The sequence below is a fragment of the Agelaius tricolor genome, unplaced genomic scaffold, assembly GCF_023055355.1.
Source record: "Agelaius tricolor isolate 1412-34295 unplaced genomic scaffold, bAgeTri1.0.p SCAF_4, whole genome shotgun sequence".
NCBI lineage: Eukaryota > Metazoa > Chordata > Aves > Passeriformes > Icteridae > Agelaius > Agelaius tricolor.
In genome coordinates this window covers 26964510-27036598 of record NW_027269264.1, presented here as the reverse complement: position 1 = coordinate 27036598, position 72089 = coordinate 26964510, and the positions used below count along the sequence as shown (strand labels likewise).

The following is a 72089-nucleotide window of genomic DNA, read 5'->3' as shown; positions in this document are numbered from 1 at the left end:
GAAAATGAAAATGTCTGAAAATGAAATGAAAATGTACCCAGCTACTAATTTTCTGAGCACCCTGCAGCACTTATAAACACATCTACAATTGATTAAGGAGGCTGGTGTGGAACTCCTCACAAGGCATTACTTGGAAAGCAAAATTAACCTACGGAAGTGCATGCTATTTAAGCTTGAGAAGCAGCAGCCTTGAGAAAAAAAACACTTTTTCAGAATGGAACCTGAACAGGTTTCATATTGATGAGAAACTGTTCAGGCTCCATTCTGAAAATATTTTCAGAAGTCTGCCAGAGGAAAGGCAGATTTAAATTTTGGATTAGGTCTTCAACCGAATAGATGTCATAATTATAGGTCATGTAAGAACAGGCAATGTATGTGAGGTATACACAAAACACTGCCCCAGTGTAATACCCCTACACTCATCCAAATTAGATCTAATATACCCTGTAATATCTATTGTACTTTAATTTCAGTTCTAATTAGGCATTACTTTGAAATTACACTGCATAACCAATAGCTCTTTGGTGCTACTGAAGAAATTGTATACCATAGGAATACTACAATACTGCATTGCAACAACAAATAGTGATAACAGCAATAATAATAAGAGTACAGAGAATTCCTGAAAAAAATTTGTAAGCAAAGGCATACCTTGCGATACTTTTCATAATTTGGTATTTAAAATAGCCATAATATCTGCTCATAAAGATTTGAGTGACCACTCTGATATAGGAAGAGAAGTGTTGTGTACCTGGATCATAACCTTTAAACAAAAAGCCTTTTAAAGTATATTTTTAACATAGTCTAAAGTACAGACAATCAACCTTTTTTTTCTTTTTTTTAAAGAAAGCATTCATATAACCTAGGCATACTTCAATTATTAAGAAAACAGCTGTACCAAATGCTAAAATACAGACGATCAATTACTTTTTACTCACAGCATATGTCTTCAAATACTCTTTTTTTCCTTACCTAACTAGTTTATGTTTATTAGTAATAGTATAGATGTAAGCATACACCATCTAGTTCTCTTTTTGCTTGAAATGAGCCTAATTTCAAAAAAATCCTTGAAGTATCTCTACTGTGTAGTGTATTAGTCACCCTATCTTTTACAGATTAAGCTCTTTGGCATTATAGGAGAAATCATCTGCTGCATACTGGCATCATCAAGCAAAAGCAGATTCATAAACTCTGCCCTTAATCTCTCTTTCAGTTTTCTTCCAATTAGAAACAATCTTTCGCTGATACTCTAATTAATACTTACACATTAAAATATTAGGCATTATAGCATAAATCATCTGTTATATTCTTGCATAAAGCAAAACTAGGTTTGTAAGCCCTTGCCCTTAATCTTTCTTTCAATTTTCTTCCATTTAAAAAACATCTTTCCCCAATACTCTAATTAATGCAAATGATATTCATGATTAGTTAGTATTATGCTAATCTGAGCCCCAAATTTCCCTAAATCTACATGGTGTTGTCTGAGTACCAGATTGCTTTGGGTTCCTAAGTAAAATTACATTAGCCTGCCAGCTGTACAAAACACCATGATAGAGTAGAAATCCAAGCAAATCATCAAGATTACATTAGTTTTGTTTCTTAATGAACAACTGTTTGCATTAGGGATTACAGACAAATTATGATTTTCCTCTCTGTACCCAGGCAGCCAGGCATCTGTTGAGAAGTTTCATTTTTTTTCCTGACTAAATAGATTGAGGAGAGCTAAGACAGAGAGATGAGTCTAATATTTCACGTAATTGAATTTTTTCCATTACAAAGCAATCAGCACTCTGTGGCTCACTGCTAACCTTGAATTCTCTCTTCCACTCCAGCCTGGAATGTAGGAGAAACCTGAGCAGCTTTTTTTCAGAAGGCCATCAGTCACCCAGCTTCTCCTCTCTTCCTGCAGAAGTAGATTATGTACTTTACAATCATACCTGCTTGCTGCTACACTTCAAGCCTGTTTCCCAAACCGTGCTACCGCAATTCCTGCTGCTCTGGTATATAAGCAACGCGCGGCCAAAAAGCATCATGCGTGGAAAACAGAGCACAGGGCTTGTGCCTGTCTGAGTTAACAGTGCACACAGGGAAACTCAGCCGGGAAACTCAGCCAGGGAACTGGGTAGTAATGAACATGGTACCATGAAGACTGCCAGTCTTTAAAGCATAACAAAGCACAGCCTTATAGATGTACACAATTTAGCAGCCTGCTCATCTGTCCCTGTTTCGTGTCAAACTCCCGTAGCATGCTCATTCTCATGTTCTGCTTGATTCAATTGTGCTCCTGGTGTACAGGTTTACTCATTCTTCCATGTGTTAATCTCATGTCCAAAACTCAGACTGTGACAGCTCATTATTGTTGGCAAAAATGTAGTACAAAGACAGGAAAAGTAAGGTTCTGACACATTCATCATTGTGTATCAAGACCTCCTGATTACAAGATACAAGTAGCAAGTTAATTGTGATCAATCTGTAGAATGCAGGGCAGTAAGGGGTGGGTAAATCACCATCCATATCTTGGGTGACAACACAAAGCAGCAGCAAAATAATTTTGCACAATTTCTTTTCTCATATCAAAACCTATTTTAATATTACAGCTCACTCTCGGCCTATACAGAGCATCAGATGTATAAAAATGTTTACTGAAGGGTACTGTCAGTGTTGTGGAATTTACTAAGAAACCTTACCTGAATATCCTCCAGAACACAACCTTCTTTTCACTTCATTCAAATAGCCAATTTAGTCAGTCTTTATTAAGTTTAGCAACAACATGTAAAATAAAAAAGTAAATTAAACTGAAAATTACCTTTTCTATTTATAGTCAAAACTTACATTTCAGATTTTCTTCTGTATTTTTTCAAGTTTCTTATTGCAAACTACTGCAGAAAAATACCACTCTAGATCTGATGTTATATGTTGTCAAAAGGAAACAAATCTAAAAATATCTGCATATAAACAGTACAACAAATATTATTAGGACTATCATGTTATAAAACTTGTTTGAGAGCTCATGGAAAAAATCTAAGTGACTTCCAAAATGCTTTGGAAAAATTATTTATTAGGATACCTAGTCTGAAACAGGTAAGCTGCAATTCTGTCTTCACTGGGTCTTACTAGATGCAGCAGTTCAAATTGGAGCAAGATGAAATCAGGCCTTTTACTAGAGAAATTGCCTAAGAGCCAATTCAAATGTTTTCCCTTCCATGCTTGTCACATATTGTACTTCTGCATGGATATTATTTTGCTGTTGACAACGTGTACAGAAAATTAAAATAGTCACTAAAATTATTCAAGGAGGAGACAACCTTCATATCAGATACCAGGAAACTTTTAGTTACACATCAGCATCAGTTGGGATGTAGAGATTGGCAAACACAGTATCAAAAGTAGCAGGGAGTACAGCATGTAAGTAAAATCATTTACTCCAAGAAGTCAAAACATCTTTCAGAGTTAAAGCCCTCTACAATTTCTGCTGTGGTAAAAGGCATCAATAAGGCAAATAAATGGACCTTAATAATCTATATGCTATCAAATGCAGACATTCTGTCAGTTAATGATACATCAGTTTGCTTATTGATTTGTGAAAGAACACTAAACATTAATTATATTCTTCCCTATTACTTTTCCATTACATAACTTGAGATAATTCAAGTAGCACTATGTAAGAATACATCTGGATGAAGCAGTCTGAAGATCACTGTATGATATTAACTTACACCCCTTACACCCCTTATATTGGCAGCACCATTAACCAGAGTGTAATTTTACCTGAGAAAGAATAAAAGAACTCCCTTCTCTCATGGACAAGTACTCCTCATCTAAGGTAGTCTCAGGCTTAAAAGACACTCATAGCATTTTCCCCTCTGGAATAATTCCCAGGTTAGTAACTAATTTGAATGAAAAGAACAGGTTTTTATGAGAAATCACAGCATGAAGTTGGAGCAAAACACATCATTAACAGGATTAAAGTGAAGAACTTGTTGGTGGGAATGAGCTGAAATCGCTAGTGAAGACTTCAATACTAACTTGAATTAAGCAAATAGCTAACCGAGCTCAGATTCTGCCCCAAGAGTCCTAACCTGTCTCTCAAACTTGCTAACTATCAGTACCAAGTGTGGGAAACTCTTGGACTTTAGGACTGCATTATACCCTCGCAGAGCCGAGATTCAAGCCCAGGTGCAAAGTGAAAGCCAGTGCTGCTGCTGCTGCCTCTGCCATGGTTGTTGGTTGGGTAAATGGCAGCCTTTGGGTCAGACCCATTTAATAATACCTTCTCCTAATGCTGGGCCTCTGAAAATACACTCAAAAATAAATTTGACTGGCAGGCTAAGAAACATGACAATATGTTTATATGGACTTATGTGGACCATATTCTCCTTTCTTAGCATGACAGGATGTTACATTGCTGCTCTAGCCAGAGAGATGACAGTTCTGTGAAAGCAATAGCTGATGTAATAACAGACCACAGCAGTATTATGGCCAGCAGAAAACAAACCAAACCACCATTTCCCATAGTATCCTCAAGGATTCCACTGATAAAGCCTTGATTTGCAAACACTCATGCAGGAACAGTGCTATGGCTGGGATGTTGAGGCAGTAAACTCTGCTCAAGAAACATCAGTGTGTCTGCAAAGGTGTTCTGAGAGATAAAAACCCCATCAGACTTTCAGGATATTGCAACAAATCTAGGTGGTCTCTGAAACTGTATGAACTTTTACTGTCAGGTAGAACAATGATGCCTTCATGCATGGAACAAGCAGTCTGATTTATTTGGTGAAAGAATCTTGTTTAATATCCTTTAACAGGTGGTTTTTAAAGGTGTTATAAAAGCAGAGCTTCTCAAAACATGTATAAGGTAGTTAGAGCAAACAAACACAAGTCAGCCAGAACAAATGGAATACAACTGGTTAAATGGGACAACCTGGCATGCCATAATAGGAAGATGAAGCATTTCAATTATCTAACTGGTTTATTTTAAAGACACAGTATTAAAGAATTCAGTTTGATCCTCAATTTATTTTCAAGGAGAACTTAGCTCCTATATTTTATCCATGATTCTCAAGATAATAGGTTTTGGTAACAGCTTTATTTTACAGATTTCTTGTCCTAAACAAAAGATCATATAACTTCATTGGTTCAAATTTATTACACAGAATAAATCAGAAGTCTTTATTATATGGAAGAAATTAAAACCCCTCTGTCTCATTTTCTAGAGCACTGGGAAAATGTACACCTAGTCTAACCAATCAAGCACAATCTTTCCTTGACTTGCAAAGAATTAAGTTCACTTCCACTGGAAGGTAATATTATTCCATATTCCCTAAGAAGTGAGTCATCATTTAAAATGATGATACACAGAAAATCTCTCAATTAGTGCTGAATATCTTTGAGAAAATGACTTTCCACAATGACAATCTGAGATGTGACATTGAACCTATGTTTAAAAACATAGATCTATCACTGCATTCTACAGCAAGGACAGGGAAACTTTTGGATTACATTGAACATTCAGTGGAACATTTTGATGACATTGCAAAGTAGAGCAGCACCATCTCTTAAAATATTGATGGTGTGGCTTTGTTCTGTTTTGCATTCTGAACAACAGTAGTAGAATTTTAAGACAGTTAATTGCACCACTGCATCACAGCACAAAGTGTTAAAGTTGCTATTAGCAGTTCGAAAAGAAAATCAAAGTTAGTTTCTAACCCTATTGGGCTTAAAGATTTAAAAGAACTGATTTTATTTGTTCTCAGTGAAGCTCTTTCTTCTTCAAACTATCTTTGCCTTGATGTTACAATCTCAATGCCAGGTGTAGCTAACCTAGCCATCTCTTATTTCCAATTACTAAAGGAATGACCTAGTCGGTTTTTTTTCTATGAATAACTTCTGTTTCTAAATTAAATTGCAGAAAGAAATTGCAGAAAACTTTACCTGTCTTTAATTTAGCTCTTCCATTTCTCTCCTGATTTTTGCTCCATTCAAGACTGTAATTCTATTGTCTTACACTAGGATTCTGAAAATATATCTTAGAGAGTAAATGTGTTTTGACAGAATTTTCAGTCTATTAGTATCAAAGCATAGAAAAATTAGCTTTATTTCTTCATTATTTGGATTCAATCATCATTAAGTAACATTGGAGGCCATAAATTCCACCTAGAAAACAACCTTTTTTTCACATAATATTTTTTTTAATGGAGCAAAGAAATCAAATATCTGGGGGGGGGAAAAAGTGAAATAATCAAGTGATAACTTCAGAACAGAAAAAACAACTTTATTATGAGTTGCACAGAATTTCTGCGGGTCCTACAGGAGATTCAGTTACAGCAAGGTGCCATAGCCAAGTTGGAGCACACATTTCCTCAGTCATAATACATGTTCAGAGAAATTACAATGGAAAGCTATAATTAAATAGGTACACAAAACACCAATGTTAATTACATCTTGAATACTACAATTGTGTAAATCTCAAGCACATTATTGAAAGTACAATTGCATTTTACTTGCTGTAGAGGGATGCTTTGGAATTACATAGTTGCTTTTTCCTGATATTAATGAACTCTGGATGGTGCCTTAAGCCAGCACAGTGCACACACGTTTAGATACACAGTCACAAGAACACCTTCACACAAAGTAATGTTCATAGTACTGCTGACGTACAGTTTTCACCATAAGAAAACTCTCAACATTGCCAGAAGGAACAGACAAACTAAGGCACTATCAGACTCCCAGAGTAGAGTCCTGATAAAAGCATGAAGCACAAGCGGAGAAAGTAACTTTGCTGAGAAGGTGCTGCAACTGCTAAACACCCCACAGTAGCAAATCTAACTGGAAATACTGTCATAACATGTGTCTAAAGACAGAGAGGAGTTAGAGAAGTATGTGCTTGACAGTAAGTACAAATATGTTTTTCTTGGGACACATTTTTTTTAAATCAGCAATGAAGGAGTATTAAAAGTGATTAAAACCACTTTAATTCTACATTAGCACATGGTGTTATTAGGTGTGTTATGTATGTACACTGCTACTGTGTTGTTTGGGTTTTTTTTGATGAATGGAGATTATTCCCCCATTCCATAATAAAAAACATTAAACAATAGAGATGAATATGCATTCAGTGTTTACAGTTCTCCATACTTTGGAGAACCGTAAACAAATTTATTCTGAGTTGTCCAATTATACAGAGTACCTGAGCCAAATATTTTTTATAGACAGAAATGCAATGGTTCTGAACAAGAACTAAAAACTGTATATTTATAGTGCCTCATAAGCCTAACAAACATATCTTCCAAAAAAGATATCTTGTGGCTCATCATTCAGAATAACATTAGATAGTTAGTAAATGATCTTGCAGTATGTTGTATATGATGTTGCCACTTTCATGTAAAGAAAACTGAACTGTTTATGGATATAACCTTATATCCCTCTGTCCACTCCTCCCCCTGAAATTTATAGAATTAAGATCTGGTGTTCTAGGTCCATAAATAAGCACAGTACATTCAATATGTCCACAGTTATACTGACATTTGTTTCTAAATCATTTAATTAAAAGTCATTATTGAGAACAAAGGATTCATTAACAAGCTGTACATCTGAACAACTGATGGAGTTGTTGTGTTGTGAATATCATTTTAATCCAAATTAGAAAATGGCACAGATGTGCTGCTGCAAAATATTGACATACTGCAACTCCCCTGGAATGTGATTAACATTTGTATTAAACCAAAAAGTACATTAAAACCTGGATTTACTAATAAATTTAGGATTGGAATAATTCTTTTTAATGCTGAAATATAACATCTAAATTGTTATTATTTTAACCTCCACTTGGGATTATTTGCCCTATTAATGTGCCTTAATACAACATGGTAAACTTTGCTTTGACAGATTTTTTATTCCAAAATATTGTTATGATGTCTTTGATCATCAGAACTGCCATTAAGCATAACAAAATGTGCAGTATTTAAAATAGATCAGAAGTTTTTCATTGTCTCTGGTTTGTTCTTAATAAAATCTGTGATTTCAATACTTTTTCCCCAAGAATTTGAAATTATAGTTTTTCATTATCTCTACTGCAGAGGCATGTAAACTTGTGCACAAAAATAGGATTTTGATATTGGGAAGAAGAAATTTTTCTTTAGAATATGTTCTTTCCCCCTATATAATTGCATGAAAATGATCTGCAAACCAGAGACATCAATTCAGACTTAGGCACAGATTTAACAAAATAGCTTCCAAGAGATGTGTTAGATGTAAATATTTGGAATCTTTTCCCACAAGAAAAACCCAACAGCCTATTAGCAATGCCATAAAGTTATGTAAATAGCTACTTAGATTTTAATTTTGTGACCTGTAAAGCGATGAACTATTAAATTTGTGAATTCAATCATAAAACCTGATTATGACTATAATCCCAAACTAGCCATTTGTCATTAATGAAGGGACTATGAAAAAATATCTACTTTTTCCATGGATATCATTCTCTCAATCACCCACCTTAGCATTCTTCCTCACTTTTTAAGTGGAGATTTTACAGCAAAAAAAGTTTCTAGATTATTTCCCAACTGTACTGAAGAGCACTTTATAGAGACAGGTTCTGTCTCTTCATATCCTTTCCCTCATCACAAATTTTAATGTAAAAATATGATGTGCAACCAAGATGTTCATATTTACACAATTAAAAAAGAAAGAGATAATCAGTTAACAGATTTCTATATATTCAGCTATTTAGTATATTAAAAGTTTACTTTTGTTTGCATTTGGTTGTTTATTACATTCTCAGTAAAACTTTTGCTGTCTTGTGTTTTAGTAAATATGTCTGTGTTCAAGAGAACACAGATGGAGAGCATGTCATTTATGTTTGTTTGGTTGTTCCCTTACAAACCACATGTATTTATTGTAGCCAAATAAAAAAATATGAAGGAAACAAACAGCAAGGTAGGAAACAAAAAGGACCCTGAAAACTTAACAGTCATTCCACTTAGTTTAAAGAGCAAGATAGTGTGTTGTCTTTCTTGATGAGACTGGTTCAATGTAATTACTTTAAAGTTATCAAAAGCCAATATTCTAGGTTTATTCAAATGGAATTTTATATTAATATTTACATGCTGCAAAATAGTTATAGACAGCTTATGCATAATAAAATCCCACTAAGTTTATAATGATACCTGCCATAAAAACATTTGCTAATAAACTTTTTTATAACTATGAATAACTATCTTATACAAGATTTCCTGTTCCCCATAAGGCATTTACAATTCTCTGTTTACAATCATTCAAGAAAAGCAGAAGCAGAAAGATAAAGTCTGTCTTGCTTGTTTTTTCACTCAGAAGTCTTAATGTTTTACTTACACTACATCTTTTGGATAGGAATATACTGTAAATAATTACACTATAAATTCTGTGACAATATTTTGCACACAAAGGCATTGCAGCATGAGGTTTTTCTTTTCTGAGAGAAAACATTCGTATTAGTAGTGCACACACGGGTTTAACTTAGATCTTAGCTGCGAATTTGTATGTTAGAAATATGATGCAAAATCAAATGCAGAGCAAAAATATCATTGGATTTTTACCAATACAGAACAGTTCTTAAAGTCTCTTTCCAAAGTGTGCATGAAATACACACTCAAGACAGTGAACATTTATATTACATGTATTTTACAGATTACCATTCAGGATAAAATACTGCAGTGAAAGTATTGATTTTCTTTTCTCTTTGGAAGCAATGCCATCTCACTGAAAGTTATCCTTAGTGAACACTACATTAAACTTAAGATGTGCTCCTTAATAAAAGCAAACCTTCATACACACAATATTAAGGAAATACACTATGCAAATATTTCATAATATCTATGTCTAAACAACTGTCAGACACTTTAACAGCTCTACTCAATAATGTACAAAATTACAAGAAAATCTGATTAAAGATCTAAACATGAATCGAAAGATGATACTAAACAGTGTAACACCCAGCAAAATAGCAGGTTAACAAAACAGCTTTTTATCACCTACATTCTACTGTTCTTTTAAAGTTACACCAGCAGTTCAATAAGTAACAAAGACAGAATAATTCTTCTTCCTTGTACTCAGAAACTACAGAAACAATCACAAGTTATAAGCATAATTTAAATTAAATACTCCCTTCAGGTTTGATACCCTCACTGAAAGCACGTATCAACATCCACCTTTGGAAAGATAACGAAGTCCTTGCAAAGCAGTGCAGGAAGGCAGTTATAATCAGAAACCTGCCTTCTGTCCAGGCACTGGGATGTGCTCTCCACTGGCGCTCCCCAGACCCACTGCCCAAGAATAAAGTGCCTATTGTCCCAGCACTGTACTAATTGTAAAAACGCAGCGCATGCAGTAAGCATTATAATTATCCAGACAAACAAGCAAAGGCAATCAATGAAGAAATGAAAAGGATAAAAATACGCCACCAGACAAAGCAACCCAAGAATGAAATTAATATTCATAATGGAATGCAAGCCAGCCGAATGTCCTTTTCATGGCATGGCTATTGCATACAAGAGACTATTGTCCACAAGTGAAAAAATCCATATGTGGAGAAAATTTCATGTAGTTCTGCAGAGGAGAAAAGCTTTTCATTCCCAAAACACTTTCTCCTAGTCCCACTCTTTTGATTAAGTAAAGTTTTGGACTCCTTTGCCTGATAACATTAAAAAAAGTTGCCTCTCAGGATCCACCCTTCCCTGAACTCAGTAAGGTTTGCTTTTTTTCCAGCGCTCTGCTTTCATTTGCAGCTGTATAAATATGAACAAAAAAGCCATGCTCATCCAAACAAAGAAAAAATAGACTGAATATGCATATCCTCATTAACTAAATTTAATTATGACAAGCAGCATATTAATCAGTAGTTGCTCCAGTTACTGCATTCATTGGTAGGGAGGAGGACTCCAAATTAAAGAGAAGCGTGGAGGACAATCGCATAGTGATTAGGAGGCAGCTCACAACATGATACAATGCACTTTCTAAATAATTATTCAGAGGAAACAGAATAAAGAGGCAGATTGCTCTATTTTTAAGACCAACTCAAGAACAATTAGCCAAGAGCATGATGACAAGGCTGCTTTCTTTTTACCGTGACTGCTTCCAGCTCCACGTTCTCATACCAAGTAGCTTGGCAAACTGAAAAATTTGCATTTCACAAGGTGCAAGGGTGGGGGGAAATAAAAAAAAAAAGGAAAAAAGAAAAAAAAGAGGAGAGAGAGCTGAGCAGGAGGAGAAATAAAACGGAGAAAGTAAAAGAAAAATCCCATGCTGTACTTGCTGCTGTTTTAATGAGGAGGCCCATGCCCCTACAGCAGCAGAGAAATCCTATCTATCTCACTGTGATGTTAGGAGCTCTGAAGAGTCACTGAGCTGGAGCCGCAAACTGTGCGCTCTGAACTTTGCAGCACGTGCATTGCAACAGTGAAGGAGGAGTTCAGAAAAGAAAAAAAAATGCTTCCAGGGAGAGGAAAAAAAGTTATCACAACAACTTACCATCCACCAGGTCCTGGCTGACATGTCATAGCAAAGCTGCCATTTTATGGAGCTGTCCGATGCTTTTCCTGCCATTACGCTGTCAGCAACCTTCATCAGATGCAGCTCAATGGAAGATAAGACACCTAATCAAGAAAACATCAGCAGTGGCTTGCTGGGCTACATGTAGGCCAATCCTTATCACACTGCATCATGGGAAAAGCTCCTTTATTAGCAAGAACTCCAACCTCACTGATATGAAGACAAGGATCAGGTCTTTTCTTTTTTTTTTTTTTTTTTTTTGTCTGAAGGGATTGGTGAAACCAGCCAGAGTTCTTTGTGTATCATGTGTACACCAGTTCAGTATCTCACAAGTGGGAGGCTAGCTGCATTGCTGGGCTGCACGGACTTAAGTTTATTTGCATTCTTCTCAGTTGTATATTGTTTGACATGATCCATGGTCGGCTCTGAGTGCAAGAGAGGAGGGGGAAGAAATTATTCTGAATTAGTATCTTCTCCAAGAAGGACAGACGGGTTCAGCATCACGGTGGGGCCCTGGCCCAGAGGTCAGAGCACACGTGTGTGCACACATGGATCTGGGCGCTCGCGCACGCGTGCACGGGTGTGCGCCCCGGGAACACACAGGTAGCAGCTGCAGCTGGGGCAGCAGGGGCTGCCAAAGGCTACAAACTCTGCAACTGGACATATGGAAACAGTTTAACTCTTTGCAATCAGCTTTAGCAAGAAATAGGAAGGCTCTAAGTCGTCAGGAAGAGACAGCAGTTAGAATTTCAGTGATGCAGACTTTTCCTCCTCCCTTTCCCATGGATGTTCTTGATTTCCTCTGCTCTGGATGATCTAGCTGGGAAGAGGGGAACGAGTGGGCAGGGAACTATTTTAATCACGGCTCCCTTCTGCCCCACAGCTTCAGGTCATTTACCTCTTCTAAGTACTCTCACCCACCAGGGTGAGAAGGCATTCTTCCTTCAAGGTTTTCCTTGCAGGGCTTTTACCTTAATGGAAAATCTGTCATTCCGTGAAGGAAGGACTAGCCTAGAAGAACAAATTTTTCTTACTTTGTTTTAAGTCAGAAAAAGTACTTACATAAGCACACAGAGGAACTTCATAAAGCCTGGCCTTCATTTAAAAGCTATATAAAAAAGAACCAGGATTTGATAGTCCTGGATGAAGTGATCAGCATAGGTTTTACTGAGGTATTGCAGATTCTGTATATACCTTAGCAATAAATCCCTCCTTAGCAAAAACCTTATCAAAGCAATCACCTTCTCCACATCTCCAAAATTTTATCCTTAAAATTAACACTTTAGCATAGTAACAATAACTACAGCAATAACAACAAAGCAACAGCAACAATAGTTATTATTATTATTATTATTATTATTATTACTATTACTATTTTCTCTTTTTTTTTCTTGTTTCCACAAGATCAACTCCTGAGTTAAGGGCCCATTTACTGAGGTCCTGAAACACTGACAACATCTAATGAAATGACCCCCTGAGCCAGTCCAGAATGCTGAAAACAGAACAGCTCTGTAGCAGGACGCAGTACATCAAAAGATAAGAACCGTTTTCCCTTCTCCCTGTGTGCTATTGAGGTTGGCTTGCAGCCTCAGTTTCTCAGTCGTTTTAAATACACTGATGAGGCGAGCATCAAAGAAGTCAGACCAAAAATTAATGGGGATTTTGGCCATCCCAATCCCCTAAATTTGCATAGCTCTCTTTCTAGAAGAGTTTCTGTATAATAGATGAGGATGTTTCCTTTTTAATTTCATTTAGGTCACAGTGATCAACTGGGACATGAGAAAATTTTTGAATACTGTAAAATCTGCCTATGATCATGTGCTATGGGACGACTCAGCATACTTAGAGGGCACAGGAGGATTAACTCCAGCTCTGTACCCTACATCCTGCTCAAACAGCCTGGCTTTGTGATAAACATTATAAGGTATGGAGAGCACCAGCAGCAGAGCTTTATCCAGTTTTTGGCAAGCAGCACACAGGCAGATGTCCTGAGGCTGAATCTTTCATGTGGCCTTCACTAACATGTTCATCATAGTGGGCCTACAGAAAGCAGTCAACTGTGGGTGTGAGATAAACCCTGGACATGTGCTTTCACACATAACCCCTAACTTCAAACCTCCTAACAAGCATATTTGCCAGCACAAGGGAAAAATGGGACTGACATTGAAGAGGGAGATTCTCTGCAGTTTCCCATCCACTGAAGTCTGACCACAGGTGAAGAGACCAATTGCTTCAGCCACTAATCTGCCTTACTAGGGCAATTCACAAATCCCCAGAAGCACTGTGACGGCTGGGAGTGTGAGCCCACACTTTAGGTAATCATGAGCCAGTTCACTGTGCTTAAAAGAGGATAAAAGTTTTATCACACTGTAGCTAGCTGAGAGGTCTCAAGCTGCTCTCAGATGTCCAGCCTACAGCAGATCCAATCTTGCAGCAACTTCTTTTCCTAAGTCAGTCAACAGTGGAGATGCTCCATCCTAGAAAGCTCCTGAAGTTTCAGGAAGACTATGCATCTCCTATAGCCACAAGCACCACATGAATATTTGCTTTTTTACATCCAGGAAAGACAGAGTTAATGATAAGCCTCCCTTCTGCTGCTGCATGTTGCCTTCTGGCATTAGCTGAAGGCAGAATGGGGATTTCTGGCACCCAGGAAAACAATGCCTGCAGTGCTTCCCCCACACATGCTGCCCCCATGCCTCCTCCTGCCTGCTGGGAGGTCTGCCTTTCTCCCAGCCATGTCTGTTCTGCAGGTGGAATTTTTTAAATGCCGTAATATGTGGAGAGACCACATTTCCTATGCAGCTTGAAGATACAGTCATAACCAACATAGGAATATGTTATTGGACAAAATTTTTCAGATGACCTCTTTTTCCTTTCAGAAAAAGACAGATTTCTGAAGAAAGCATACAGTACAATATGCTTGTTACATAATAGCAATGAATTTCAAGGTAATTCAGCCTTCCATATTGATATAAGTTTGGAGTTTTTTTAAGTGTAATAATTTGAATTTTCAAGTGAGCTGGATTATTCAAATTAATTTTGCAAATGAATTTAACATTAATTTCTTTTAGCTAAGCATTTTTAAAATCTTTTCAAAGGAAAAAGACATGTATGAAAATATAAAATTTTGCAGAACTAAAATCTGTTTCTAATTTAAAATAAATTAAATGCAAGCAAGTTCACCCACTTCTAATATCTGTCTTCCATTAGGAAATAATTGCCAATCTAGCTTTTCCCCAAAGGTTTAGGTTTTTGTAAGGTTTGTTGTCTCTAGGCTTATTCAGCTTTTGATTCTACTCCAGGGAACAGTTCCATTTCATACCCAGAAGGAACCTTTAGGAATGTTTAATTTATTTCTATAAGGTTCCAACCCCTACTAATAGGCTCAAAGTAAGAATTCACACTGCTCTCCTATGGAGGATAGGCAGTGCTGGGACAGAGACCCAAATTAGTATTGTAGATTAAAGTAATTGTAGAAAGCAAACTCCTCCACGCTTGCACACACTCATTGGTGATGGGCTGAAGCTGGGAGATCAGTCCCAGCTATTTACAGTGACAGATTTTACAAGTTTTAGATAGGTGTTTGGAAAGCCTCTTTGGCATTCCCTTCTTTAGTTAGGGGTGCATACAGCCCTGCCTCAGAGCTTCTTGGGAATCCAGAAGGACTGCTGATCTCCAGAACCCAGGGAGACTTCCCCACAATCCTCCTCAGCATGTACCTTTCCTGTTTCTCCTGCTGTTTTCTGGTAAATATTTTAATTCATCATCATTGGCAGCTGCAAAACCTGTTGAAATAAACTCACACAGAAACATCCTTAATGGCATTAGTTCTTTTCATTTCTACTAAGGGAGCAGGACATGGCTACAAAAGCCTGACAATCTGATGCCTTTGGCTGAGTTACGTACCCTGGAAAATATAAATTGGATTATTCCTTTATAACGTGGCAGTAATAGGGGTGGGGAGGTGGGGAATACCTGCTATTAACTTTGCTAAGCCTTTCTATATTTCCTCATTTGACATTAGTGAGGAGACAAATAAAGCTTTTAAAAAATTAATTAAACCATGGCAGTATTTGCCCAAGAAACCTCTTTGCTGACTTCCAGAGTGATGAAAAGCCGTCATTCCTATTGAGCTGTTTTCTGGGCCTCTTAAAATCAGACACTTCCCTCTAAGCATTCTCTTTCTTGTGGGTAGAAATACCTCTTCTTTTGTGAAGCTCCAGAGTGTCCAAGACATGGCAGGATACTTCCAGGAATATGAAGAGTTCCACAGTTAAGTTACAAAGATTCCTGGCAGAGGATCCAGGAGAAGCCGTAGCAGTGCCACCGAAAGTAAAAGTGAAGGCTGACAGGGAGGCCATCTGAGAGTGTTCTTCCAACACTCTTGCTGTTTCTCCTGTCACAAGTGCCTGCTAGTCTTCCAGGCCTAGCACAGCACTTTTTGGGACCATCTGGGGTGGACAAGCTGGCTTCCAAAAGGCTAGAGACTCAGTCCTGGCCTGATAACACTCAGGAACAAAAGCAATGCTAAAGTATTTGTTTCAAATAGCTTTTTGAAGTAATGTATGTGAAGTGCTGACTAGCAAGGCAAAGTGAAAGCTGTTGTTATATTCAAAAGCACCCATCAGTCCAACTGAAAGGCAAATATGATTGTTTAACTTGAAAAAGGAATAATGATACAAGTTAATTTTGTCAAAAGTACTGATGCACCTTGTATACATATGTATATATGCTTGTGGGCTATAGTACATTGCAAACTGGGCAGAAGACAGTCAGATAGTCAATGATGGAGACATGCCCAGAACTCGAATGCTCAATTGTACAAGAAAAATTTAAGAAAATTATTCATTTGCATTATTTTCATCAAAATAATCAATGTGCAATAATGAATCCAATGCACAATAAATCAACACGCTAAACTTCTAGTATTCTTTTATATTTATTTCTTTTAAAAAGTTTTTTAAATGCAGTATGTAATTTTTTTCATGTCTAAAAATACTTTTCCCAAAGGAAAACCATTATTCAAATGTGAAGGTGGAGTTACACTTGCTATAAAAAAAAAAACAAACGTTTGACATTTAAGAATTATGTGCCTCACACAAGCATTCTTTATTCAGTAAGTACCTGTTTCATGAGGAGGGTAGACTTTAATGTTGAGTACAGGATAATACTCCATCCATCCATTTGTGGATTGGATTTCCTCCCTATGAGCAATGTGAGAATCATACGAATCTGAATTGTATCCCCTGAGATGTAGTGCTAAGAAGCCCAGAAATAAATGGAGGTCATTATGCTGCCTGCTCACAATCTCCTTAGAAGAAGGGATGGATTCTTTTCACCTTCTCTTTGAAGAGAGGGACACACTGATAGGCTTTATCAAGTACAGTGCACTTTTGTAACTGGATGTGGAGCAGGCACTTTGCTTACAGCCCATCTCCAGTTCAGTGGCTGCCAAAACAGCCCTATCAGCCAAGACCAAAACACTTACATGGTGTTCACTGTGAGCCAGTAAAAGCAGAGGGCTCTAGGGAAAGCAGTGCCCTTACCCCAGACTGCATTGCAAATCTGAGGGGGTGGCATAGGTACTAAAAAAACCAAAGCTGATTGCTCCCCTTTCCTAGGACACTGTAAGCAGTAAAGGTTTGGAAGCCAAACCCACCCCTTACAGTGACTCCTTGCCATTTCACTGCCATGAAATGCTGTTCCTTTTGCACGACAGTGCCCAAAGACTGCAGTGCTACACTGTGCCCTCACAGCCCTGCTGAGTGCACTCAGGGTGGGCAGGAGTGGTGGGGATGCTGCTGGTGCTCAAAGCCAGCACCTGCCTCTGGAGCAAACATAGCACTTAGACTACTGAGAAACCACGTATGCCACATAGGTATCAGTTCACAACTGCTGCTCTTCTCTCAGCTAGCTCTATCCCATTCTTTTCACACCTCACAATTTCTAATCAGTTCTTCACATCTCCAGGCTAACTCAGTTATTACTGGAGATATTAAATGCATAAAAGAGTCTAGACAGATTTCCTTTATTTAACATGCCATGGAAATAAATTATTTCCAAACAAAAAGTAGATTGGCATATTTTCTTGATGCAACACGTTCCTAATCTATTTTAGTTCAGTTTCACATTCATTTTCACAACTTTAGTTGTTCCCAATGTATCTTTCTATGTTTAGCATTGATGTTAGTTTGGTGTGAGATGAGGCTAGCTCCAAGACATTTTCTGCCTTGTCTTCCCTTTTAACTCAGGTATTTCCTTTGCTTGTAACCCCTCAGAAGTGGCAACTTCTTCTCCTAATTTGATAGACTTGAAACCTTTGCTAGTGATTCCGCAGTTCTGTGTGGTTTGTATTGGGTTTGTGCAGCAGGGTTTTGGTAGCAGGAGGCTACAGGGGTGGGTTCTGTGAGAAGCTGCTGGAAGCTTCCCCCATGTCCAGCCGAGCCAATGTTTGCCAGCTCTGAGATGGACCCACTGCTGAGCAAGGCTGAGCCCATCAGCAATGGCAGTAACACCTCTGTAATAGAGGTGAAAAAGAAGAAAAAAAGAAGGTAAAGAAAAAAAAAAATAGTTCTTGCACAGAAGTAATTGCGGCCACGGAAGAGAGAAACAGCCCTGCAGACTCCAAGGTCAGTGCAGAAGGAGGGGAAGGAGGCGCTCCAACCACAGGATGTGAGATTCCCCTGCAGCTATGAAGCAGCTCTGTCCCTGCAGTTCATGGAGGCCCCATGTTGGAGCAGAGATCCACTTTCAGCCAACTGAGGATGCAGGAGCAGGCAGATGCCCAAAAGATGGCTGTGATTCCATGGAAAGCCCACTTTATCTATGGCCCTGTGGAGAGAGAAGCCCATGCTAGAGCAGGTTTGCTGACAGGACTTGTGACCTCTGGGACCCATGCTGGAGAAACCTGTTCCTGAAAGACTGTGCTCTGTGGAAAGTGACTAATGCTGGAGCAGTTTATGAAGAACTGCAGCTGCAAGGATGGACTGAGAGTGCAAAAGTTCATGGAGGACTGTCTCCTGTGGGAGGGATTCCACACTGGGGAAGGACTCCTCTCCTTGAGCAGCAGCATAAGCAACATGTGATGAACTGACCACAACACACATTCCCTGCCTCCCTGCACTACTGATGGGGAGGAAGTTGAGAATCTGTAGTAAAATTGAGCCTGGGAAGGCTCAATTAAGGGAGGAGTGAGAGGAAGGTGTTTTTAGGATTTGTTTTACTTTTTACAAACCTGTTCTGATTTTGATTGTTAATAAATTCAACTAATTTCCCCAAGCTGGATCAGTTTGCCCACAACAGTAATCAGTAAGTGATCTCTCCCTGTCCTTATTTCAACTGGCCTTTAATTATATTTTCTCTCCAGCTGAGGAGGGGAGAGACAGACCAGCTTTGGTAGACATCTGGCATCCAGCCAGTATCAACCCACAACAGGGCTTCTGGGGCTACTTTGCCTAAGGCAAGCAGGCCTGACACTGAGTCCATAGTCACCACATATATTGAGTATTCTGCCTGTCTTCTATCAGCTAGTTAGGTGTGAGGACTACTTACCTCAGCGACGGTAAGGAGATGTGGGAGTTGAATTATGACTGGCAATCATTGTTCCTTAGCTAGAGATTGTCCAGGTAACTTCTTGGTATTGCAAACCATACTTGGGATGGGAAGAATGTGATGGATAACTGGCTGAGGGACAGGGATTTTCCCATGTGGTTAAATACCAGCTCCAGGCCCTGACAGCAAACTCCCCCAAGGCAGAAGGACTGGGCATGGCAGGTGCCTACTGGGCATGGCAGGTGCCTTGGTTTGAGTGCTGGTCAAACCAGAGATGACGTTGCTGGGGCAGAAAATATGGTCTCCACCAGTTTTCTTTGATGAAACAAAATGGAGAATGTGAAGTGCAAAGAAAGATGAAGGCCCTGTTCCAGATAATTTCTTCCAACAATATTTATATTTAGATCCTTTACTTCATTTTGATGTTTTTGGCAGCATGATGTAAAAGGGGTTTGTTATTAGACACGAGGCACAGATAGTGAGGTCTCCTTGGTTTGGGGGTGCATCGTGTGTATCTGCTGAGAATAATCCAATGGTATCAGTGTAGCTAACTGGCTTATCTCTGAGTAAGGCTTATGGTTATCTTCACTGACCTGGCTGCCCAGGTAGTAATGGTTAATGATTTCCCCATGATGAGCATTTTCATGCTCTTTCACACCCTCATGCCTTTCACAGTCTGAAAGCCCATTCTGCTTGTAAAGAGAAAACTACAGAGGTATGGTTAAGCTTTATGTAGGGTGAGGCATTGTAGCATAGCTGCAATTGATTTCACCTGAATGATTTTCAGCTGAAGTGAGAAAAGGGGGAGAACAGGCCAGGACTAAAAGAAAAGTTCCTACTTAAAATATCTAGGAACTCTATTTCCTATTAACTCCACTGGACCAATCAATGTTTTTGACAGCATCTGTCAGCAAAAGGAGACTTCCTTATATAATGTTGATAGTAATCATAATCCTCTCCAGAGGCTAAGCAAGAATTCTGACTTCACTCAGCTACAGGCTGGGTGAGGCCCAGCACCATTCTGTGAAGAATGCTAATGCACTACCTGTATGAGTTCATATATGCAGGAAGGCAGAAAGCACAGGAGGTTTTTAAACAGTGTTCAGCCGCACTCTCAACACTGTGAGAGTCTTTACTGCTGCAGCCAGTCACAGAGGCTGTGCTGTCCCACAGCTGAGCATATGCCTCCCTTGGCATAAGGTCAATTTCTAATTGGTCCTCCAAGAGATCACCACTCTGAGTCCCACACAGGCAATCCCTGCAGATGTAAGATGTCAATGTAAGACCTCTGATTTCTCAGCAAGTCTTTTTCTGCTGGAGTGCCTGTCCTGTTGTTAAAAGGCTTGCATCTGCCATAATCTTCTCTCTAATTCTGTCCTGAACAGTTCTGGAAGGTTAGTGCAGTTCCAGCAAACAGCACTTCAGGCTATTCCTCAGTTTGCAGCCCATGGTAGGCAAACCAGATGTGTGAAGGGTCTATGCAGACGTATTTTGCCTCGAGTTTTGGTGCCAGATCACTGGAGCTCACACAGGTACCTGTCTGATGCCAGAGGGGAGGATCGAGTTTTCCCAACAAAAGCACTAGCTTTTTAACTGAGTAGGTAATCCCTGTGATTACACACGTGTGATTTAGCTACCTATCCATATATGCTGATAGTTATCAATGCCTGCTACTGTGACTATTGCCATTGTGCACAATGTTATTGTGACTTGATACAAGTTTTGACGTGCCCTGTTGTTTAGGTGTTTTCTTTCATATTCATGTGCTTCTAAATCTTCCTTTTGTCCAGTTTTACCATATAAAGATTAGCACACTGTGGGCAGGGTATGAAGTAACTCAACAAATTGACAAATCCTCTGCTGCCCCATTAAATGCCACAAACCTGCAGGTAAGAGAAAACATGGGTAATTAGAAGTCCACAGGGAGCTCAGTGGTGCAGCATTATAAGAGGCTAGCCCCATTTCTTTCAGTGCATCATCCTTCTATACCCCAATGAAGCATAGAACGGCAAGCTACAACAGAGATGAACAAAGTGTATATAAATAGAAAGAAGTATAACATTTAACTCAGTTCACATCTGGGAAAATTACTACCTGTCTGAAAACTACTCCAGGGTCTCAGCAGGGTCTGTTTTTTAAAGCCTGTTTCTGAAAGGACTTTATATAATAATGTAGTTCAATTCATCTGAGCAACTTAAAATTCTAAGGACATATTAAACAAATTGAATTAATTATTCTAACCACCTAGCCAGCTCCTCTGGGTGATAATAACTGCAACATATTTAGTTAATGATAAAGATTTCTACCTTCAAATGCCCTTGGGCCTTTGTAAAATAACTGCACAAAACATATGGATTGAGATAAAATTCTGCAAAGAGCTCACTAAACTTGGAGTTGCTGTCCTCCTCACAAACTAAGTACACATTGCATATCTGCTATCCATTTTACACAATAAATAAATACAGCTCAACATCCATGGCATTGGTTTTGTACACAACCACAGCTGTAATACAATACAGACCTTCACATTCAAAGACTTTAGGCATTATAACTGAAAGTGCTTTTAAGGTACATTTGCCAAAACCCTTATTAGACCTAGTAATGGTAAGCGGACATATGGGGCCTCATCAGTATTCTCCTAGATGGAGACATAGTACCTTTCTCTCCAACCCCTTTTAAGCAATACATTAATGTTATTTACTGCCTATCTTTTATGAGAAAACAAACTGCTCTTTCACTCATTCATGTGTCTTTTTTCCCAAAATTTGATAAACAGAAAAAACATGCTTAAAAAAGTTTAATCTTTTATCAGAATCAGCTGCAAATAACTATCAGAAAATTTGCCATTGTTGACTTTCTCAAACAAGAGAGATGTAATTGAGATAATTGTTTCAACTAAATACTGCTCTGTATCATCTGTGTTTATTAATTCAAGATCTATTTGTTAGAATAATGGTTTCATTCAGACTTCTCCAAAACAGGAAAATTGTTCCTATGAATCATACATGCACACCGATTTTAACTGTGACAGCTAAATTTTCTTTTTTCTTTTTTTTTTCTAAGCAGATAAAGTAAGATATGTAGGGAGTGACACATCTTAGATATAACATAACCTCTGCTTTTCAACTGCTTTTGAATTAATTTTTCAGAAAACAGCACTTGTATTTTAATGAGAATACTCTCCAAGGTGCATAGATATCAATTTGGCTGGCTAGTACATTCAGAATCATTTTGTTGCTTGAAAAAGACATGCAGGTGAGAAATCTGATCAATTGGACATGACTAAGGCTAAACTTCAACAGTTCCATCAGTGCTCCATCTTCCAAGTATCTGCAGTTTTGACACAGTTGAAATGTCTAGTTTTTGAAAAGTAAGATCTCTAGGCAATTTTCAGGAAGGGTACACTCTGTGTCCCAGACAGATGCACCCATTCATAACTCAGCTATTCCACAGGAAAGCTCCAAGGAGTTGTGCTTAACAGAACAAAGGCAGCTGAACTGATGGCAGCAGAAAGGATGAAAAGACCAAGTAAGACTTTTTTTTTCACTGCCATTACTTGAAAATTAATATAAACCTAGCAAAAAAATTTTATCACCTACCCAACAGGGAGATGCTACTCTGAAATATGTAGGATGGTGCTACTTCTCTCTGTTCATCTGCAAAAACAAGCAAGAAGAAATAAGGGTCACAGAGCCACATTGCTACTCACAGACTCCTTTGCAGCCTCATCTGCACCTAGTGTGCTGTGGATGCAGTGCTGCTACTTCCACTATCTCAAAACAACATTAGGTTAAAAATACATGCTTTATTCGTCAAACAAGGCTCCTGACTCTCCAATATGCAGCAAAAAAGAATTAAATAAAAGAACACACTTGGACCAGCAGAAAAGGCATTGCAGCTCCTTTCCTAGTTCATCCATGTTGCTGTGGCTTTTCACTAACCAAGGATATGAAAGTAGTACCTGTTGCATTTGACTCTGTAGCAATATTTTTTCAGATTTATGAGGCTATGACATCATTTAACTAGTGTAAGGAAAATACTTAGCTTTTTTGTTCTGGGAGTATTGAAGCAGAACATGGAAACTAAATTGCGATTTTTCAGTGCCAGATTAAAAACCCTTGACATAAAGCTGAACAGTTCATGATGCTGAAGATGTACTACTGGTGAATGAAGAGACTTATAATAAAAATTTTCAGTCCTGGCTGTTAGTGAAAAATAACCACAATTAGTCTTCATCTATACACATGCTGCATTTATGTTTTTCTAGGAATATGCCCTGAATATGTAACTGTGTAGAAAATAGCCAAATTAAATTCAGAAAGGTATTTTCAATTTCCTTACAAGTACTTTCTATAAAAAGGCATATACATAAAGCTTTAATATTTGAAAGCAAAATAAATTTATCTCAGGTGATTTCCTTTGACATGCACATCTGTTATTCTTAAATTTAATCCAAATTTGAAGTAGAAAACTAAATACAGTTTCTTATGTGATCTCTCTTCTTGATGTGTCTAAGAAGTTCATGGGAATGAGCTGAAAAACACGTATGCTTCAAATTCCAGTCACCTATGCACTGCTAGGACGTTAGGGGGGCAAATTCCTTCCTTATGTGACTTGTGGGATATGGCTGTTTCTTCTGAAGTGCATTATTCGGATTTCTCTGACATGGGCAGTACACCTTCAGCACTGCAGCTTTGTACAACTCCCTCGCTGGAAACCCAGGTGTCTTTGCTAAGAGAACCACAGGTTACGCAGAGAACTGAAGGCAGATATTCTGAGCCCCGGACTTGCAGTCTAACCCAGTGAGTTAGCATCCATCAGATATCAAAACAAATTATCACATTCCCCCTCTAAAGGGCTCAAATTTCTGCACTGTCCACACTCACATATCTTACACTTTATACTTACCAAAAAGAGGATCCCATTATGGCAGCCAACAGACTGGATTTTTGGGGGTTTGGGCCCCAGCTACAGGAAAGTCCAAGCTTCATGGAATAAAAGTGAGGTCAGGAAGCATATCCTAAACAGCAAAATCATGCTGTATTTGGGAATAAATTATTACTTGGGCTTGAAAAAGTTGCTACTTTTCAGCAGCACCCATCCAGTTTATGTTTATCTCTGTGCAACTGAAATACAGCTTTTTGTCTTAATCCATACAATGCCTTTGCTCCATGTGTCTGTTGTCACACTAATCTTTCAGCAAAGGGAAGGTTTTTGAGATGGGAAGTCTAATGAGAAAATTATTGTGAAACTAGAAGACATACAAAAAACGTGCTATAACTGATACAAATTATGGCCAGTTTTTTTTTCAGCTTAGCTTAGCTTCTTTTTATTCAGACTAACACATCCTCCATCCTTCCTCGAGCCTATTTATTCAGCTTGAAGTACACAAGGTCAGATTTTCCCTCCAACTGCACTTCCACATCAGTATTACTTTGGCTCATATGGGTAATAAATCAGACTACAGGAGTGTTTGCATGTATTTGTTCATCTGTACTACCAGGTCATCTCTTAAATTTTATACTCAAAAATACTGTTTCATTCAGTTTATAAATTGACAAATCACATTAAGAAATACTTTCAGGAGCAACACATTCAGAAGTACTTTCAGGAGCCTTAGGCACTAAAAATACTGGAGTGTACATTTTATAATTACTTTTATGGGCAACTGGGAATAGATCCCAGTTTCCACACATTGAAAAGATAGCATGCACTCATACAAGCCTGGAAAGATTACTATGGAAGTGATTTTTATTTCTGTTATTAGCTGAATCTGGTTCTTGGGTTGAAACAGAAGATGCAAGGCCTGTACCACAAACCATCACCAAGTAGTTTGTGCCTCCTGATTAATGAAGTGACACAGTCCAGCTATGCTAATAATTTCCATGCAGACATAACCACTGGTTTTTTCCCCTTGGGTTTACTAGTCTTGCAGTGATCTTCCTAGGTGTCTAAAATCTTCCCTGTACTTCTAAAGCTGAGACCACTGCACCACACCCAGCAGCTTTTGTTTGATTGCTCTCTAATTTTTTTTTCCTGTGGCCACTGCTACACTTCTTTTTACATCTTTAAAGCCAGTATCTCATTTGAAAGAGACCAAAGTGTGTGAAATTTTTCTGCATCAAAATCTGACATAAATTCCCATGTACACAAAACAGAAGAGCTGCTGATTCAGATTCATTTGACTCTTATCAAAAACTGCTCCAAGGATGAACAATCTAATGCATTGTAAAAAAGAAAAAATACAAGCTGAAGATTATAAACCCCAAACTCTATTTCTGAAATTTGAAAAATGGCAATTTATATAAATCTTCGTTGATACCGGCATCAGAGGTTCCTACTCTGGCTGTAACTATAGGCAAGAAAATTAACCAATGCTGTAACTAGTGTTGTATACCAACATTAGTTGATAGATCATTCCTAACAGAGAAATATTTTTATTATTTTTATGTTTCCACCAGCATTCAGCTCTTCTCTTAAAAGCAAACAACAAAGATCAGATAGTAAGTACCTCACTAACTATTCAGCAATTTTTCACAGTTCATTTTTTCAAAAGAGTCATTTGGGATTGTCGCTTTTTCACTTGTTACAATAAAAATATACAGCAGTGAAAGTAATCTATAACATAATTAGAAAAATCTACAAACATCTGAAAAATATTAGTAAACAATTTACACAATTTTAAATCAATGTAAATGAAATTCAGTGAAGAGAAAAAAACTTTTTTTAATTTAAAAATAAGATTTCATAAAAATACAGGACAAAAAAATTCTCAGTAGGAATGAAAAAATAAACCATAATTTTAATCAATTTTAAGAAATCTCACAGAAACATTACATGAATGAAATTAACAAAGATAAATTAAAAAAATACAATGCTTATCAGCTGAACATACTCATGCATTTTCAGATTTGATTAAAAGAATACCAGAGTAAGCTTTCCTGTTCTGATATTATTCAATCATTCACCTTGTATATTACCATTCGGGTATAACCAGTGTTAGACCTGTAATTTTCAACTCTAGTAGGAACTTCATTCAGCATTATTTGAAAAAAGTCAAGATCAAACTAAGAACAAATGAATAAAACTCAATCACATGCCCATGTTTCAGCTAAATCCAGAATGCTAGTTTACAAAAAAATCAGTACTCTTTTTCCTGTTAAAGAGACAGAGTGATAATTTCTGTCTGCAAACTACTGTGATATACACATATGAGTCCAGGGAATGTGCATGGAAATCCCCAGAAGACCACAGAAATTAGAAGTTAAATTTCTTATTTTCTAACTTGAAAACCTCTGTAAATATAAGTTACACCGTTGATACTTAGATGGCCCTTGTTGCTACAAGAGGTTTTAACCACTCTGCCATAGCCTGGCCAAGACAAGATGCCACTGGATTTCAGCAGAACTGAAATCCTAGGCCTTATGCAGTCCACAGATACAAGTATTTCAATGCCTCCTAAGGGCAAATACTCAGCCAGCGAGAAAGTAGTACAAAAACCTTTTGAGGAACGTTTTCTGAGGTATCCAGTCATGTAGTATGTTACCTAAGTATGGACGGTGTATTTAGAAGTACCTGTTCTCCCCAAAAGCACTGCTGACCAGAATTCAGCATCACACTGTTACTTTTGAGATCCTAATAGTTCAACTAATTTAGAATTAGATGCAACTTCTTAGTGGGAGAAAATCACCTCCCTCAGCCTCTTGGGCTGCACTTCTTATGATGCAGCTCAGGGAACAGGGGGTTTGCTGTGCTGAAAGCACACATTACCAAGTCATGTTGAGCTTCTCATCAACCAAACATGGTAACATGAACAATTAAATATCCTGGATTCTGAATGCAAACAACAATGTGATCTGTCATGATCTGCTGGTTTGGGATGAGGTAATTTTCTTCAGGGACCTAATGCAGGGCTGTGTTTTGGATTTGTGCTGGGAAGAGTGTTGATAGCACAGGAATGTCTTCCTTACAGCTGAGCCAGAAGGAAACACAGTGGCATGGCCTTGTTTGCTCCTTACACCATCCCATCAAGGAGGCTGGGGGTGCACAAGGAGGTGGGAGGGGACACAGGTGCGACAGCTGACCCCAGCCGACTCCAGGGACATTCCACAGCACATGGTGTGACGCTCAGCAAATAGAGCTGGGGGGAAGGAGGAACACATGAATGTTTGGAGTGATGGTGTTTGTCTTCCCCAGTCACTGTCATCATGTGTGGTGCAGCCCTGATTTCCTACAGCTGGCTGAACACCTGCCTGACCATGGGAAGCAGTAAATTAATTCTTTATTTTGCTTTGCTTGCCTGTATGACTTTTGGTTTACCTATCAAACCTATAGATTGTCTTTATCTTGACTCAAGAGTTTCACATTTTTACTCTTTCAATTCTCCCCCTCATCCTGCTGGGGGAAATGACTGAGTGGCTCTGTGGTGCTTAACTGCTGACTAGTGTTAAAACAGGATACATGACATTCCACTTGGTGTTTTATTAACCATGTATTTATAAACCAATTAGTCAAAATAATTCTCAGGAATATCTGAAGGACATCTCAGAACATATTTTAAAAGTTAAATATATTAGTAAAGACAGATGCATAGAAAATCTATTCTTAAAATTCCATGTATATGAAAATTCAAGACTCATAACTCCTGCTCAAGACTGAAAATTATTGTGTACCTGAACTACTAGACCAGCTGTGTGATGGAATCTCTCCTTCAAAGCAACAGATCAGAGGACAGATTCACAGATATTATTTAATAAATTATCTTTTATTTTAGACATCAGCATTTTTCAAATGAAATCTCAAATCTCTGATTACGAGAAGATAGCAAGCTAACATTTTTTGGTCCTACCAGAAGTTATCCCACTGTAAATAAACCAGCTACTTTCAATTTTTTTCAGGGAGGAGTTCACTGGTTCTTCAGGTTCTCTTTGTGCCTTTCAGGAAATCAAATATTGCCAAGTCAGAAGATAAGATTCACTTTTCTTAATAAAGTACATGTTGTTCTGATATTATACTAGGATGAAATTTAGTAACACTGTCTATAAGACTTTTTTAAATGCATAAAAATGACAAACACTAATCAACCTTGAAATTGCAGTTTCTACTAAAAGAAAGAATTCTAAAGAAGGCTTTCTTTCCCTATGGAGGGAAAGAAAGTGATGGTTCAAAGGATTCAAGAATTTCAAGGTCTGAAGGATTTTAAATTGGTTGATAAAAGTCTGATTTTTCCTGACAGAACAACTCATTCTGAGAATTAGTTTCAGAAACATTACTTGGAGAAACTAATAACATGATAGGGTCCTTCAGCTGAATTAAGAAAAAAATTATTACTTTTACTATTTTAGATGCCTCTCATTCAAAGAATAAAGTTTAGTACCTCCTAAAATGTCAAGACTCTCCAAATTCTCCCCTTTGTCCCCCAAACACTTAGAAAAAGAAAAGGGCAAAAAAATGAGCAGTCTTAATCATGTTGCAAATTGATGCCTATCAATTATGATATTATCAATTTTATGAATATTATCAGTTATGATGAGTAGGAGACTGAGAAAAAGTAGATTTCAAAGGAAATCAAACAACATGGGAACATTTGACAACACGAATTTGTGAAATTAGCACTTTTGTTTGAGAAAGAGGCAAGATTTTCACAGACATCACTTGCTGGAAAGTATAACTGATACTCCAGCCTGAAACAGTAATACTGGGAAGCAGAACACACAATTATATGCCCCATGATAAATATACCAAAAATAGTTAAATTCTTGGTTCTCTTTCTGAATAAGGTTCAGAACTGTACAATCTGCTCTGGTAACTGAATAGCATTAAAAACTTCAAACTATGCTTTGCTCATGAAACATTTAAATATTGCACAGAAAATGAAATATTATTTCCCTGTATATTCCAGAGACTAAAATAGTGGGGGGAAGGAAAAGAAAATAATAGAGCCATTACTTTATTATGTATATCCATTCCTTTCAATTTCAAGCGCTGCTTTAGTCTTTTCATCCATTTCCTCAAGCTTCTTTTTGTTTAAATATTGCTGCCAATATGTCAATACACTTGAAAGAAAGCCTAACCTCACTACACCTGGCATGAGAAAAAACAAAAGGAAAATAGCTGAACATTAGACTTGAAATTTAAATTAAGAAAACATTGCATTTATTTTAAATAGGACAGGAAAAGTAAAGTTGGATCAAATGTTAGACATTTACAAAAGTTTAAAGTTCAAGTGATTTTTAAGATGCACTTCTTGGAATTTTCAGTGGATCATCAAAATCTGTTAATTCAATAAAGGGACACCTAACATTGGCAGTAACTGTACTAAGACTTTAAGAGAGTTGATCTAAAAATTTTTTGCAAACATCAGTCATGAAAAATTTTACCCTTCTTTTTTGAAGTAACTGTTCACAAATAAACTATTATTTTCTGCACAATCTACATGTATAAAATCCTGACTTTGTATCTTTTATTGTGTCCTGCTGCATGGCTGTTATTTAAGGGGGATCCTAGTCCTGTTAGACTACTCAAAAAACACAGTAAGCAGCATAGCTGGAAACACTGAGTTGTGAATTTCTCCTAGAAATCCACAGTAGTTTTCACAATCATCTGAAGTTAATATTTGTATAGATACAGAGGGCTAAAGTAAGTACATAACTTTTTCAGAGACAGGAAGACTGAGCTGGTACTTTGGAAATAATTATTATTTTACCAGATCTGAAAGACACTTTCTTTGGTTAACTACTTCCACACTTAAAAGCTATCAACATCAACATAGTACCCTATTAAATGTGTTTATATACTTCAATGTTCATGTTAATAGCAAATCTATAAATATGTATAAATATTAATTAATTTTATTTTAAATATACAAACACTTACACCAATTCCAGCTAATCAAGACTAAACAAAAGTAAATATAAAATTTTAAACTTTATTGACAATATGCTCTTCTTTATGACACATTATGCTAACTAACTACATCTATATTTTTTAGAAGTAATCATTCTAATATTTGCACCATGCAACTTCTTTGTTGATTATTGCTGATTCAAATCCTTGGGATTTAGGGAAAACATGCATAGTATCTGCATAGTTTACCCTGAAATATTTAATCCCTCTGACTGACATAAAGACATGAACACTTTTCACTAACATCATATCTAGGCCAGAAGATAACTGTAAGCTGTTCTCTATGTAAACACACACATTTGTGTGCTTCAACAAAACCTCTCTGAGAAAGACTTAGGAAGTACTCCGCTTCAGCTTTCAATGTTACCTTTTATAGTGCAGTGCTGCAGGATTACTTTTGCATATCATAAATAACTCATGGAATCATGGAATTTTAAACATATGCAGCAGAAAAAAAGACATTATTATTATCCAGACTGATCTACTGATAAAAACCCTAAAAAAAAATTCAAGGCAGAATAAGACACTTAGTGAGAAAGCTAACCACCAGTGTAAACTTCAGTGCTTTCTACACAAAAATTGAAACAGAGGAAAAAGGGGAAAAAAAAAAAAAAAGGAAGAAAAAAAAAAAAAAAGAGCCAGTATCAAACTGGATGAAGACTACATTCCAGTTGTTTGCTTTTGGTATTAACCTCGAAGACAAAAGGAATCTCTTTGGAAAGCTAGTTTGGAAGAAAATAAGCCGGAAGTGGATTGTTTAACTTGCCTTAATTTCAGAATAAAATCAAGACCATAACTAAAATAATGCCCAGGGCACACAGTGATGCCTATGACTGGATTTTAATTGACTTGAAGACTGTCACAGTCCTATTATCATAAAACCTGTAATGCACTTCCAGCATGGAGGACCCATATGTGCCCACCATCCATCTGTTTAGGCATGATTGGCAAAGTGGTAGGGAACTCGCAGTGGTTGCCGCTGCCTGAAAGGAATAAACCACAGGATCTTCCAGTGAGTGCCAAAAACTTCTGAGAAGGTCTGCTGCCATGGCTTCTGGGGCCTCGATCTACAGAAGACAGCATTATTAGTGAAAGACAGCATGCCCACAGCGCACTTCAGTCAGCTACAACAATGTAGGTTGGCTGGGAATCCAATACTGGACTCTGATGAATTGTGTCCAAGCATCACAAATACAACTTTTATTTCATTACGACACGCAGCTGAGACTTAACTTTAGAGAACAGAAATTATCTGTGTCATCAATCAAACAAAGGCACCTTTTGAAGCACAGGAGACCTCAATATTAATGAAATGTATGTCAAAGCACTGCAGAAAATATCTTTTGATCTGAACTTTTGAAAAGAAAACATAGCTCCACTGGCTTTGAGTAGGGAAAGAAAGGGAAAAACATGCAGCTATTTTGTGTACAACCACTATTAAAAGATTAGTGAGGTGCTGCTACAGATAGGAAGTACAGAGCACAGCACCATGCAAAATCATCTTAACAAAGAGCTACTCCCTTAGCATTTCAGCAATGTAGGAATTTTACAGAACTTACATGTCTTCACAACAGTTAGACATTTTTTCTATACTTGTAGTGTCCTGTTAAAGAGAAAAAAAAACACAATGAAAAAGTAATTATTTACATTCCAAACTTTTAAAATGTCATTATGAAAGCAAGTAACCATAGCAGGGAATTAATTATTAATGTACGCTGTTTTGACATTAGTTCAGTAGGATGCATATTACATATATGCCATATTAGTTTTAAATAAATGTGAGATTACACATATAAATTTTAACTCAGTCTGTCTGTTAAATTATTTTTATAGGTATGATATGAAACTATAATGAGTAGTTTGACTACAATACCAAAGAATGCCAACAAAAACTTTCAGCATTATTACAGCAAAAATTAATTCAGATATTACAATTAATGCACAGGACATTTAGAAGCAATGTGTATAAGGCCCACTCTTGCCATATTTTCCACAAGCACTCATTCCAGACTTGGAGCATCCCACTGAGATAACCACAAAGCTAGTAAAATGCAGTCATTAACAGATGTAGTATTTTGAAAAGCAGGAGCTAGTAAGAAGTTTTAAAACCATTAGCTTCATGAGTATTATAATGCAAACAGCACAACTGAAAATATACCATGAGTTTCTACAGTTCCTATAAGTAAATACAAATATAAAAATTGTTCTCTTAAAATATAAAAGCTAATAATGTGCAGAGTGACGGCAATCCTTCAGATAAGAGCAACCTAAATTCATACTTTAATTATAAAATGTCATGGAAAGTAACAGATCAGTTTTAGCCTCGATCACCCCCAAATAAAACTTTTTAAATTACCAATAGTGCTTTTTTTTCACTTTTCACTACAGATTTCACAAAAAAGCTTCCTTTGTGAGTATCATGTAGGGAGTTTCAATATACATTTATAGTTCATTACATCCTGAAATGACTTGTGAAGTTCAAAACACAATCAATTGAAATACTCTTCATTATTTCAACTCCTTTTCATTGGTAGATTGTCATTTCCCTTTACTTTTCACTGATTCAGGCATGCACATAATGTACCTGTCAAATTACAGTAGAATTTGAATAAGACCAAGAGCTAATCTCAATCGCCTCAACCACATACAGACAGAAGGACTGTGGTTTAATTAGGCTGCTACTTCATTGGCATCTGGAAACACTCCCTAGCACTAAAAACCACACTGTGCTCCTTGATTGTTCCTGCATGCAATTCAGGGCAGGCACTGCTGGGACTCCACCCCTATCTTTCAGGCAGTTTTAAGGGGGAAGGGTGCAATGTGAGTGGGAAATAACATACAGGAAGCTGATTTCCTGCTCCACCAGACATGGGTGGCCTCAACTCCCTTGCCAATTTTTTGTATTCTGCTTCCCAGCTCTGAAGCATTTTGGAACAGGATTCCTTACCACACACTAAACAGCAAAAATCTTAATTCTGTCCACAACCTATCCAGCTGAATTCCAGATGCACTACAGCAAAGAAGTCCATTTTTCTTATGTCAATCCACCAGGATGCACAAGTTCTTGCCCAGAAGTTTGCATAGAGAAGGCATGCCCAGTCAAGGTTACATAAACCATGCTGGCCTCATGGTTAGGTGGGTTTTAACATCCACTCAGCAGTGAGGGAAGAAAGGACTGGAAAAGAAAACTGTAAACACTGCTTGTTGTTTTGATTCCCACAGATAAACTGCTGCTCCTCTCACATTACAGGCCTGTCTTCCCTCTCCTGCCACAAGCATGGCATTACACAAGTCATTGTCCTTGTTAGGGCAGGACCCAACTTCACAGCCAAAGAATACTTTGCTTCCTTGGACTGGCTTTTTATTCAGCTTTTGTCAGAGAAAACATCATCTTTGCCTACCACAAAAATTCAGACATGTTTTTTTGAATAAAAAGGACTAAGTAAACAAGAGATAACTTCCATGGCATTTCAGCAAGGTGGTAATACCATTTTCATGAGATGCTATAGTTCCTTTTGTAACTGCAAAAATATCTCAGTTCTAGGAATTATTCTCTGGTCCACTCAAAGCTATTTATCAAATAGTACAAAATAATACTAGCATATTTGAAAGCAATAATAGCAAATGGTCTTTTGTAAAACAGTAACATGCTACTCCAGACTCTAAATGGACATGTAGCTATGGAATATTTATTCTACCATTTCAAAAGAGGGGCCTTTAAACCAGCTCTGGGTGCAGAAGTAATATCACCAAATATCTTAAACATGGCTTTCTGCTGTGTTTCTGCACATTGCTTATTCATTAATAGACCTGTACCACTTCCTAAAATACAGGTTTTGAGATTTTTTGGGGGAAAATCACAGATTGAAACCTGGAGATTGTATTTCATTTTAAGTGTTGTCATGGCATGTTGTTATGACCCTGAGAACCTCTCAGGTCTTGAGAGGTTCTCAGGGTCTGTTCCCCTCCAAACTGTAAATTAACTAAGTTAAAGTACCAAACCAGGAACTAACTTCCTGCCTTTCCTCCCTTCCCTTTCCTCTCTTCCCTTTGCTCCCTTCCCTCCTCCCTCCCTTGCCTTCTTTCATTGCCTGCCTGTTTCCTTCCTCCCTCCCCTTACCTTAAAATGCCAACACACACTTCAGATTACTTTTGCTTTACAGTAAAGAAACTGGGGCTGAGCAGCGAGTCCTTTGCTCCTTAGATACTTTTTCAACATTAAAAAAATTTTAGAGCCACATTTTAAAAGCTGCAAACTAGCAAAGAAATATTGCTTTGAAGTTTATCTGCTTAACAAGTACTAGTGACTGAACTTAAGAAACAAAATACCTTCCCTGCACCCTCATACCTTCCCTCCTCCAACACTGCTGCCAAACAGGCTCATTTGAAATCTACTTTCATTTGAGAGTGAACCAATTTACCTTTTCACATGAAAGTGAAACTTCACAGCACCCCAGGAAAGTCAGTAGCCCCTCTGGAGACAGGAGATGATGGAAAAGGAGAGTACCACAGTTGAGTTTTGACCTGTTATTTAAGGCTTCCTTCTCAGAGATGAATTTTTTTTCTTTTGGAGACAAAGGACCAGAATAACCACTATTCTTCTGAATGAAAAGGTGGTCTGCTCATTAACACATCTCATAAATGTCTTCCAATCAGAGTATCATGCATTTGATACTCTGATTATGCATTTGATGTATACCAAGGTTTTGCTGCAACATCAGAATTACTGTTCAGCCTAAGAGGCTTTGGCTGTCTGCATCTACTATCAGCTTGGATTACTATTAATACAAATAGAACTGTGCTAAGATTTTTTTTCTAGACTCAAAGCTAATGCTCATGTTAAAACCTTGAGTGCTGGCACTCAGCCAAAAGTTTAAAATAACTTGGTATGAGCAAACATGACATATCTATGCAGTCCTAGTAATCTCTAAAAATACCTTGAAATTTGAAATTGAATACAGGATGAAAATGACAAATACAACTGATTAATTTGACATGATGGATCATCTAGATTCCCAATGGCATCATCCAGATTGGAAATAAAAATTGCTCCTACACCTGTTTATTCAGAGATACATACCCAATGATAAGCATCTTAAAGCAACTACAGGAAAAAAAATCACACCTTAGTGAGACAGGAAAAAGAAATTAGAGGAAATAAACACAGGAATAGGAAAAGGGCAAAGTGTTCAGATTCTGCTGAGGAGAGAAAAAATATGGGTTTTTTTCACTCTGAGGATATACTACAGATCCATAAGAGCAGTTTGCTTACTCTAAATTAAGTAAGCTACTGCCACAGGTAAGACTGACATAAGAGGAAGGAGAAGAATGGAGAGAAAGAGATGTATGTAAAAGCACTGACAGAGTTCTGCAAACCAACCTCAGATTCACTCGCAAATGAATCCATCTAAATTAGCTCCAAAGAGAATTGCACCTTTCACATCTACGCTTCTATTTAGCATAACCAACTGCCAAAAAAAATATAAATTAGAAAGATCACATGCACTGGTTAACCAACTGTCCTATAGGCTGGGTTTTATCATGAACTAATTCATCATGACAAAAGCACACACAAAGGATATTTTTCCCTTACTGATTCACGTTTTCCGAAGTATAAACTGTAATTTGTAACTTACAGGACTAACTCCAAAGCCTGTAGCTACAATCCCTGGTTCAGTTTTTCTTTTGTGTTTGCTTAAAGAGACATGCAATCATTACACCTCTATTAAACACTTGCAGTAGTAGAATGTAAGCATTATGCCATACTTTTATTATTTCCAGATGTTCACTGTCGGTGAATCAGCAGAAAAGTATGATGAAGCATAGAGAAAACAAAAGCCTTCCTGGATTTGCAGCCTTTGCTTTTATCTAAAAGTTCAAGACAACATATCCTTTATATAAAGGGGTTTTTTATCTTCTATCTAACATCCTTTCATGGTGTGCATGCAAGAGACAGATGAGCAAACTCAAGAAGAGGAAATACTAAACATAGAAAGAATATATTGAATTTGAGAAATTTTCTTTTCTTTTGGCATTAAATACATATTGGGTTTACTTCTGGCCAGTATTCTTTCCTTAATCTAGACTTTTCATATAAGATAGTTGATTTTATCAATTAAAATTATGTTCAGTCTGAAAACTATTAGTTCTATTTAAACATTAAACTCCTATATCAGACTCATGCACTAAACAAAAAATAAAGCTACACTCTGTTACTTCTAGGGAATAGTTCTGGACTCTTCTATATTCTGATTAATTTAGTTAAATAGATTTATATTTTTTTTTATTGGCTATTAGATACTACTCAATGAAAAGAAACCATCTAAAATGGAAGCACCACAAAATCTCTTAACTTCAGGCTATTGCAAATCCACAGCATGTTTGGTGCAGATAGCTGCATAACAAGAGACAGGACAAAACATATTATATTTATTGATCCCTACAAATACCATATGATAAAAATAGAAGGGAAAATATTTAAGAAATAGCTGTTGATCATCTTCACACAGAAGTCATTTTAATAGTCTGATGTCTAAATCTGACAAGCAACATGTAAGCAAAATATACTCAGCCCCTGGAACACTCAAATATTATTTTTATAGTTACTTATCTTCAAGTAGTTAAAGGTACTACCTTTACTATTAGGAAAATATATTAGTTAAAGGACTTCCTCTTTAAGTGATAAACCAGGGATAATTCTGACATATCTGATGATATTTTGCACTCCTTACACAATATAAAATCCAATTACATTTTCTAACTTGCACTTTTTCCTTAAAATATTGTAAATTATTAATTTTAAAAAATTTCATATTTACATAAGACCATACAGTGAGCTAAATAAAAGTGATGAGATCTTTTTCCACCTAGAATGTCTTACACTTCTATTTATTCCTACATTTTAAATAGCTCATAAAAACCAGGTTTTTAAAAAATAAACTAGTAAATAAATAAATACCATATTTTATTTTTATGTAAATACGTCTTTAAAGTCATAAAATGTCAGAGTACATTTATTAAAAATGCTAAACAAAGTGCAAACCCCTTTGAGGGAAATAAGGTAAAGATGCAAAAGAATTTACACAGTTAACAAACTCATATTCGAAGACCAGGACATTACTAATTCCTGACAATTTAATTCCTAGAACTTCATGCAGTCTTCTAATAGGAGATCTAGCTATAGGTGGATTAAAGGTAAAGACAGAAAAAGGGGAAGAGATAAGAATAATGAGGAAGACAGATAATGTTAATATTAGTTTATTTTCTGTTAGTAATTTCCAGTTATACTTTCCGGGTTATAATTTATGTATACTTTGCTTTCCCTCTGTAATTATTTTGCTCTATATTGTAGCCACATAAAGAATGCAATTGCCTGGAAATCCTAATTTCCCCTACCAATCCTAATTTTTAATATGCTAAACTTAATTATGAGGATTAATAGTTCCTTGATTACACTTCTGCCATGTTTGAAAAAACAGGAAAGCCCTTAGTATTCACTAATCAAAATAGTATTTAATAGATTATCTGATTAAAGATATGATTGCAAATATTTTTAATTACAAGATAGTTATTTTTAAAGACAAAAAGCATTTCAGCAGAACTAGATCATTTGTCACTCTGCATATTTAATGAGCACTGGATCAATACTATACAATACAAAAATACACAAAGAATTTAAAAGCTCTTGATTTTATTAACAGAATAACTGCAGTGACATTTTCATTATTTTGAAACACAATCTTTGTAAAAAAGATTGGAAAACTACAAGGTAAAATACACTTCCTAATTTAAGGTGAAAAGGAGAATCACTGCAACAATAAAAAGCAAGTATCAACATTTTTAAAAGCTTCTAAAGGGAAAAATATACGTGGTAGGTACCATACTGCGCACCAGGCAGGCTGTTGAACACTATTTTCCCTTCTATCCTTCCTACAGAAAATAAAGGGAAATTTCTCTTTTCCACATCCAGCAAGTTCTGATGGAACAGGATACTGGCATATCACTGGACACCATTCAAACAGTTAATTAACAGGAAACCCTGGTAGCATTAATTAAATTAATAAAGACACTGTCCACTTAGTTTATGATAATGCATCCACTACCTTGCACAAAGGCCACATGGTATCTAATAAATTTATAAAAGCCTATCCATTAAATAGTTCTGCCCCAGAGAAACAAGTTAATTACTAAATAATTTCAATGAAAAGTTTTCCTCTGCAATACTAGCATAAATCACATTAAATCATATTTAATGGACCATAATGGAAGAATTAAGAAAATTTCTTCCATAGAAATAGTTTATTACAACATATGGAAAAATGAAAACACTGTTTAGTGTTTGAGATAAAAACAATCAAAGGTAATCCTTTAAAATTAGGGTTCAGATTAGTCTCTGCAAGGGATGCTGTTTAACTGAAACATCTGGTAGTGTTATGTTGAGAGACAGGCCTTTTTTAACTTTGGAAATGAGATTAGTAGATCAGTTATTTGTAAGTGTCCAAGTAATTTCTAATTATTTTATCTGGGTCACAGATAATCCGCTTTTACAGGGCTCCCACAATGACATCAGAGGATCACTGTTGAACTGATTATCCTGTTACCTTCCACCATCCATGGGAAGACCGGATTTTCCTTTTGTACAGAGAAAGAGAAAGAAGTGGCTGATTGCTTCAGACAGGTGGCAGCCAACAAAATAAAGAATACCACAGTCCTTGAGAGGAAGAAAATCTCATATATGCAAAAGGTACCAGCTTTTAAAAAGCAGTCAACAAATGGAATACTTCTTAGCAGTGTCTGGTGCAATTTAAAACCTCACTAGATATGAACAAATATCAAAATAATCAGAAAAGCCATTGTTTAAAAAACAGTATGCCATGTAATTTTTTATATGTTTTGTAGTAATGCCTTGTAGATCATACATAACCAATAGAAGAATCTTGCAGTATAAACAGAAAAACTGGGCTTATCATCATTTAACTCTTAATGTGAAAGACACAAAGAAATAATTTCTTAAAACCAAAACGGAATATGAGTGAGAGAAATGCAAAACCCAGGGCTAATCTTCTATTAATATACACATGAGCATCCTGGGCATTCCACCTTTTTTAAAAAGACTGAATCAAAGCACTCTTTTTAAAAGAGCTCTGTACCTTCAACAACCATACATCAGAAACAATCTGGAGTGGATAAAACACACTTTTTTCCCTTGGTGAATTTATGCCTTTTCCTATGAATAAATGAATAAATAGGCATGTTATGGGGGCTTTTGAGAAAAAAAATATGTTACATATAAAAATAAGAGAAAAATCCTTGAAAAACACACATCAAGAAAATATGTTTTGGCAAAGCAAACAAGTTTCTGGGTACTATTTGATTTAGCTTCCCCATAAATTTTATTATTTCATATAACAACATGAAAAAAAGCAAATGGAAATAAAAATTAGTAATATAGATACATCCTTCTCAACACTTTCTTCTAGCTTAAGTGCAAAATACTCTAGATAAACTTTGGTTTTGTCATTTTAATACAATGTCATTAATACGTGCAAGCAACTGTTGCACAAGACAGCTTGTCTTGTATTTTTTTTTCCCAGAAGATTTTAAAACTGTCTGAAATGGACAAAGTGATAATTTACGTATAAATCATACTTCTATGACTTACGACAAAGCACCAATAAAAACCCACAGCTCTACCTTCATGGAGCTTTAAGTGTCTATACAGGAGCTATTTTGTTACCTGTAGTGATTCAGGCCAAAGACTAATTGTGGAGTACAAGCAGCTAAAGGAGGCCTGAAGTAAAGAGTAACAATAATCTTTAAAATTGTTACTTTCTGTAGGAGAGTAAAAGAGTTGCACCCTTGTAAGGTGCAACTCACAAATTCTTTCTGTTATGTTTCTGTTTTACTTAAAAGTTTGCTTCTGCTTTTCAAACAATGCCATTTAAAAATCAGGCTGTCTGAGAATGTAAGAACAGAGGCTTCAGTTAAGAAACATAACATTCTAAATTGCTCTACAAGAAATGAGAGGAAATGGAGGAGTGGTAAAGGAAGTAACAAGCACTAGAGACAGGCAGGCATGCCTTCAACATAAATGCATAATCGTTTTGGAAATTACCTTTGACGGTGTTTTAATTCATGGGTGAAACCAATTTTTTCCATCCAGCTCTGGAAAAACTTGAATATTTTAAGTAAAAATACTAATTGTTGATGAGATTTTAAGAGGAGTATCTTCTTAAGAGTCCTAGAGTTTCTAAACTAGGATTTTAAATTTCTCCCTATTTCAGAGACTTATGAATTAGAGAGAACCTAGATACTTCTATTTCAAAAGTATCCAAATAAAACTTCCCCAAGAGTAATCTAAAGTAGATGCTAGAAGAAGCATCAAAGTTCAGAATGATAACAAAATTAGAGGCAAATAAAGCTCAGAGAAAGCAACTGGAGAAAGAGGACGAAAAGAGCCATGTGCCCCTTCTGACAGAAGTGTGTTTCACATATGCTAGTTTCTAGGGAGAAAGCACTAATCCTGTATGCAGAGGCCACCTCAGCTGCTCCCCTCTTCATCACAACAATTCATGTCAAAAGTTCCTCTAAGGACAGTTTTTGCCAACCAGCTGTTCTCCTCTCATTGTAGGAAGTCACCTCCTTTGCTCTTTGGCTTCCTGGACCTCCAAATGAGTTATGAATAGCCTTGTGCTAATGATACCCTAACAGTGATACCACAATCACAGTGGTGGCAAATGTACTCAGAGAAATTACTGCGTGGTAGGTTACTTAGTCTATTAATCACCTTATCAAGCACTACAGCCTCAGGAACATTCTCCCTGTAAGAGACAAATTTTAGTACACAGCTTACAAAGTTTTCATTTTTACCAGAGAGCATATTTTTTCGAAGCACCTTGAAATAGATATTACCAATATTAATAGATATTGGCTTCATTTCTGGAAAATTATGTAATGACGGTCAAGCAAGTTTACCTTATGGAAAAGCAGGCAGTCTTGTTACAAAAGAGTTAAAGTTTGATTAATCTTAGATTTATATTTCTTTCCAAAAATTTTTGCAGCACTTGTAATGTTAAACACCAATGACCCCTAACCTGCTGGACTTGTTCAGCAGCAGTTTGCACCCGCCAAAGTTTAGATCACAGAGCTGCAACACTTACTGTCTCTACTATTTAAAACCAGCTTTTTTTTCCAGGAGCTGTGGAATTAATCTTGGTACATGTTAAACTGCAAAAAAGAGGCACAAGAGCATGAACTACAAAAATGTGTATTACGTTTTGTGTCTCCCATACAAGCACAAGAATTGCTTTGCCTGTATCAAAAGGTCCATGTTCTTGTCCCTTGCACACATCTCTAGGCAGCTTCAGCAATCACTGAAATGAATGCTTTCAAGAATAGCCATGGAGCAATTCATATGACATGAATGCTTTAACTGCATATCCATGCCTCCAAGCATCTTAAGTTTGTTTCAAGGTGCTTTTCTTCATATTACACTTTCATGATTGGGTTCTGCTATCAAGTTTTAATCTATACCTTATAGTAAGTTAATTTCATCACAAATTCCACATTTAATATAGATCTCATTTCAGTTCTTACACCACTTGCAGACTAATCACAACTGCATCAAACGGACTTGCTTTGTTTGTTTGAAGTCTAATTGTTGCCAAGTAGATTTCCTCAAAACAACTATATTACTTATTCTTCCTAATTCTGTATTTGCAAAGAAAGGAATGAAAAGGGAGAAGACAATTGTGCTGCTGGTATGAAATGCTCTGAGTGGGGGATGGACTGCCTGACCTACATTCTTCAATGAGTCAATGCAACAGCATCCACATAGTGTGAATGAATTAATATTGGAGATACACCAGTAATGGATTTCTGCTTCCCCAGCAATCCCATAAAGCCTAAAAACTTGTCCATGTGACAATAGCGCCTCTGCTTTAGGGGCAACAGGTAGGGTGCAGTAAGAGGCCCTAATGAAGATCTGTACTTTTTAGCATCTGCCTCTCATAGACCATCCACATCCACAATTACTGTAGCACGCTTGTTTCACAAAGCTCAGCAAAGACAACAGAAAAAACTGTCCAGGCATACTGCAGCTCAACAATTATGATTTCAGCAGAAAAACTGGAGGTAAAAATGCTATACCCCACACCTGCTCCAGTGTAGCTGCCAGCTCTGTAAGTGAATAGGATGTACTTCATGGTACGTACAACTGACAGAGAAAAAAAGACTTTACAGCAGTTTATAAATAGAGTGCAGTGGCAGCAGCAGCCTGAAAGCATTAAGGCTCAGGACAGCAAAGTTACAAGTGGGCATTCGTGCCTGTTACAGTGGCAGTGCAGTTAGTATCCTGTGTCAGAACAGAAACAGCCCAGGTTTCAGGTATATCTGACAGGTTCAGTCTGAGAGGTCATATTTCACATCCAGTAATAGTACCTGAATGGGTGCTGATGGTCACTGCTAAAATTTAGTCTAGCTTCTGGCAGCACACAGAACAAAATTATAAAATTAGGGTCTGGTTTTCTTGTTTTCTTCTGTATCCTATCTATGGTTTAGTGCAGTACTGATCAGATGAGCTTTCGGATGCTTCTCATATATATATCCACTTAACAGAAACTAAAACAACATCCATATTTCAGTACCTAACAATTAGGCTCACTAAGTATTTGTCTCTGTCTCACCTTTACTGGTGAGCAGAATTCACCACATCAGCTACACAGCACCATAGCGGTGGTGTAGGAAGACATCCCAGCCATAGATAATGCAGACATAAAGGCAACATTTAAACAGAGAAGAGAAAACCTGTCAGCAAGACCCCGGAACAGAAATCAGGCACACAGTAAAGGTGCACAAAGGTAAATCTGTTGAGCTGGGGGTTGAGAGTATGTGTAAAACACATTATGGTAGAGTAGCTGGGGAATGATGATAATAATAATAGACAGTAATAATGGTAATAATAATAGACAGTGTAACTACCATGACAGAAAAAGCAAAAGGCAGTAAATATATAAAGGTAATACAGTAAAACCAAAAAGCAGTATTATTGCTTTATCTAACGTAATTTAAAACTACACTGTAGGTTTTTTTTTTTTCCTTTATTCAATACAAAAGAATTACACCATACAGTTGGGAGGTTTTCCATTATGGACCTAGAAAAGTTAATGCTATGCAAACCTTCATCATTCCAAAGTAAAATCTCAGGCAGATCTCCAACAGTTGTAGCCGAAAATATGCTGCCATCTTGTACATTACTGCCTTTAAAAAAAAGTTCAGCAGGCCACATCAGACTCTTTTAACATGTATATAGCCAACTAATGTACTCTCTCTGTCGTGCTGAACAATATTTTAAACATTTGTATGGATTCTCAAGACAACTTCAAAAATTTGCTGGCAGCTATCAACTTCTAATGTACAGAACAGGATGTTAGACCAAATAAAGGTTGTTTCTTGCAAGTATTTACTACATTATCAAATTCATTTAACTGAAAAATTTTTCCATGCAGAGGATATTTTTTTCTGTGTATCTAAATGCGGAATACCCACCTGGACTGTAAACAGCACAATTACATTGCATAGTTTAGCAAATAAGGAGAATGAACATAAGCATATTTGTCAAAATACTTAACAAAGATGCTGTCTGTTCTCAAAATTTGATTTATCAGTTAGCCTCACTGTCACATTAATTTTGACCAGGCTACACAAGAGTTTAAAATAAAAACAAGAATCAACTACATATCTTGTACATTGTGCAATTCCAGGACAAGGTATGAGTCCATTTTACTAATACAAATCAGGAAACTGACTTGAAAGTGGAATTATTAGACACTTCTTTGTCAGAAAGCTTCTTAGATTTCACTGGTGTCAAGAGGCTTGACAGACCATGTATCAAACAAGTGCCTCATACTGCAAGTGTTTTTCTAGTCTTGCCCTGAATGCAATCCACTTTTCTGCTTTGACTAATTGTACTGAAAATAAAACTAATATATGCTTCTCAAATTAGATACTTACGGTGAAAATACCCATTAGCTGAGTGTAAAAGAGTCGACTTATTCCACCTAATATTATTAGACCCATGAAGGCAGATATTCTTAGGAGAGCAAGTTCATGTCTAAATACAAACACATCCTAGAACAAGACAAAAAGAAGAGAGAGACTTTAATTTAGTTACAAATTAATTAAGTCTTTGAACCAAGTGGAAATAAGCTGTAAGAGGTGTTCTCAAAGCCTTAAAGCCAAAGGCTTTATGGATGGATTCCTAATGGATTCTGAGCTATACTGCACATCATTTGTCTATTTATGTTTTAAAAGCAGAAACCAGTAATATTTTCTTTATACATGTTAACAGTTGGGAGTTTATTTTGCCAGACTGTTTCAAGTAGTTAAGGTTTTGGAAATAGATCAAGCTCAAACGGATTATTTCTGAATCTTCCACCTCAAAGTGTGCCAAACTACTACACACAAGCTATATAATACAGGAAAACTACTCTGTTAAATGGTCTGGTTAGTATACCTCGGCTACCAGGCACAGCACATTTCACTTTCACATCACCTCTTCTGAAAGAAAACAAACATTCCAAAATTGACACTTGAAGATTGTACCCATAAAGTCTAAGTACCCCTACTAGATTGTTCTTACTGTAGTGCTATCTATTATCCAATATAAACTTATCTCCAACTTTTAAATTTTGGCCTTGAGGTGGATTACTGTGACTTTGGATAAGGATGAACAGTACAGATGCTTCAGGGCACACAGAAATATGGATGTATTCAATCAGCTGCATTGGAAAGTCTATTCTCAACCAGCAGAAAATAAAAAAGTATTACAGAATGTTATGCAATATGTTCAAAGGATAGAGCACCTTATTTTTATCACAGAAGAACATTTTTACGTGGCAGTTACATGAGGTGTACTGGGAGTTCAGACCCCATTCTTTTATTTTTAAGTTATAATTATGTTCTCAGAGCTGTCGTTCAAATATACACATCGGTTTTTTCACTTACAGAAGTTAGATCATGGCAGGAAAGTATTAAATCCTTTCAAGTGAACTTTATGTTATAACCAGATTATAGAAGATAACTGAATGAAAAAATGAAACAAAACAAAAAAAAATCCCAACCAACCAAAAAAACAACAACAAAACAACAACAACTCCCCCTCTCCCCCAACACTAAACACATAAACACATAAACATAAACACAGTGGTTTATGTTCAACCACTAGAACTTGAGGAAGAGGGATACTGGGTTTTAATTAAACAGAGACTAGTTAATGCAAATTATGTTTAGAAAAAAAAAAATCTAATTTTTCATTTAAGTAATTTCCATGAAGATCCAAAATACACACCCAGGAAAAAAATTTAAACTGCCTACTAAAGCTGTGAAGAAAGTCAGTATTTAATGAACAAACAGAAAGCACTAGTTAAGCAGCAAAAACAAAAAACAATCCCCAACAGTCATTTCTGAACTATTGTAATGGTTCATCCCCTCTCCCCTCACTTGTTTATACTGGCCTTTCTTGCTGCTGTCGAAAATAGACTAATTTCCATTTCTTTTAATGCTTCTTACTCATTTAAAGAGTTAATTCAAAGACAAATCAACTCATAGTAAAAGCAGTCATACTATTCTTTATTTCCCTTTCCATTAGCTAATGAAAGCTTTAAAGAAAAGCAAGGTAAGACACCACTTCTACTAGTTGTAAAATACTTCATTATTTTTCAAAGAAGATGCAGAGTGGGCTTAGCAACAACATCTGCCAGCTCCCTCAGCACCTGTGTGTGCAACCCATCAGGTCCATGGATTTGTGGTTTTGTCTGCCTAGCCGATCTCTAAACAAACCTTCAGTGGCCAAGGGCAAGTCTTCTTTTCTCCAGCCTTCCTCTCTTGCCTCCAGGGTCTGGGACTCCTGAAGGATGGCCTCAGCAGTGAAGTCTGAGGCAAAAAAGGAATTCACTTTGCCCTCTCAGTGTCTTCTGTCACCAGGTTACCCATCTAGATTCAGCAGCATCTCCACATTGGTGGGGATCTTTCTAATCCTTGTTTTGTTGCTGATACACTTGTAGATGCCTTTCTTGTGGTCCTTGATATCCCTCAACAGACTTCATTCCAACAGGCCTTGCCTTTCCTTTTGTATCCCTGCATTCCCTGTCCATACTCCTATATTCCTCCCATAGGCCCTCTCTCTTTTTCCACATCCCTAGCAAATTAATTCCTAAGCAATTATGAACTGGAAATCAATACTGGGCACTCAAATCTGTACAGACAGAACAACATTTTTCTACAGAAAATCAAAGTATATGCAGTGAGTTTTTTGGTAATCAGACTTTAATAATAGAATGAATTATACAATTCTACATGGGAATAGAAATATTTAACTCCATGAAAACATAAGAAAAGACCATTTTGAAAAGTAATAATAATAATAATAGTAATAATAATATACTCAGGATGCTGCAGCTTTGCATGAAAGCTCAATGCAAGTTGGTTTTATTATCCCTTTTTAGAACTTAGTAACTCTTTTTCAGATGAGAAAACCAATCAAAACTATAATCAATCAAATCTATAATCAATCAAAACTAGTCAATAAACCAATCCCTCTTTCAATGTGTTTTGAACAGATCCTCCTGTTCTACAGTATTCACCAGTCTCAGTGCAGTGTGAGTACTGAGTTAGTGTGATTTTGGAGTTTAAGGTGCAGGCTACTTCTGCTAACAGAAAGAACTGTACAGACTCAGCCACCAAGCATATACACAGATTAGCTGACATCACCAGTGCATGAACATTCAGCTATCATAGCACAACAGGGTTTTGTTCCACAGCAGCTTTTTTTTACATTGAGCCAGGCTGGTTGTCATATATGGCCTTGGCACAGATGCTGAAAGCATATTCTTAACAACATGAGAGCTTTCCTTCACCTAGCCTCTTTCTAATCTTCTTTATGTCAGCTCCACAGCCTAACTGGTCTGCCAAAACTTCATGTTCACATGGGTTGCTGCCACTGCCTTTCTACTTTTCCTATACCACACCCCACAGCACTCCCCATCGCTGCTGCCTGTTCTAAAGGTTTCTAAATTCCATTTAGCTGCTACTTCTATCCATCCCGTAAAACTGCAAGGATTCTTAGTTACCCATAAGAATGCATAGAAATGAGAACAATAAGAACTTGTCACAAAACATGTGTAGGTCTATAGGATTATGTTGAAAAAATGGACTACAAACCACAAGCTCTGGTATCTTTACCTCAACAGACAATACCAAAACATTCTACAGAAAGTCTCTGGGACAGATAAACAAGAGACTTCCTCAACCCCACAGCAGAAAACATGCCTCATCTTCATTTGTGAGCATCAACCACTATAGATAACCCCTACAATGAATGCTACCACTGACTAGAACAACAGCTACCATGGCTTTATGCTATCATACAGGAGAGAGGTCAAAAACCACAATGGGTCCAGCTCTAGACTGTAGTCCATTATAACACCAATGCTTCCAAATTCAACTCTCTTTGTCCCCTACCAACAACAACAACAAAAAAAGCTTAAAAACATATAACAAGTCCCTGCCATGTGCATTATTGTGTTATTGTTTTCAAGGATTTATAGTATTCCTTTAAAGCAGCACACTGTCCTGAGGACAGGGCTTTTGGCAAGAAACACAGAACTATTGTATCTGTTCCAGAAGAGATCATCTTCATAATTTTTCATTTACAATGGAAGATTTATTTATTCAATCTTTATTCGTTACTGAAATAGGACACACACAGAGATTAATATACAAGAAAACACATAAAAAGCCCTCTTTTTTTTCTTGGTGAACAATATTTTGTGTAACACATGATAACCTGGTTGTCTGTGCTCAGTTGTAAATGAAGTCAGTCTGTCGACTTGGGTATCGCAAAAATAGTGCATAATACAAAAGAAAGCCAGGCTTTCCAGAAAGCAAACTAAAAAATACGGACTGCAGGTTTTGTAGAAAGAAAGAGGAAGGACTTAATTCAATATCAATGTACTGTCCTTACAACCATAGTGTAGGACGGCAGGGTTGGGTCGGCTTTGCAGAATGCTGAGAAGAAAAATTTTGATGTTTTTCATTTTAAAAATCTCTCCTGTCTGATACATAGTTTTGTGATTCTAAGAGAAAAAGTTTTCTTTAGACTCCCTTTACAGTATAAATGGACTTCAGATGATACATATTTCCAGATTTTCATTAATATTAGTCAATGCATAATATTAATATTACTGCAAAAAATCCTTTTCCAAAGCAAAGACAATGATTTGTAATTACAGAAACAGGAACAAAATAAAACTAAATCAGAGCAAAGTGGCCTAGGTTTTTGTATGTTAAGAAGTTTGGCTATGACAATTATTGTAGCAACATTTCTAGCAAACAGAATGTATCAGCAGAATTCCTTTTGCTTAAAAGATTAAAAGCCTTCTATAAATAAGGTAAAATATACTGCCAAAGCATTTACTTTTGCAATTTGACCAGCTGTATCTAGAATCTGTGCCAGCACAGCCATGGAGAGAGCAACTATGTAGTGGTAAGTCTAGTATTTGTCCTTCTCATCTCACTATTCAGAAGACTGACTACTTCCTAAAATATACAGGCTTCCTGACATTTTTTCATGAAGATGTAAAATTAAGAATATTCCTGTGTTAACCTCTGTAAATCACCAATGCCTGAAGAAGAACTAATATACTGATTTTATTCAAACAATATATTTTGTCTTGTGCTATCATCCCACATAATCAATTTAACTATCATTTCCTTTATTTCTAGCAGTAATTGCACTCCTCCTGCTGGACAAACAGAGGTAACAACCATAACCTAAATTTTCTGGCAGTGTATGTTAGGAGAACCAAGACTACTATGAAGCAATTTTCTGCAGTAAGAGGCGAAGCTGAAAGATTGCATCTCTACAGAAACAGCTTCCTCCATTACCTTTAGAGCTTTCACCCTTAACTCAGAATAGTTACTTTAAAATTTTTGGGGTATCCTTTCTTGACCCTTTAAAAAAAAAAAACACAAATTCAAATTTGGAAAGTGATATTAACATGCTGGTCAAATTTGCATAATGCATTAATCAGTACTGTAATAAAATTATCATTTCACAATAGCACTAAAAGCAATTTTAATTCTACAGCTTCTGTGTTTTGTACTACTTTATATCTGAAGAATAAAAATGTAGATGAAGGCACACTGCCAAAAAATTCACAAGTATTTTAATGAGCAAGAATAAGCTTATTCCAGATGGCTGTTTGGAAAAAAAAAATCATCCAGTTCTTTGAATCTGTTCTAAACACCAGCCCCTGTAAATTTAGAAAATTTAAGCTCCCAGTTACAGCCAAAATTTCAACAAAGAGCTGTGCTTTTATGAAAGGCTGAAGGTACCGCGCTCTCTGGAATGCTGTGGTACCTCAACTTTAATTGATATAAAGGAGATAAAAAGAATCTTGCAGAATGCTTGCCTAAAACCCTAACTACTACTAAGCCAATCTTTTCATCAGTCCTATTCCTTTGGTGTCAAAAAGACATAGTTCTGACAAATTATTCCGTGGCACAAATCTATAGAGCATCACATCCTTAGCAGCACTTTAAAAAAAAACAGCTTCATGGAATTCTGGTGTTGTTTTCCAGGCAGGTATGTTGACTAAGCATGACAACTATTTTAGTTTTCTCTACTTCGTTGTGTGCTCTCCTATTCTACAGCTGAAAAACTGAGAAAGATAAATACTATTTAGTGTTACACTGTACTTAACAAAGGTCTTAACAGCCCAGACCTGCTGTGTCTACTGTTTTTCTATATTGTATAAACATATTTTTCCTCTCTGGGGCACAGAATACAGTACACTATAGCACAGATCCACTTTGTAAAAGGAAGAGTGCCATTTGAAGTGTTCACATATGGAAATTAACTAAACAGAGAAAAGTAAGCAATTTCTTCCACAGTTCTCTGTAAACTTAGGCAGGCAAATACAAGAACCTGATCCCCTCTTCAGGGAAACACATTAAAATGGGTTAAAATAATTGTTGCACATGTATTCTGCCTTCTAACCTGTCACCTGTCAAAGGAGCAGGAGCATTAAAATTAGGCCTCTCTCCAAACAACTTCAAATGAATCCAGTTATACTGCCAAGAACAAGTTTTATACCTATTCACACTTTTTTTTGAACTATCATTATTAATAATTATTTACATCACCTCCTTAGGTATTGTAAAGTATCTGAAGTAAACATGATTTCCATCTCCCTCTCTTGCACAGACCACCTGCAATCAAATAATTTGGTTACTTTTCACACTACTTTTAAAAAGCAAGGCTAACAGACAGAACTTTGGCATGTTACCTAATACAGTGTAATTACATGAAACAATGCATTCAGGGAATATTCACAATAAAAAGGAAATACCCTACCATGTCATACTATTAGAGGCTAACAAGTCTGTTTTAGTGCCTATGGAAAGATACTCCAAGCAGACAGCAAATTATTTTTTGTTTGATATTTCTAAAATCCCTTTAATGATTTAAATAGAAGTATTGATGTATATGGAAAAAATAATTAAATTCCTTTAGAATACGATTTCTTTCAAGAACAAGTTACAAAAATCCTCAGCTTTGGAACATTCTACAAAATAAAAACTTGGTATTTATGAATTTGAATACAGCACTTTTATCAGTTTTGGATTAACCAAGTAATACAGTCTTCCTACACTTTCAGCTCTCCTTTCCCACATCATCTTCACATACACTTTTATGGGAACATCACACCCAGTTCAGACTGACACAGGAACAAATAAGAAAATAAGAAGCTTGGAAGACTATGTCGCATCTTTTTCCAGAAGCAGAATTTTTCACTTTGTGAAATTCTCATATAACATAGGATACAAAATCATACGAAAAACTTCAGTTGTTCAAAAAAATGGAGATTTTTTTTTTTTTTCTGTCTTACCCACAGTGTAGGGTCAGGTTTCAGTAGCCTGGAAAGATGAGTATGAGATCACCAGCAGAGAGCATGCTGGGGTGTCACATCGACACAGAATTTAAAAATTTTCTGCACTTCAGTATTTGGAAAAAATCTCAACAAAATTTAGAGTGTAATATCTGAGATTATCTTATTCTCTTATGACATTTGGAATGTTACCTAATTTTAAAAATGTTTTAAACTTGTTTTCTAGGCTTTTCTCTTTTGTGTACTTATATTTGTTATAGTCCAGTACAAATACAAAGCTCATTTTAGATTTAAGCTAGAAGTTCTTATAGTTCTTCATAAGCAAGATAGCATAACAGTTTTCTTATAAAGAAAGAACTTTCAAGCACTGAGCAAATTTCAAGCAACCACCTTCAATATTCTGAATACTACAGATAATAGGCATAAATGAGCACCAGATAGCAGCTTTACAATGTAAGTTTCATAGGGGAAGGAAGTCCTTGATTTTTTACTCTACTCCAGTTGGTAAGTCCACATGAAACAAACCAAACTTAATTCTCCCTTAACCCACATAACCTTTTCAAAGCAACAGAAAATACTGCTACAAAACCAATGTATATTTTTCCCCATGATCATGTGTTTTTCTTCTTTTTTAAAAAAGCAGTATCAGTTTTTTAAAACATGATATTAGGATAGATATATAGTCTGCATAAATCTACTTTGGAAAAAGTAAAAGGAAATTTTAATACATCTAAAGTAGTTACCTTCATTCTTTCCAGTACTGATAATCACTTCCAAAGAAAGCTAACTGGTTCTTCCCTCCTTTCCTATATTCCTAAGAGAACTAATGTTGTGTTTTTAACACAAAGAACTCATATGGCCTTTCACAAAAATATCTTGTTACTTACCATAAATCAGTTTGCTTACTTAATAACATACAGTTAGTTGAACTCTCTTCACTAAGAGTGAAACTGAGCTACCAAAAATGTGCAGTAACTAAAAGCCAACACAAATTACATTGCAATACTATTTGTTCCTTTCACAGAGAAAATAGTTCTTACCCAGTTTTCTTTTTTCAGAGGCAAAAAGTAGTAGTAATGGCAGAAGTCAAGTATCAGCGTATAGGAACTAAGGATCTGGGTGTAGAAACACAGCTGTAAAAACAGCCAGTGATTGTCTTCACCAACACAATTATTAATCCTGTAGAGAAACAAAGTGTGCATATATAAAAACAGAAATACAAATACTGAAGTTATGATACTGTGAATAGAAAACTTTATGATTGCTTAAGGAGCAAACTACTGGATCCCTTGCACACTGCTTAAAGCATAGGTTGCACTACTGAGATCTTTGCTTAGAACAGGAGACACAGTTCTCTGTATTTTTATATAGCAAAGATACTGCTGCAACTTTAAGTAAAACTCTAGTAATAAAATGGTTTTTGAAAGTCTGTGAAATTTCACAGTAATGTGTCTTATCTTCTGCTACTCAATACATTTCACAGGTTGTGAACTATAAGAGTGCAAAAATGCAAACAAATATTTTAAAATAAATGTGATCACAGGCTAACCCAGTAACAAAGAAATATGACTTAAAAATGAACCAAAGGCACAGAAGACAATACAGGCATCCATACTCAGAAACTCCTGCATACTCCAACATGAAAAGTGCAAAGGAAACACAAGGATTCTATCTGTATTAAGTACAAGATCAAAAATTACATGGATGCAAATTCATACAAGCACTGGCACAGACAACAAGCTAAACCAGAGTGACAAAAGCACTATACTAGTACTATTCTCTGAAGTAGAAAAACTTGACAAAAAAAGGTAGTTTGAAAAATGGCTAAACCAACGTAAGAGAATCCCAACGTCATTTCTGTACTCTGCAGTTTGTCTTGTAAAAATTAAAACTCAGAACTTCTTAAAAAAATGTTTATTTTCACTTACTCTGATTTTTACTGGTAGAAATAGGAAAGTTCAAATTTATTATTTCCTTGCTTTATATGCCTAAATGATTAAGCACTACTGGGAAAAACCAGGAAAAATGAGCAGCAGTCAAGACCACAAATTTCAGAATGATTCACTAAAACAGCAGATAATTAGAAGAAATGTCCTGATTTTACCATGGACAGTGGTGATCCATCCTCCTCACACAATGTCCACAGCGACTGCAATGGTGTGAACGCTTTGGTCTCATCACATTGCACTTGTTACATAACTCCCAATGTTCTCTTTCTAGGTGAAAATGTAAAGACACATTAGAGAGATTTAAACTCAGTAATGTGTACTCATAATAAATCTGTATGCTTGTAACTCTAATTAAAAAAACAAATCTTACTATGATCTGAGAAGGATAAGCACCACATAAAAAGCTTTTTCCCACTGTGACCTTAATTAAACTGGAAGATATTACTGCTACTCCATGACAGTTTCTGTCTCCAAAATGCCCTCTCTTCCTATAAATTTCTACAAAGTAATTATTACAGAAGAAACCCGTGATTCAGACAAGGAAGACTGTTACTCAATTATTTCCTTACATTTCTACTGCGAAAAAAACTATCTGCTAGACAGAATCAGGATACAATCTCATTGCTATTCCAGAATCCCCTGAGGAAATACTGCTACTGCTAGCTAACTAAAAGATGACACACAGTGAACACTTCAGGAGCATCTTCCATCTCAAAGCCGTTTAATAACATGCATATCACCACATGCAATTTTACATATAAGACAAGCAAAGAAAGAGATCAAGGATAGGGCTGTATATATAAATATATACTATTTTTAAATTACTAATGTGAGATTCTTTAAAAGCTAATATCCAGAGATACAGAGTAGCTGAAGGTACCAGGAGTACTATTGCTCAGCTTGGCTATTATTTATCTCAAATGCACCACCCAAATAAGAGGAATTCTTTGAAAAGCAAAATTCAAATCATATGTTCAAAAATTTCATCTTCACATGGGAAACAAAAAGATTAACACTGAAATAATTCCAGTCACAAAAGCATATATTTTCTGTCTTTAAGGAAAACAGGTGGATGAGTGAGAAATACTTTGACTGTTCAAATTGTTTCTACCTAAACAATCTTTTTTGAGGCACAAAAATTTCTCATATCTCAGGGACAGAGGGAAAAAAAAAGGAAAAAAAGCTTCATATTTACAGTAGGACATTCTGAAATCTTATACTGTAAAACACTGTCCCAATGTAAACAAAATAAAGTTATATTTAGCACTTCTGAGCCACCTGCAGGCAGCTCTAATCTGGTCTTTCTTGCTGCAAAATAACATTTGGACACTGGAAGTAAAGAAACCCAATATCTGAGATCATTAAACTAGTAATAACGACAGATGGAAACTGATTTACAATCTGTTTGCATAAATCCAGTGTCTCAAAGGTGTCACTCACTAATAGGGTAGATACCAGCAGAGTTCAGAAACACCCCAACTCATTTTTAACACAATTTATACTGTGCAAAAATGTATCCTCCTGTCAGCCTAGCGCACACCAGACAATTGAAGCACTACCTCCAGAAGTACAATACCCTGATATATCAGGCACCAAATCAAAATATCAAAGTCATGACCGAGCCTAAACATTTCACCTTCGGAAGTACTTATTAAGCATGACTGCCGTATGGACTGAATGGAGCATGCAAAGGTTGGAGAGCTATGCAAAGAGATACCTTAAATTAGAAAAAACCCTTTGTGTGCAAAGGGAATTTGCACTGCTCCTGGTAATTTGAAGGTAAATGAAAACTCCAGTATAAGTGTAACTGTCTGTAACTAGCGAGGGTCTCCACTCTCCACGTCAGATTGCAAAATCCATGTTGCTCCCCCTGCAGCAAAACTGCTGACTCCAGAACCCAAGTCTGAAACACCTGATGTTTTACTGGATCAAAGGATCAGCTGCCAGAAGCAGAAAGAACACTGGCATGAGATTTTCTGCAATTAGTGGTGAGACATCTGATTCCCAGGGAGATACACTCCTTTCTACAATAAACTGTCTACTTCATGCACATCATATCATCAGCACAAAGACTAAAAAGATCATGTCTCCAAACACATCATCCTAGATTTTCAGTAACATCAGGAAGAGAGAGCAAAATTTTATTCTGGGCATTCACTACATCTGAAGACAAGACTGAAGCATTCAGCCTCATGGATGGGACACATTTTCTTCATTCATGAAGTGTTATCTGTTAATGTGACAAAGCTCATGCTGTTTAACAGCCCTACTCCATTCTAAACTCCTAAGTAAAAGCTCTATGCATTAGATAATAGCTCCCAACAGTTCATAAAAATACAGTCCTTCTCTGTGGAGAATCATTAAGGTTTTAAATTTCCTCCAACTTCTGGAGCACTGGATACCATACAGGAATTATGGGATAAATTTGCAAGGACAGAAAGGATCGATTAAGTCGCTACTTTATAGAAATGCAGTGCAACTAGCACCATGGTTTATGTTTTTTGTTAACAGCCCATACAATCATAAGACTCTGGAAAAAAATCAGCAAAAAATACACAGGTAAAAACCAGTATAGGACCACCTTCCAACACCATTTGCAACATCATATAAATTTACTAAGACAAAAGATAAAGAATTAAAATAGCTAGCTATCGAAAAACATTTTTCATTAAATATTATCAAGTTTGTAGTATATGCATAATGTTTCAAAGTCTAGAATTCAAAAAAAAAATCTTCCTGTGGAAAAAATTTCTAGCAGAAGGTCCTACATAACAGAAGAATGGTAAAATTTCTGGTAGAATATAAGTTTAAGAAAAAGAAGTTTTGAAACTACACAAGGAAAAGTGCTAGAAATTTACAACTTTAAAACAGTGACAGAGTAACTTTATTCAGCATGGACAGATCATGGTTTCCAATAAGTCTCACAAAGACAAATTTATTCCTAATTATTTTGAGGCTATTAAAATAACTTTCATTCAATTACATAGAATCAAGCTAATGTACCTGTAATTGGTATCTCTGGATTTTCAGGTAGTTTTCCTGGATCTGCTACTGAGGCTCTAAATAACGAAGCTATACAAAACAATGAGCAGAAGTAATAACCTAAAAAAATAAATAAGCATTTGTTAGACTTTTCCATATGTGCAAAGTACGCTGTATCGAAAAATAGAGATGCTCCAGAATTGAGCTGGAAAACACTCAGCCTCCTCATTCAATTCCAGATATATTTCTGATATTAAGCACACAGCATTAAGTACTCCCCAATAAATAAAGTGAAAAAAGTAGTAAACAGTTCTGATAGCACCAGCAGGTGCTACTATGACCATGCTACTGTTTTTCAGAAGTTCCTCCACCATCTTACCACACAAGCACCAATCATATCACACCTCAAAGCCCCCATATGGAAGATATTCCCAATAGTGCATCTTCACCTTGAAGTTTGTTCCAGCCATAATTCAAGACTTTTCCCCAGCAAACCTATGAGCCAAACTTGTATGAGCTAACCCACACAGGGACATATGACAAAACTAACAAAATTTAGCTTGTTGCCAGTCATCACTACTATCACACCAAATTCTGACAGGCACTCGCAGATGTGAACCTGAAATCCTGTCAACAAATTCTAAGTACAGGACCTGAAAGCTACATTCAGCCTTTTCACCAGTTTCCACAAAAACAAGTTCTACAATAACACTTGCAAAATGAAATGCTGCAGCTTCTCAGAACACAAAAATGTAAGACGCATCCACTACATTTACCCTTTATCTTACCTTTTGTCTTTACTTTCACCCTAGTTTTTATTTTCTGATAGGATTTTTTTAATGTGCATTAAGTAGAGGCACTATTTTATTAGTAGAAAAAAGTTAAAATTACTTACACAAAACTGCCACAACTGAAATATTTCCCTCTTCATAATGAGGAAAAAGGATGACCTTTGGAATGAAGATTGTATTGTACAGCCAGACAAAGATAATTAGGCCCATGCAGCACCAACCCTGAGGGTCAACCACAAAGTGAATCCGTTGCCCCATTGAACACAAACAGAAAATAAATTGTCACAATCCAGGACGATAATCCTAAAGAGATAAATAAAAAAATATTTTTTTTTAAAAAAGAGTAAATTAACTAGTATAGCGCAACCTACACAGTTCATACATTCAAATTCGTACATTCAAGTAAGAAAGAAAAAAACCTATCAACTGTTGATTTAAGGAATTACATAAAAACTTAAAAACATTTCACATACATTTTTTAAGCACCATGCAAAACATTTTATGAATTCATTAATTAGATATATCTGGCTAAGAAGCAACATTTATCACCAAGATGCAAGTAAAACCACTACCTGGGAAAACTATTAAGCAATAGATGAAACAGCAACTGTCAGTCAGGTGGCAGCAGCAAAGAAAACTCTTTCATCAAAGTAAAAAGGTTGTAAAGCACGTAAGAAATATAGGGAATTATTTATGTTCCACAAAGATTCACCCCACCTATCTATTACAGTCTCCCCCATATTTCATGGTTGTTTTCTTAAAGCTTTTATGCTAAAATAGTCAAAAACATCACTAAGAATTCAGGGTTTCCTTGCTTAAAAAGAATCCTTCATGACATTAACAGCAAACCAACCAAGAAAGGAGTAATTATCCTGACATCTTTCACATAGATTATTAAAAAATCACACAATGGAACATTTTCTATTAATCACATTTAAAACATCAAGGTTTCCATCCTTACACTTTAGTGGGCTGATTTCCTTTACGTTTTAGACTGAAGAAACCTCACCAAGTTCTACAATGTGAACTTCTGAACTTCATAAACCGACCTCAACAACACAGCACTAAGTCCAAACCACTATTCAGCACAACTATGATGGGATTATTACTGTTATTTTTTGTCAGACTACTTTCATACACATATTTTATTACTGAAATGCACACATAATCCCAATCTACTCTCTTACCTGTTAGTTTCCCCAGTTTCTAGGCTTCAGGAATCTTGTTCCATTTCTGATGGTTTCTTTCCATTCCTTTCAGCTCCTACTTGTTCCACTAAAATTTTGTTTATCAAACATTTCTGTTTCCAAGGGTTTTGCTTACTTGTTTCATGTTTGACTGTCCTCAAATGCATTCAAAATTTACTTAATACTATTCACAAATTTCATGGTCTTCTCTTCTTCTTCTTTTAGATGTCTAATCAAAATCAGGCTCAAACAAGCTGCCATTTTTCCACACTTCTCCTTTGTGTTATTTATAATCACCCTTTGCTTGTTATTTTCTAATGTAACAGTGTTCCCATTCAAGTATCATTCAGATCCCCACCAAGTTCTTGCAGCCACAGAAACCCCCACCACAAGAGGAGAAGCAGACAGAGAGCCTCAGCTTGTCAACCAGACATGTCAAGCCTCTGAGCTCCAGCACCAGGAGGACAGCTCCTGTTCTGCCTGCAGCTCTGATCTACAGAGCAGGTTCTGAGCCCTGGCAGCACACATGGACAGAAAGCTCTGTCCAAGAAAGCCTCTGAGCCATCTGTGCCTGAGTCCTGCAGCAGTACCCATACTGGGTATGAGGAACAGCATGGGGTAAGGAACAGCAATGGGTCCCAGCTTCTGGGACAAAGACACCTCTGCTGGCCCAACCTGTCACCTGGCAAAGTATGCTGCTTGCCAGGGGCCTGGGTCCTGGATACCACAGACTGACTGCTACTGAGGCTGGTAGTAGTCTGGCCCTTAGTCTATTACCCTTAGCTGCTCTTCCATTCAGGCACCATGGACATAGCCAGGGGAGACCAGGAGTTTACCAAGCATGACTACACAGTTAACAGGGTGCTGGCCAAAGTCTAGTGGACAAGTGATATCTCATTCATGCTGCTGATGAAGCGGAAGAACTTGAGGAGAAGCAAACAGATCCTGCAAATGAGCAAGTGGTTGTGCAGCATTTACATCTATAGAACCTCCTATAAGGCTCAAAAACTGAGGGTGAAGGGAAACAAGATCCACCTGAAATTACATGGGTGACAGCATCTTTGCCAAGAGGCTGGTTAATCAGCTTGGGGAACGCTTAATCAAAGAATGATGATAGAGGAAGGTGGTGGTCACGTTTCACAAGCAAAGGATGCAGGACGATGGGGAAAATAGAGATCTTATAACCAACCAAACCAAGGTGAAGTGGGGCTGCACCAAGTGTGTGCACACAACTGACACAGGAACACCACTTAGTGCACTAGGATAGGTCAATAAACAAGGTCCTCCTAGAGTTGAATCTGGTGAGAGATATGAAATTCCAAGAGAGATTTGTACAGGTATATGAGCAGCATAAGGAAGGCTAGAGAGGAAACACCAGCCTGCTGCTGAAAGTATCAAAATCATACAAAAATGTCAAAGCACCTTGTTTATTTTGCTCTTTCATGGTTAAGACCTGCCTTCTGGAATTCCAGGTCCCTGAGACCCATGGGAAAGTGTAGAAAACAAACAACTGAGTGAGGGAGGATCAGATTAACAAATTTTTAAGTGAACTGGACCTATCACTTCCATGTGACCTGCTGAGATGCCAATCTGAGTGCTGAGAGAGCTGATTTTGTCATTGTGAAGTCATTCTCAACTAAGTTTGGAAGTTTTATGCTGATGGGTGACATTCCAGAGGACTCAAGAAAACAAGTGTCAATGAAAATCCTGTTTTCAAGGACAAGGAGGAGGAGCCAGGCAACTAAAGGTCTATTAGCCTCACCCTGGTCCCTGGGAAGGTGAAGGAAACAATCCTGGAAATTACTTTCAAACACATGAAGGACAAGAAGGGGACTGGGAGTAATCACCATGAATTTACAAAGGGAAAATCATGCAGACTAACAGAAATATAGAGGTCAAAAAAACCAAATGCAGCTAGAAACACTGCTGACCACTGAGGAATCCATCTGTTTTGCATCTTACCAGAGCAGCAGAGATTCCATGACTTCACAGCACTTCCTCAGAATAACAGCTCAACAAACAAAACAAAGAGATATAATTACTGAAATACTTGCTCCTGAGCGACCTACTTGTACTATGTGTGAGCAATAAGCAGTGAGAGGGATTCGGGAGAAAACAGTAAGAATGCCTATCAAGAAAATACATTCCAAATTTTTATCCCTCAGTAACTTACTTTTGCCTGCATGACCATATTCACTTTTATAATCAGAAAACCAAAACAAACCTCAGCCATGCTCAAAAACATACCTTGGATGGCAAAATCCAGAATGAAGCAAGAACTACACAAATGCAGACGTCACTCTCAAGACAGGGTGATTTTTCATCTGTCTTCTGTATCTCCTGAAAGTGTGATATGCAAACAACCAATATCATTTGTTTGAAAGGCAGCATGTAACAGGTTATTTCTATTTTGCTTTTCAAACCCCACCCCTACTGAGTAGAGCTGTCTCCAAACAGACACGTTAATTCTAACTAGCATTTCTCAAATCTCAGTTCTAGGTCATTTCAAAAGTTTAATATATATTTAAAAGAGAAATGTCTGTGTAAAACTGCAGTACTACTAATGTATTTCAGTTAAACACATTTGTTTCCTGTTTCCTATAATTGTAAATTAAGTTTTATATTTTTCATTATACTTCAGAAGCCATAGCAAATAAATGATGTCAATATATTGACTTACTCTGGCAAAGTGATTTTTTTCCCCTCCTTCTCTTGGTTTATGTACCATGCATAAATATATAAAGTATGAGGAATAAAGAAAAAGTAAGAGCTTCAAAATCTGATAATGAGAAAGGAAGTACTAGATTAAAATTTAAATCACAAACAAAGTGAATGTATTACTCTTCCAAATACGACTGATCTCATATAATTTTGTTCTTCAAAATTCATAATTTCTGATCAGAAAAACTACAATATGCAAAGAAAAAACTCTATGAGAAGATTAACAACAAATAAATGGAGAGAAACAATTAAGTGATTTATATCTGTATACATTCAGGATTCATACAAGCAATTTCATACAAACAAGAAATTCTCCAAGCAAAGTAATTTTCTGATTAAATAGTTTAGGAGAAAATACAAAGCACTAATGTTAGAGCTTTTGAGGTTTTCTTCCCTTGTGCCCTAATTTATAGCTATTTCTTTTAAATAAATAACTCAAATACAAATCATTTGAAAGCCAACAGTAGCTGTGCCTATGAAAAGCTTCAGCTGCACCAAAACATGACTGAGTCTTTCCTACGTTATTGGGAATTGTTCTTGCCTTTCCAAAAAATAATACATTTATTGCAGGATGCCTGGGCAGCATTTTTTCCTAACCCTTTTCTTTCTGCGCAGTTCCATCAATGGTATCATAAACTCAATATTTTGTTCACTACAATCACCTGCAATATGACTCTTCATGTGACATCCACAGAATACTGAGACCACAGAATGAGTAAGGCAGGTGAAAAGTTAATTCCAAGAAATGAGAAAGCTTTCTGCTAACCAGAAATGTTAAGGTGAAATATAAATTGCTTTAATAGACTCATTTGAATGCAACCTTAGAAAAATAAAAAGTATACCATTTTGCATCAAGAATGTCCCAAAACATATTTAGAAACTGTATTTCATAAATACACCCAACATGAGCAGTACTCAATTTCTCAGCCTATGAACCACAACAGTCAGCTCTGGGGACATCCTGTTTCCTGCACATTCATGGGTGTTGCACTGATACACAACTAGAAACTGTGCCTCACTGTAGCCCTGCTTCCTAAGAAAAGTATGTCTTCTGAAATCTGACTTGCTAAACTTTTTTCACAAGTCCTTAAACAAGTATTGCTTGCCATGAAAGACAATTTTAAGACTCCACACAAACTGAACAATACTATGCACCATAATACACATTTTGAGAGTGGAAAAAACACCACTTTCTAAAAAGGCTGTATCCTAAGCAAGTCAGAAAAAAGAACAGAGAGTAGAAACACAAGAGAGCCCACTTCTCATAATATTTGTGATAACTAGGGCAAGGCAACAACAATCAACAATCCTCCCCAATTTCTGGATCCCACTGCATTTTTACACCAGTGACCTTCCTGAAATCTAAATAATTACTGCCAAAGATTACTGATACTAAAACAAAAAATACAATGGGAATAAACAAGGTGGACTTGAACCATTTAACTGAATTTATTTTACAAACCAGATTTTAAGGAAGTCACGTGTCAGAATAGAATTGCCATTTTGCAACACTTCTCTTTAACAGAAAATAGGTATCAGAATAGCCAGTTAACATAAGCAACAGCATATCTGTGCTATGACGAACTCCCACACACCTGGCATTTCTCGTGTTTATAGAATGGATGGTTGCAGCAGAGACCTTGGCACAAAGCAGTTGCTAGGTGGCTGTTCACAGGTTTGTTGAGGTAGGCAAGACATTCCCACCCAGTTACTTTTCATTGATAGGATCTAGCAAAGCATACATGTAAACAACTACTTCATTTATAAAAAATGTCACTCGGGGTTGGAGAGGGATGTGGCTTGACATTAACACACGCACCCTCTTTATCACAAGCCCATCAAATCTATCTTCACCCACTGCTGACCAAACAACCACTTGTAGACAGATAATGCACGTTACTTTAAGAACATTACTGTTTGGATTACCAGTCTGAGGCGAACGAAGACCTGCTATATCATCTGACTAACTACTAGAGCTGGGAAATGAAAGTGCGAAACCCTGGGACGCCAAGGCCATTGCATTTCCTTGTGGCGCGCTGCTGAACACACAGCTAATCAAAACCTCGTGCTTCTCCTACTACCACCTCAGTACCAGCGAAGACCCTCCTCCTCCTTTACAGGGCAACCAGCACCCTGGACCTGCATAAAAGCGACGGCACCATTTCCTTACTTCACAGATGGGGCGATACCCCGCAGTTCTGCCCAGGGCTTCCCTACCCAACTCCCTCCACAGACAACGGCACCGCTGGAGGGGAGGTGCAGGGACGGAGTAAGCCCCGCAGGAGCCCGCCCGCCGCGGCGGGGCCGTGCCCGAGGAGATGGAGATGGAGATGCCGATGCCGATGCCGGTGCCGGTGCCGCCGCCCCCCGCCCCTCCCGCCAGCCCAGCCCGCCCGCGGCGCCGCTCCCGGGCCAGCGGGGGTCGCGCGCGCCGCCCCCCGCCCGGGCACGCGGCGGAACCAACCGTGGGCTTCCGCCGCTCCAGCCGCGCCTGCGCCCTCCGAGCGCCCCGGTGGGCGGGCGGGCGGGACCGCGCCCCTCAGGGAGGGAGCGGCGCTGGCAGAGCCGCCCTTCGAACCCGCCCGAGCTGAACCGGCTGCCCCTCACGGCCGCGGGGCGTGGGCGTCTGGCCTCCTGTGCGAGAGGCGGGCACACGGCCGGCACGGCAGGGGCCTGTATGCTGAGTGTGTGCAGCGCCGGAGGAGCCGCTCTGGGGGGGGTGGTCTACCCTGCCTGGTGGGAAACCCGATCAGCCGCATTTCCCCAGGGCTGGAGCTCGCTGTGACTTGCTCGTTCCCGGCCACGGACTTGAGTCAGCATGAGCCCTTTTCCGTTCTTCATTTTTGCAGCGTCCCTTTGTAGTCCGTGTGAAAAATTAGTCCTGCAGACAAGGCTTCTGCCTCAAGTCTCCAGGCTGCTCCTAGGAGAATCTGGCACCTGCCCCAGCTAGGCCTCATAGCTTGAAGTTAATAGTATAAAATAACACTAGCTTCCTTAAGAGAGACTTGCTTTACCTTGTATACCACATAACCATGGTTTCACGGGGTAAGTGAAAGGCCCCAGCTCACTGCAAGGAGGAGCACACCCCCCAAGGAGGAGAACAGCCCCCACCTTGCAGATAAGGACCTCTTATCTTCTATCTCGTCTCTCAGAATCATAAAGCCACCCGTGAAGAAAAAAAATGCCTCTAGACTATGAAGATAACATCAGAATCCCAGTACTTTCAACACCTCTGGCAAAACCGTGCTGTTATCTGGCATTGGTGGTTGTAGCAACACCAACTCCCGGGACACCTAAATGAAGAAAGAGTCAGCTGGATGGTGACACCATAGATTTATTGCTGTTTTCCAGAATAGCAGCATGAATGTGGGTTATGCGGTGAGTGATCAAATCATGTTGTTTATAAATGCATGAAAGGGATAAGAGCCATTTGTTAAACACCACCATTTGTTAAACACAACTTCTTCATGCTCATGAATGAAGAACTGCTCTTGTAATTCTGTGCTTTGCATCCTTGCCTCAATCAGCTCAGACCATTTGGAACATTTTTACGACATTCAGGTCGCCTGCTGTGCTGTGCCCCTTGCTCATATAGAATCCTTACCTGTCCACAGAAACCAGTCATCATTTTAAAAAGATAATTCAGACCTGCAAGGGATTACCTTTGGGTAAGAGCCACAGACAGCTTGTAACAGACAAAATTTTCAGTGTTCCCAGCTGGGAATCATGCCTCGAGCACCCATTGCTGATGAACATATATGGTATTTTGGCTACCTAAAGGTACCCCATCTGTCTGAATGGCATAGTTCCCACTGTAAATTGACGAGCTCTTACCCTGGAGCAGTTTTCCTTCACAATGATGGATGAAATAGATGAAGAGTAATGTTGTGAAGACTACCAATGCCGAAAAGTCACCTTTATTACTGATCAGATTCTTCCTAAAACTTAATCATAACATGATTATTCCACAGGGGAAAAAAAAATAAAAAACCTTAACAACAACAACAGCAAGACAAATTAAAAAAAAAATATTACACAGGGCAATTGTTAACATTTCAATCTAAAGTTGCTCTATTTGTAGCAGAAACCGGAGGTTGTCTGGAAGAAGAAAGAAGCATGTTCCAGGTTCAGAGAAGATCAGATCAGAGAAGATCAAATCTTTCAGAACAATCTGTATATGTCAGTAGGAGCAGGTAACACTGAAAATAATGGACTTATTAATTGGACTGTTAATATGTCTATTATAAAGGGGAAAAGAAAAACTGAAGTTGTTCTTTCATAAATATTTTAAAATAACAAAAAACAGCCTCTGACTCTATTCCATGACAAAGTTAATATATATATATATTTATGTCTATATATAAAAGACCTAATAAGCTGTGAAAATTTTTCACTGATTTGAAGAATTCATTTTGATGGGGAAAAAACCAAAACAAAACAATCAAGAAATTTAAAGGAAAGCATGTTCTTGGGAAGTAAAATGGAAGTATAAGAAAAGAATAATAGTATGATATGGATATGAATCCATATCCATATGGATATGGAATCAGATATGGAATGAAAAAGAATCCATCCAGATATGGAATGAAAAAGAATCAGTCAGTAATATTATCTTCCATTTGAATACGAAGCATTTGCATTTCTGCAGTGGTACACAGATAATGGCCAGTCTTTAGACCTGTAGTCCTGCCAGGCAGGTTATATTTTTTTCTATTCAGAAATGCGATGTAAACCTAGGTTATGGAACAAGGGCAGTGGTCTTTTCTTTTAGTCATAGCACAGCATTCCCCTTTGGTTAATGGTTTTTTTGGTTGTTATTTTTTTGAGAAGGCACTTTGCAGGAGGAAACGCAGGCAGTTGTGTGCTGGACTTCCCAACTGAAAAGTCTTGACCTGGAGATATTACCTGACTCTTTTGCCAGAATATAAAATCTAGATAGATTGATAATGAATCTTTGTGATTAACTACATTCTGTGTGAAAAAACATACCTATGGGAGTCCTAGCTTTGGATAATATGGGTTTAAATAAAATCCAATATGGATATATTACATTAGAAGTCTGCAAAATTATTCACCTTCTTCAATGCTGAATATTGCACAATGGCATAGAATTCCTCTTGGATTTTCTGATGTCTGTGTTGTGTTGTTCTTGCTGTTTATAAATTACCATAGGAGCCACCAGCTGTCGTCCTATAAATTTTATTGGCACTCTGTAAATATTAAATCAGCCTGCTAAAATCAAGCCATGTGCAGTAACAGCTGAGGCTCTGTTATGGGGAACACATGCAAGAAAGAGGTGTGCACTGTGACTCCCACGGTTCTTACAGCTTACAAGCCCCTTGCCTTCTTGAGGCTGTTATCCAGGATTCATTTTTAGCCCAACTGTGCCCCTTGACCAACATGCAGAAGGGACGTTTTCTGTGCACAGATACATACTGAGCTGAGAAGTCAGCCTTCTCAGCAGTACTCAGTTTCCTGGGTCCTTCTAAAATTTCTTGCTACAACATTTCTGCAGCAGCACTGCACTGCTCACTGTAAACGTTGGTGACATACATAGGAGACAGCTGTAAAGTCTAAAATGGGAGCAGAATTCTTGGTGTCATGAAGATCTACATCATGAAGAAAAAAGTCTGTGTCAGAGAAACAGCATGCTGAAACAAAACCTGTTGTGGCCCACAAGTCACTATGTGACATTGAGGATGAGGCTGTAGGTGTTAAAGGAAAATATGTCTCAGGCTCCATTTTCTCTTTTACTTAATAGCCAGAAAAATCAAAGACATGGTATGTTTTCTAATCTGCCTGCCTCAATTGTAGACATGGTGAAATCTCCTGATCCTGCAGCCCAGATGGATAAGCGAGCGCTAAGGTAGACAGGCAGTCTAATTTAGGGAGTTAATTTTCATCTTAGGCACCTCAGTGGTGTGAGGAGTTCTGCTCAGATAGTGTCCATCTGCAGATGTCCTAGTATTAGTTCTTCTAATGACTCTCTTCCTCCAAGAGTTGCTGTCTAAACACCAGGCTGGGCAACAGACTGCCTGAATGTTCCACATCTCTGCAGTGAGGTGAGTTTGAAAAAGCTTCAGCAGATACAGCCTTGTTCAGAAGGCAGCTTAGTTACATGCCTGCTCAGTTTGAACAGTCTGACTGTGGGCTGCAGCCACCAGCAGAATGTCAGATTAAATGACTAGTGAAAGCAGTAGTTAAACCAGGAAAAATGAAAATGCCTCAGAAAAACCCTTAGAGAAGCATCAGGCTTGTCCTTTTTTATTTATTATTGTTGTAATTATCATTATTATTTTTATAATTGTTATTATTATTTTTATTTTCATTACCATTATCATTGTTAAATTAGTAGTAGTAGTAGTAGTAGTATTTAGCTTCTGGTTAATTTTTAATTTTCAAGTGAAAATGCAGTTTTCTGATGCCATGGAGCCTGAGGTGCTCTAAACAGGACAATTTTGTTCTCAATAAGGATAGTTAACCTTTTATCAATATTCTTGCATGAGGGCCAGCTACAGAGTCTTTTCATCCCCATTCTTTCTCACTTGAGCAGAAGGATTGTGCACAGCTGTCAGGGAATGATTTCAGGTGAGCTGAAGTTGGTGGTTATGTACCAGATATTTAAGGAGTTAGGTTTAGTACAACAGAAAATACAAAATATTTATAATTCAGTAGCAGTGTTTCCTGTTTCTACTGGTAAAGTGTCTGATGGAGGACCCGAAGTAGCCCCAGTTCCACATCTCTTAGAAATGCACCATCTGGCACAGCAGATACTTCTGAGTGCATTGTGCAGGATCTGCTGCTCCAGATGGATCCCTGCAAATCTATGAGATGGGATTCATTTGAAAATCCTCACAGAGTTGGGTGATGTCATTGCAAAGCCTCTCTCAATGATTTTTGAGTAGTCTTGGGAATCCAGAGCAGTCCCAACTGACTGGAAGTTGGAGAACATTGTCTGGTTTTTAAGAAGGGCAGGACAAAGAACTTATCTTGCAGAAGACAGAAACCACAGGGTCCTATCAGTCTCACTTCAGTGCCTGGCAAAGTTATGGTGATTTTTCTGAGGGGTATTGAAATACACCTGAAGGACAACACAGTCATTCGTCACAGCCAGCATGGCTTCATGAGGAGACAGTCCTGCTTATCAAACCTAATTTCCTTTTATGACAAGGTAACACATACAGGTGACCAAGGAGAGACAGTTGATGTAATCTTTTTGGGCTTCAGCAAAGCTTTTGATGCTGTCTCTCACAGGATCCTTCTGGACAAAATGTCCAGCACACAGCTGGATAAACACATCATGTGATGGGTGAGCGCCTGACTCATGGGCACAAGGGGTTACAGTGAATGGGGTGACATCAGGCTGGGGACCTGCCACTGGTGGGGTTCCACAGGGCTGCATCCTCAGCCCAGTGCTCTTCATCATCTTCATAAATTACTTGGATGTAGGACTGGAAGGGGTACTAAGCAAGTTCCCAGGTGATACAAAACCAAGAGGAGTTGATGCCCTTGAAGGCAGGGAGGGCCTGCAGAGAGGCCTTGACAAATCAGGGGTCTGGGCAATCACCAACCATATGAAGTTCAACAAGAGAAAGCAGTGCCATGGGAAGGGACCTGGGGGTCCTGGTCAATGAAAAGCTGAATGTGAGTCAGCAGTGCCTTGGCAGCCAGGAGGGCCAACCCTGTCCTGGGGGGCACCAGGGACAGCATCACCAGCCAGGCAAGGAAGGGGATTGTTCTGCTCTGCTCTGAGCTGGGACAGCCTCACCTTGAGTGCTGGGGGCTGGTTTGCTCACCTGAATATGAGAAAGATACTAAGTTATTAGAGAGCATCCAAAAGAAGCCAGTGAAAATAGTGAAGGGTCTTGGAGGGAAGGAGCGCTTATGAGAAACAGCTGAGGTACTTGTCTGCTCAGCCTGACTGAGGAAACTGACAGGAGACCTCATTTTGGAAGACAACTTCCTTGTGAAGGAAAGGGGAGGGGTAGACACTCATCTCTTCTCTGTGGTGACCATTGACAGGATCCAAGGGAATGGCCTGAAGCTGTGTGAGGAGAGGTTGAAGTTGGATATTAGGAAAAGTTTCTTCCCCCAGAGGGTGGTTGGGCACTGGGACAGCTCTGCAGGGAAGTGGTCACAGCAGCAGCCTGACAGTTCCAGAAGTGTTTGGACAACACTCTCAGGCACATGGTGTGATTCTTGGGGATATCCTATGCAGGCTCAGGAGTTGGACTCAATGATCCCTGGTGTCCCTTCCAGCTCAGCATGATTATGCAGCTGGCAGAGAGCTTCTGAGTAAGGAGTCTTGTTTTGCTCTTGCAGCAAGGAGCAAATGAGTACATTTAGGAGAAAGCACTGCAAGCAATTTCACCACCTGCTAGTAAAAGCTAGTCAGCTGAGAGCCATGGGGTTAGTTGTGAATGTTTCATAGGCAATGAAAAAAGTACCAAGCACAGCGTGAAGTGCAGCTTCAGAGACTTTTCCCTAGAATATATGGTTGTGCAGAATTGAATAAAAGTTTGATGTAAACCTGGTATTTGATGTATTTACAGGCATTAAAGCGGGTTGCGTTAAATCCACACTTAAAGGAATAGCATGGATTGAAGATTTATTTTGCTAAAGCAGTAGGAAAAAAACAGCACTTCACTTATTTTCTACACAAAGCACATCCATTTGAAAAAGAGACAGTGGGACAAATAAAAGGGCAGAAGTGTAGAAAATGTTTGGAACTGATTAGAATTTTCAGAGAGCTCTGCAACTAAAGTCTTGTTCTGTAAGTAGGTTTGCACAAGGAGTGCTCTAAAATAGATCACGTTAGCAGCACTTATCAGCATAGCTGCGTTGGAAAAGCTTTCATTACAAAACGCATGCAAGCTCTGAGCAGACACAACTACGGTCTGTTGCTATAATGTTACTTCTGAAAGCATCCATATAGTGATATGGATCACACCCCTCACCTTTCTAATCCACAGTGTTCTGCTTGTAGAGGTAATCATTATGCCGAGAGAGCAAAATCTCTTTAGGCCCTGGATAAAATATATTCCTAATTTGGATTTTTTAAACGCTGAGAAATCTGATCCAATTAACACATTGATTGATTTTGCAAAATACTGTGCTAATTACATGCAACCAGTCATTTCTGAGTTAATTAAACATGCATCCAAAAAACCTACAGCACTAATCTAATTAGCAATTACTACAGCTGTCATTACCTCTTTTCACCTACTTTTAAGCTGTGCAAATTCACACTAAGAATCTCATCCTGCAAACTCCTTACATGAACAGCATTCTTTGACTGCTGTAATGCTTCAGCACAGAGAAGAAGCTTTAAAAATTATGCTATCTTGCGGTCCACAACATAGCTTCTATTCAGACATCATCATGATAAACTCATACTATATCCATCATTTTTGTCAAAATTACAAGATTGGAAGATTTTTCTTTTTAATTGATATGATTTTACTGGGAGTGTTTGTAGGTCCACCTTCAAGTGGTTCCTGCAATCCTAAATGCATACTTGCATTTCAGAAAACAAAAAAAAAAAAAAAAAAAAGTGGATGAACGTTCGTATATATTCAGACAACTTTAAAACGTGTCAAAAATTCCAAGTAAAACATCTCAGAACACTTGTTTTTTTCAGATTCAAGAAAATCATCAATAAAGAGAAAAAGTTTGAGAACTTTAATGCTGTGGGTTTCTTCCTTAGGCTTGATTAAAAATGTACACCAATTTTCACACACAATACAGGAATTATAAAACCTTGATATCTAGTTACTTAGAATGGCATCGTATATAGACTATAAATGGCCATATATAGTTTTCACATCTGTCCTTCGTATAAAAGAATAGAGAGACTTGCTTGAGTTTTAGTACACAATTTTTATTATTTAAAAAAAAGGTTTATATGTAATGAAAGGTAACTGTAATACTAATCTTTAGTTCATTCGCTGCAAGTGACCTGCAAAAGCAAACAGCTTCACATCCAGTATCAGAATATAATTCAGATGCCATTAAGTAAATATTCAACATGGGCCTCAGACTCCAAAGCCATACTGCACATGTTTTCTGAAAGAACATTATGATATTTCTAATTCCACTGTGGTTCAAATACAAGGAATCATTTCCACCAGCCCTTGAATTTGACCTTGAATAAACTAAGTCAGTAGTGATTTCCAATACCATAAAAAAGAGCTTGGACAGTTTAACAACTGTGGCCCAGATCTGAGAACAGATTTCCAGAGGACTGGAAACACTGGCATAGAAATATGCTGAACTCTTCTGCTGGAAGCTGATCTCTGTCTGGTGTGCCAGGTCTGCAAGAGAAATCCAGGGAGAAGCAGCTGGAGAGAGCCGGAAAGCCAGCAGTTCAGCTAATAATCACTATTGCTGTGTTGCCTAGCAGTAGACTCCAGTGCTTCCTAGCAGGGTTCTCTCAGCTTCCTGTAAAGTTGTTAAGGTATTGCTATAATGATAAAGCCCTTCTCAGATTTTCTATCCCATGAATGCCTTTTCTGCTTTAGTTTAAGAGTTGAGAACATTATTTAAATTTTATCTTAGATTCAGTGACAATGTAAAAATTCATCAGACTGGGAAATGTACATTGTTTTTCCACAGTGAATTTAAATAATAACAACACTGTATTTATCTGTGATGTTTTCTGTAGGAGTATGGCTTTTTTTTTCTCTTTCTGCAGTTGAACACTTTAAGTCAAAATAAAGGTACAGAGTGAATGCAGGCATGTGGAAAAGAGAGCAAGTGGTTTCTATAGCAAAATACCTCTTGCCATTATTTATTGGTGTAAATTGTGTGATATATTAGTTTTCAATGAGAACTGAACTCCAACTGAGCTCAATAAGCATGATATTAACTAGTCGCAGCTTTCTATGTACATGTCCATTTATGTTTTACACTCTCCAGCCATTATCTTGCTGTAAAAGTAGACCTGTTTTTGTAGGGAACAGGCTAAAATCTCATCTTTGTTGCCAATAGAGCTATATTGTCACTCCTCACAAGCAAAGGCAAAGAAAACAAGTCAACATTCAGGTTTTGCACAGATAAATTGTGTTAATTCAGTCTTTGTTGACTAGCATGCAAGAAACAATGATGGGAACGGTGGAAAATTTTTAAAGTTTTCCCTTGTTAAAGACCTTTACACATAAGTCCAGTAATTTCACCTCATTTTCCTTAACAGCTGCAAGGAAACATTTGTTACACTTTAGGTGAAGTTATTGTTGAAACAGAAATCATGTAGAAAGTCTACATTTTTAATGTTTTTTTGTACTAGAGTGATGACAACTTGTTTTTCATTGGCAAATTCTTATGATCAGGTTAAGAGGTCCTTTGCGCAAGTTAATTGTGCTCATGTACATTTTCATAAAAGTCTGACAGTAGAGATCCAATCACAGGGTCTTTAATCTTCCGACTTTCACATTTACACTCTTCTACAATCATGATTTCTTTGACCACTGGAACAGAATCAGTGCAGTTGAGATCCAGGCGCTTCATGGAGAACTTGCTGGGCAAGCAACG

General features: G+C 37.4%; 2 protein-coding genes across 3 annotated transcripts in view; both read right to left on the bottom strand.

The window, feature by feature from the left end:
• Positions 1-25783: 25783 nt before the first annotated feature.
• Positions 25784-63162, bottom strand: ZDHHC21 (zinc finger DHHC-type palmitoyltransferase 21). 2 transcript variants are annotated; one of them, XM_071424978.1, is made up of 9 exons: positions 63025-63162; positions 60087-60179; positions 56757-56955; positions 55883-55981; positions 53035-53146; positions 51971-52109; positions 43993-44109; positions 31542-31585; positions 25784-31049 (listed from the first exon to the last, which is right to left on the bottom strand). In XM_071424978.1, the coding sequence occupies exons 3-9, from the start codon at positions 56908-56910 to the stop codon at positions 30917-30919; spliced, it is 798 nt and encodes a 265-aa protein (XP_071281079.1). In that variant the 5' UTR covers positions 56911-56955; positions 60087-60179; positions 63025-63162; the 3' UTR covers positions 25784-30916. The 2 variants fall into 2 exon arrangements, with proteins under 2 accessions (XP_071281079.1, XP_071281080.1); XM_071424979.1 differs by lacking the exon at positions 63025-63162 and adding an exon at positions 62156-62856.
• An 8665-nt stretch (positions 63163-71827) lies between these two features.
• The window catches only part of CER1 (cerberus 1, DAN family BMP antagonist), a 1797-nt gene continuing 1535 nt past the window's right edge, over positions 71828-72089 (bottom strand). The window contains exon 2 of the mRNA XM_071425947.1: positions 71828-72089. This exon is cut by the window's right edge and continues 114 nt beyond it. Within this exon, the coding sequence (XP_071282048.1) occupies positions 71910-72089 (180 nt within the window). The 3' untranslated portion in view covers positions 71828-71909.

Excerpts from the sequence above, each read along its gene's own strand:
- ZDHHC21 (XM_071424978.1), bottom strand. The coding sequence starts at position 56,910 with ATGGGGCAACGGATTCACTTTGTGGTTGACCCTCAGGGTTGGTGCTGC. Across the intron at positions 53,147-55,882 it reads TCCAGAGATACCAATTACAG|AAAGAGAACATTGGGAGTTA; the intron begins GTACATTAGCTT and ends ATTTTCACCTAG. Across the intron at positions 31,050-31,541 it reads TCTAACTGTTGTGAAGACAT|ATCGAGGCCCCAGAAGCCAT; the intron begins GTAAGTTCTGTA and ends TGTCTTCTGTAG.